The sequence below is a fragment of the Pelmatolapia mariae genome, linkage group LG7 (genome assembly GCF_036321145.2).
Source record: "Pelmatolapia mariae isolate MD_Pm_ZW linkage group LG7, Pm_UMD_F_2, whole genome shotgun sequence".
Taxonomy (NCBI): Eukaryota; Metazoa; Chordata; class Actinopteri; order Cichliformes; family Cichlidae; genus Pelmatolapia; species Pelmatolapia mariae.
The window spans coordinates 36,991,354-37,062,488 of NC_086233.1; the positions used below are offsets into that span (position 1 = coordinate 36,991,354).

The 71,135-nt window shown below is 42.2% G+C and overlaps 5 protein-coding genes across 8 annotated transcripts in view; 2 read left to right on the top strand and 3 right to left on the bottom strand.

Annotated features, from left to right (window-relative positions):
* Window positions 1-12,775: 12,775 nt before the first annotated feature.
* Window positions 12,776-16,617, bottom strand: LOC134631758 (stanniocalcin-like). The gene is made up of 7 exons (XM_063480310.1): window positions 16,503-16,617; window positions 15,829-15,971; window positions 15,648-15,755; window positions 15,221-15,324; window positions 13,849-14,097; window positions 12,905-13,020; window positions 12,776-12,831 (listed from the first exon to the last, which is right to left on the bottom strand). The coding sequence occupies exons 1-7, from the start codon at window positions 16,615-16,617 to the stop codon at window positions 12,776-12,778; spliced, it is 891 nt and encodes a 296-aa protein (XP_063336380.1).
* A 1,224-nt stretch (window positions 16,618-17,841) lies between these two features.
* Window positions 17,842-37,110, top strand: LOC134632234 (excitatory amino acid transporter 1-like). The gene is made up of 11 exons (XM_063480889.1): window positions 17,842-17,890; window positions 23,910-24,026; window positions 26,017-26,159; window positions 26,230-26,367; window positions 27,266-27,470; window positions 27,552-27,594; window positions 29,793-30,073; window positions 30,179-30,412; window positions 31,864-32,058; window positions 32,130-32,264; window positions 36,163-37,110. Exons 3-11 carry the CDS (start codon window positions 26,021-26,023, stop codon window positions 36,371-36,373), a joined length of 1,581 nt encoding a protein of 526 aa, XP_063336959.1. The 5' UTR covers window positions 17,842-17,890; window positions 23,910-24,026; window positions 26,017-26,020; the 3' UTR covers window positions 36,374-37,110.
* A 1,645-nt stretch (window positions 37,111-38,755) lies between these two features.
* On the top strand, window positions 38,756-42,795 carry LOC134632235 (sepiapterin reductase-like). The gene is made up of 4 exons (XM_063480890.1): window positions 38,756-39,120; window positions 39,867-40,157; window positions 40,626-40,836; window positions 41,130-42,795. The coding sequence occupies exons 1-3, from the start codon at window positions 38,799-38,801 to the stop codon at window positions 40,814-40,816; spliced, it is 804 nt and encodes a 267-aa protein (XP_063336960.1). The 5' UTR covers window positions 38,756-38,798; the 3' UTR covers window positions 40,817-40,836; window positions 41,130-42,795.
* A 5,024-nt stretch (window positions 42,796-47,819) lies between these two features.
* LOC134632236 (sterile alpha motif domain-containing protein 3-like) lies at window positions 47,820-50,247 on the bottom strand. The gene is made up of 6 exons (XM_063480891.1): window positions 50,244-50,247; window positions 49,998-50,085; window positions 48,981-49,187; window positions 48,547-48,718; window positions 48,345-48,424; window positions 47,820-48,240 (listed from the first exon to the last, which is right to left on the bottom strand). Coding segments are annotated over exons 1-6 (846 nt in total). The 5' UTR covers window positions 50,246-50,247; the 3' UTR covers window positions 47,820-47,943.
* Window positions 50,248-70,655: 20,408 nt separating this feature from the next.
* slc31a1 (solute carrier family 31 member 1) overlaps window positions 70,656-71,135 on the bottom strand; it is an 8,211-nt gene continuing 7,731 nt past the window's right edge. For all 4 annotated transcript variants that reach the window (XM_063478954.1, XM_063478953.1, XM_063478955.1 and 1 more), the window contains one exon: window positions 70,656-71,135. This exon is cut by the window's right edge and continues 747 nt beyond it. The gene's annotated coding sequence lies outside the window, so the exon portion shown is untranslated.

The window sequence follows — 71,135 nt, forward strand, 5'->3', positions numbered from 1 at the left end:
TCTGCACAGCCCAACATCTGGATATGAAATAGCCTTCTTTGTCGTGCAAACTGCACAAACAAACATTCAGCTGCTTTTCTTTCCTAAACAATACTCTAATAATGTGAAAAGGTAACTGTAAACAAAAGGCAGTGATTCAGTTTATAACCTTCATAATTGAGAGTCATTAAAAGCTTGAGCCACCTTCAGTTCATTAAAATTGAGGATTTCTTGCTTTCCTGTGTCCATAGCTGGACTGGCCGTTGGGCATACCAGGCAAATGTATGTATGTATGCCTGATGGTGATTTTTCGTTTTTATGGGCCAAGGTTTTTTTGTTTTGTCTTGTTTTTTTTTTGTAACGGTATTAACAACTAGAAAGCGAAAATTTCAGAAGAAATTTTAAGTGTGCCTATGCCGCTGGTAAACAGTGTAGTTTGCCATTCATACAGCTACAGAGAGCAAAACTCAGCAGAGCAGCCATTCTCCACCATGAACTATGGTAAAAACAAACACCGCTCGCACCTCACAGATGACAGCTTACAATTTTGGGTAAAGATGAAGTGACTTTGTACAGCCCCGATTTGCAGACGCTGTGCACATAGTTTCATGAGCAGAAGTCCCATTGTACCACGGCAGACCCGACAATGTTTGCATGAACACGCTTTGAAGCATTACGTTATGGACCACTTTTCACACGTGGTTGGTGTACCCACACAGCCGGCTGTAGCTTTTCAACTCACAGCCTGACACACACCCAAAAAACAGCCGAGAGAGCACAGACTACGCCAGAGAGGCGTGATTGCAGATGCCGCTCAGGTGGGTCCACCTCCCCTGCAGCGGCACTGCAGACCACGCCCCGCCACACACATCAATCACGTAAAATAAATATTTATGCACTTTTGCATTCACTTTTTGTTTTTTGTTATTTTTACACAGTGTTCTGAATGATTAACAATGGTCTACAGCCAATCTTGTGTATTATTATACAAACTTTGGTTGTAAGATGCCCTACCTGGCCCCCTGGCAAAAGCTTTGCTAGATCCGCCCCTGCACAGTTACCAGCTGTCAGCTAAATAAAAAAGGAGCTTGGTGTTTATTTCTCTCAGAAACAGTTCATAACTTCCCTTCAACTCATTCATGTCACCTAAAAAAAAGGTAAACCTGTTTCTCCATCACCAGTTCAGCTCTGATGATTCGGTAAGGTCATCTCCTGGTTTCCACCAAACTACACCTAAACTCGGTTTATATCTGACCCAAATAGAGTGCAGTTCATAACTTCTTACCTGAAATTCAGTTCACCTCACGCTCTGACCGGCAGCCGCCTGCTTCTCCTGCCTTCGGTTTCCCTGATCCACGATCTACCACCGGTTGATCGGCGGTCGCCTCGCCGCCTCGTTCCCTGCATGCTCTGTCTGACACACACCGGTGGATAGCTGCCCTCGGTTGTAGCTCCGCGTCAGCGACCACCAAACAACTCAGTTATTTTTTCCACATCGACCAGCATCTGGACAATCCACCGCCTTTCACTGTTTGTACCGTTACTAAAAAAAAACCCTCATCGGCTCATAAAAACGAAAAATAAGTCCAGCTATGACCCTGAGTCAAAAAGACAGCCAGTTAGCTAGCTAGCTGTCTAGCTCTTTGCAGGCACCGAAACCATCAGAGCTAATATGGGATGTCTTGGTAACACGAGCACATATTTGAAGTTTACATCTGGCCAATCCACCACCTTTCACTGTTTATACCGTTACTAAAATGAATAAATAAATAAATCATTTATTTATTTAAAATAAGTCCAGCTGTGACCACGAGACTTTACGAAGGACCGGGTGTGAAACCAGAGTAAGCCGCTCTCACTGTCATCCAGGCCGGCTGTAGCTTGTTAGCAAAGCCGCGCTAGCCACACTAGCCAGCTAGCCTCAAGCAGAAACGACATCGTCAGAACATTGTCGCTAATATGGGATGTTTTGACAAAATGAGCAGATATTTGAAGTTTACACACCTATATTCTCGCCTGAAAATATCTTAAAAGTTTATTTTGTGACCTAGAAACAGTATTAAGAGGAAAATAAAAACTAAGTGATGGCCGCCATTGTTTGACTCGGCAGAGGCGTGCTATGAATTGTGGGATATTGAGTTTTCCACCAAGCATTACCGTAACTTTTGAATGATTTGCGCAACCTTAAAAATTCCAATGGCTCCTGAAAGCAGCGACGCTGTGCGCACCGTTGATATTGTCATCATTACGGTAATCCAAATAAGGGTAGACAGGCCGTACTACTCCCGGCATACCACTAGAGAGAGCCAACACACCACAAATGAAGTTTGAAATTTGTATCAGTGGGACCAAAAGATGGAGCCAACACACCACAAATGAAGTCTGTTTCTATGGCGCCAAAAGAAGAATCTTTCTAAATTTGCACTAAAATATTAATATTTAAAAAACTATAAAAGTCATAAACACCAAAAGTGTATACCATACTAGTCCAGCTCCAGCCGCACAAAATGATCTAACATATGTAACCCTATTGTCAAAACTGTTTGGCAGAGAAGCGCGGGAAAATTTTCACTAAAATATTAATATTTAAAAAACTATAATAGTCATAAACACCAAAAGTCATAGCACACCATTCCTGATCCAGCCGCACAAAATGAGGTAACATATATGAATCTTGTCTCAAAACTGCGAGGCGAGATTCGCTGCAAAATTTCAGGCGGAAACTGAAGAATAATAATAATAATAACTAGAAAGCGAAAATTTCAGAAGAAATTTTAAGTGTGCCTATGCCGCTGATAAACAGTGTAGTTTGCCATTCATACAGCTACAGAGAGCAAAACTCAGCAGAGCAGCCATTCTCCACCATGAACTATGGTAAAAACAAACACCGCTCGCACCTCACAGATGACAGCTTACAATTTTGGGTAAAGATGAAGTGACTTTGTACAGCCCCGATTTGCAGACGCTGTGCACATAGTTTCATGAGCAGAAGTCCCATTGTACCACGGCAGACCCGACAATGTTTGCATGAACACGCTTTGAAGCATTACGTTATGGACCACTTTTCACACGTGGTTGGTGTACCCACACAGCCGGCTGTAGCTTTTCAACTCACAGCCTGACACACACCCAAAAAACAGCCGAGAGAGCACAGACTACGCCAGAGAGGCGTGATTGCAGATGCCGCTCAGGTGGGTCCACCTCCCCTGCAGCGGCACTGCAGACCACGCCCCGCCACACACATCAATCACGTAAAATAAATATTTATGCACTTTTGCATTCACTTTTTGTTTTTTGTTATTTTTACACAGTGTTCTGAATGATTAACAATGGTCTACAGCCAATCTTGTGTATTATTATACAAACTTTGGTTGTAAGATGCCCTACCTGGCCCCCTGGCAAAAGCTTTGCTAGATCCGCCCCTGCACAGTTACCAGCTGTCAGCTAAATAAAAAAGGAGCTTGGTGTTTATTTCTCTCAGAAACAGTTCATAACTTCCCTTCAACTCATTCATGTCACCTAAAAAAAAGGTAAACCTGTTTCTCCATCACCAGTTCAGCTCTGATGATTCGGTAAGGTCATCTCCTGGTTTCCACCAAACTACACCTAAACTCGGTTTATATCTGACCCAAATAGAGTGCAGTTCATAACTTCTTACCTGAAATTCAGTTCACCTCACGCTCTGACCGGCAGCCGCCTGCTTCTCCTGCCTTCGGTTTCCCTGATCCACGATCTACCACCGGTTGATCGGCGGTCGCCTCGCCGCCTCGTTCCCTGCATGCTCTGTCTGACACACACCGGTGGATAGCTGCCCTCGGTTGTAGCTCCGCGTCAGCGACCACCAAACAACTCAGTTATTTTTTCCACATCGACCAGCATCTGGACAATCCACCGCCTTTCACTGTTTGTACCGTTACTAAAAAAAAACCCTCATCGGCTCATAAAAACGAAAAATAAGTCCAGCTATGACCCTGAGTCAAAAAGACAGCCAGTTAGCTAGCTAGCTGTCTAGCTCTTTGCAGGCACCGAAACCATCAGAGCTAATATGGGATGTCTTGGTAACACGAGCACATATTTGAAGTTTACATCTGGCCAATCCACCACCTTTCACTGTTTATACCGTTACTAAAATGAATAAATAAATAAATCATTTATTTATTTAAAATAAGTCCAGCTGTGACCACGAGACTTTACGAAGGACCGGGTGTGAAACCAGAGTAAGCCGCTCTCACTGTCATCCAGGCCGGCTGTAGCTTGTTAGCAAAGCCGCGCTAGCCACACTAGCCAGCTAGCCTCAAGCAGAAACGACATCGTCAGAACATTGTCGCTAATATGGGATGTTTTGACAAAATGAGCAGATATTTGAAGTTTACACACCTATATTCTCGCCTGAAAATATCTTAAAAGTTTATTTTGTGACCTAGAAACAGTATTAAGAGGAAAATAAAAACTAAGTGATGGCCGCCATTGTTTGACTCGGCAGAGGCGTGCTATGAATTGTGGGATATTGAGTTTTCCACCAAGCATTACCGTAACTTTTGAATGATTTGCGCAACCTTAAAAATTCCAATGGCTCCTGAAAGCAGCGACGCTGTGCGCACCGTTGATATTGTCATCATTACGGTAATCCAAATAAGGGTAGACAGGCCGTACTACTCCCGGCATACCACTAGAGAGAGCCAACACACCACAAATGAAGTTTGAAATTTGTATCAGTGGGACCAAAAGATGGAGCCAACACACCACAAATGAAGTCTGTTTCTATGGCGCCAAAAGAAGAATCTTTCTAAATTTGCACTAAAATATTAATATTTAAAAAACTATAAAAGTCATAAACACCAAAAGTGTATACCATACTAGTCCAGCTCCAGCCGCACAAAATGATCTAACATATGTAACCCTATTGTCAAAACTGTTTGGCAGAGAAGCGCGGGAAAATTTTCACTAAAATATTAATATTTAAAAAACTATAATAGTCATAAACACCAAAAGTCATAGCACACCATTCCTGATCCAGCCGCACAAAATGAGGTAACATATATGAATCTTGTCTCAAAACTGCGAGGCGAGATTCGCTGCAAAATTTCAGGCGGAAACTGAAGAGGCGGAAACTGAAGAATAATAATAATAACTAGAAAGCGAAAATTTCAGAAGAAATTTTAAGTGTGCCTATGCCGCTGGTAAACAGTGTAGTTTGCCATTCATACAGCTACAGAGAGCAAAACTCAGCAGAGCAGCCATTCTCCACCATGAACTATGGTAAAAACAAACACCGCTCGCGCCTCACAGATGACAGCTTACAATTTTGGGTAAAGATGAAGTGACTTTGTACAGCCCCGATTTGCAGACGCTGTGCACATAGTTTCATGAGCAGAAGTCCCATTGTACCACGGCAGACCCGACAATGTTTGCATGAACACGCTTTGAAGCATTACGTTATGGACCACTTTTCACACATAGTTGGTGTACCCACACAGCCGGCTGTAGCTTTTCAACTCACAGCCTGACACACACCCAAAAAACAGCCGAGAGAGCACAGACTACGCCAGAGAGGCGTGATTGCAGATGCCGCTCAGGTGGGTCCACCTCCCCTGCAGTGGCACTGCAGACCACGCCCCGCCACACACATCAATCACGTAAAATAAATATTTATGCACTTTTGCATTCACTTTTTGTTTTTTGTTATTTTTACACAGTGTTCTGAATGATTAACAATGGTCTACAGCCAATCTTGTGTATTATTATACAAACTTTGGTTGTAAGATGCCCTACCTGGCCCCCTGGCAAAAGCTTTGCTAGATCCGCCCCTGCACAGTTACTAGCTGTCAGCTAAATAAAAAAGGAGCTTGGTGTTTATTTCTCTCAGAAATAGTTCATAACTTCCCTTCAACTCATTCATGTCACCTAAAAAAAAGGTAAACCTGTTTCTCCATCACCAGTTCAGCTCTAATGATTCGGTAAGGTCATCTCCTGGTTTCCACCAGCCGCTTCTACAGCTGTGGCTCCAGCAAACATCAGCTGATACTAGAAATTAAAATCAAATGAATTCTAACAACAGCTGATCAAGCTTAAACGTGCTGCTGTTGTTTAGCGCGATAAACAAACAAGAGAGAAAAGCCGATCATTGATCAGTTTCATGACTGAAGTTTGAACAGGCGAGAGAATGACAGGGGAGGCTGTCATAAAGTTCAACATCAGTAACTTAGCGCGCACACAGCTGTATAGAAACTCCGTCGTGCTAGCTAGCACGCAGTACGAGTTATTATAACTGATTGTAAAAAGTCAGCACAACGAAAATAAACTACACCTAAACTCGGTTTATATCTGACCCAAATAGAGTGCAGTTCATAACTTCTTACCTGAAATTCAGTTCACCTCACGCTCTGACCGGCAGCCGCCTGCTTCTCCTGCCTTCGGTTTCCCTGATCCACGATCTACCACCGGTCGATCGGCGGTCGCCTCGCCGCCTCTTATGTCTCGTTCCCTGCATGCTCTGTCTGACACACACCGGTGGATAGCTGCCCTCGGTTGTAGCTCCGTGTCAGCGACCACCAAACAACTCAGTTATTTTTTCCACATCGACCAGCATCTGGACAATCCACCGCCTTTCACTGTTTGTACCGTTACTAAAAAAAACCCCTCATCGGCTCATAAAAACGAAAAATAAGTCCAGCTATGACCCTGAGTCAAAAAGACAGCCAGTTAGCTAGCTAGCTGTCTAGCTCTTTGCAGGCACCGAAACCATCAGAGCTAATATGGGATGTCTTGGTAACACGAGCAGATATTTGAAGTTTACATCTGGCCAATCCACCACCTTTCACTGTTTATACCGTTACTAAAATGAATAAATAAATAAATCATCGGTCCATTTAAACGAAAAATAAGTCCAGCTGTGACCACGAGACTTTACGAAGGACCGGGTGTGAAACCAGAGTAAGCCGCTCTCACTGTCATCCAGGCCGGCTGTAGCTTGTTAGCAAAGCCGCGCTAGCCACACTAGCCAGCTAGCCTCAAGCAGAAACGACATCGTCAGAACATTGTCGCTAATATGGGATGTTTTGACAAAACGAGCAGATATTTGAAGTTTACACACCTATATTCTCGCCTGAAAATATCTTAAAAGTTTATTTTGTGACCTAGAAACAGTATTAAGAGGAAAATAAAAACTAAGTGATGGCCGCCATTGTTTGACTCGGCAGAGGCGTGCTATGAATTGTGGGATATTGAGTTTTCCACCAAGCATTACCGTAACTTGTGAATGATTTGCGCAACCTTAAAAATTCCAATGGCTCCTGAAAGCAGCGACGCTGTGCGCACCGTTGATATTGTCATCATTACGGTAATCCAAATAAGGGTAGACAGGCCGTACTACTCCCGGCATACCACTAGAGAGAGCCAACACACCACAAATGAAGTTTGAAATTTGTATCAGTGGGACCAAAAGATGGAGCCAACACACCACAAATGAAGTCTGTTTCTATGGCGCCAAAAGAAGAATCTTTCTAAATTTGCACTAAAATATTAATATTTAAAAAACTATAAAAGTCATAAACACCAAAAGTGTATACCATACTAGTCCAGCTCCAGCCGCACAAAATGATCTAACATATGTAACCCTATTGTCAAAACTGTTTGGCAGAGAAGCGCGGGAAAATTTTCACTAAAATATTAATATTTAAAAAACTATAATAGTCATAAACACCAAAAGTCATAGCACACCATTCCTGATCCAGCCGCACAAAATGAGGTAACATATATGAATCTTGTCACAAAACTGCGAGGCGAGATTCGCTGCAAAATTTCAGGCGGAAACTGAAGAATAATAATAATAATAATAATAATAAATCCGACGAATAGTAATATGTGTGCCTCTTGGCATAGGCACACATAATAATAATAAATCCGACGAATAGTAATATGTGTGCCTCTTGGCATAGGCACACATAATAATAAATCCGACGAATAGTAATATGTGTGCCTCTTGGCATAGGCACACATAATGAAAGATGGTGGATTGGCCAGATGCTTGTCGATGTGTAAAAAATAACTCAGTTGTTTGGTGGTGGCTATGGTGGAGCTTTCACAGAGGCCAACAGGTGGATGAGGGAAGGGGAGGCAGAAAGAGGAGAGACCCGAGGCGGCCGCCGGTCCGAGTGTCAGGTGAACTGAACTTCAGGTAAGAAGTTATGACCTGCAGTCTATCTGGGTCAGTTATAAACCAAGTTTAGGTGGAGTTTATTTTCGTTGTGCTGACTTTTTACAGTCAGTTATAATAACTCGTACTGCGTACTAGCTAGCATGACGGAGTTTCTATACAGCTGGGTGGGTGCTATGATGTTACTGATAGTGAACTTTATTTTAGTCATAAGGTTAGTTAGTAGAGTTGCCAACGGCTCCTTAAAAATGGAATCGTATTGAGGTGAAAAGGAACACGATTTGTCCCGAACTTCAGCTAGAATGGAAAAAGACACAAAGCTGGAGTTATTCTGTGTCTTTATGCTGTCAGCTGCATCTTCTTCTCTCATTCTCTCCCCCTCTCTCTCCTGTTGCTACTTCAGTCATGAAACTGATCAATGATCAGCTGATCGGCTTTTCTCTCTTGTTTGTTTATCGCTTACTTTGCGCCAGAAAGAGGAAACCAGCGGATGTTGCGCTAAACAACAGCAGCACGTTTAAGCTTGATCAGCTGTTGTTAGAATGTATTTAATATTAATTTCTAGTATCAGCTGATGTTTGCTGGAGCCACAGCTGTAAAAGCTGCTGGTCATGATATCGGTTTGGATATGTGGTGAGAGGGAAACATGAAGATGAAACCAGGAGATGTCCTTACTGAATCATCAGAGCTGAACAGGTGATGGACAAACAGGTTTACCTTTTAGGTGACATGAATGAGTTGAAGGGAAGTTATGAACTGTTTCTGAGAGACAAATAACACCAGGATCCTTTTCTAAGTAGCTGACAGCTGGTTACTGTGCAGGGGCGGGTCTAGCAAAGTTTTGCCAGGGGACCAGGTAGGGCATTAACAGGGAAAGGGGGGCACAAAGAAATACTTTTCTTTCTTATTCTCATTTAAAATGTCTCGCTTTTATTAAATAATTATCTGAATCTTACAACCAAAGTTTTTATCTGAAATAAAATGTATAGAAATCATACATATACCAACAAGACAGTGTACATCACTGTCACAACAGCGTTTGTTTTCATTCAAAGGATTTATGGCTTTTCCTATAATACCTGGTGGGCTGGTCTCTAGTCAAAATGCCCGGGCCGATTTTTTGTCCCAGTCCAGTCCTGCCTGTGTCATTATGTTTGTGAGTGAACGATGGTAGGTGGCAAACACTGGGCTGGTTTTTCTTGAAGAATGCTTGTCAGCAAAAGCACATTTAGATAGAGCGCCCATGACGCTTCTTACCTGTGTCCTTGCTCTCTGTGTCCAGACCGGACTGAGCCAGAGAGAAGTGAACCAGCAGCAGCAGGGACCAGAAACGCATCATGTCCTAAGCATCAACTTACAGGGACGTCCACACTCTGAGCACTCTGCAGCAACAACAAAACCAAAATCAACCACCATTATGTCACTGAGTCTTCAATTCAACTCAATTCAATTTTATTTATATAGTGCCAAATCACAACAGCAGTCGCCTCAAGGCGCTTTGTATACATACAATACATACAGAGAAAAACCCAACAATCATATGACCCCCTATGAGCAAGCACTTTGGCGACAGTGGGAAGGAAAAACTCCCTTTTAACAGGAAGAAACCTCAGGCAGAACCAGGCTCAGGGAGGGGCGGCCATCTGTCTTCACTTTGTTTTCACTTTCATGTAACTTTAGTATTTTATTTTTAGTTAAATGATGGAGCAGAGCAAAAGCAAACAGCCTGACTGAGCACTGGTGGGGTCAAAGGTCACAGCAGTGGTACCTGTAGTTAATCATGCAGCAGATGACTCACCGTCAGTGGAAACAGAGAGGATTGACACGTTAGTTCGTTCTGGGATTTCAGCACCACCTCTACAGAAGTGTCCCGTAGCACGGCTACACCTGACCCAGCGGCTCTAGTTATGGTTAAAATCCTGGTGGTGTGATTACAGATGCCCCCTGAGGGCGGGACGAGGGTCGTCCATTTACTGTAAGAAACACCTACACAAGGTCATATTTACTCTGAAGTCCCTGTTTACTCAGTGACCACAATCTGCCAGGCAGTCTCTATGAAATACACTCATTATATAACAGTGCACTTTATGCGTTTTCAAAGCTGTAAATTAATTTTAATGCAAAACCTATGACTGTTACAGTTGCTCCCTCAATAACAGCAGGTGGGGGCAACTATGACACTGTAAAAACACATCTGGGAGAGCATCAGGGCCATCACGGACTACAAGAGGAGAACACCATCACCCTCAGCCGACAGTCCTACTCTGGCTGAGGACCTAAACCTCTTTTATGCCCGTTTTGATAGGGATAACACCGACCCTGTCCTGTCCCCACTCCCCTCAACCGACCCTGCTCCAGTCCTGAGCACTCATGAGCTGAGGCGTGTGTTCCGCAGCATTAACATCAGGAAGGCGGCCGGACCAGATGGAGTGCTGGGCCGGGTGCTAAAAGACTGTGCTGCGGACCTGGCGGACGTCTTCACCTCTATATATAACACCTCGCTGTCCTGTTCACTGGTACCATCCTGTTTCAAAGCAGCAACCATCGTTCCCATCCCCAAACAGTCAAATGTCACATGTCTGAATGATTTCAGACCTGTGGCACTCACCCCCATTCCCGCCAAATGCCTGGAGAGACTGGTCATTAAACACATCAGAGCTGCCCTTCCACCATCTCTGGACCCGCACCAGTTTGCATACAGGGAGAACCGGTCAACTGAGGACGCGATTGCCACAGTGCTGCACACACTACTGGAGCACCTGGAGCACAAGAACACCTATGCACGGCTCCTCTTTGTAGACTACAGCTCGGCCTTTAATACCATCCAGCCATACAAACTCCGTCCCAAACTCCATCAACTGGGACTCAACTCCTCCCTGTGCAACTGGATTGTGGACTTCCTCACTAACCGTAGACAGAGTGTCAGAGTGGGTAAGAACACCTCTTCCACCCTTGTGGTCAACACCGGTGCCCCTCAGGGGTGTGTTCTGAGCCCTCTGCTATACACTCTCTTCACTCATGACTGTATTTCCTCCTGCGCGTCCAATCTCATTGTTAAGTTTGCCGACGACACCACAGTGCTCGGACTCATATCCAACAACGATGAGACAAACTACAGGACAGAGGTGCAACAACTAGAGTCATGGTGCCGCGACAATAACTTGGTCTTAAACACCAAAAAGACCAAGGAGATTATTGTAGATTTCCGGAGGAAAGGTCATAACAACTACCAGCCTCTCTTCATTGGCAGTGAGGCGGTGGAGAGGGTGAGCAGTTTTAAATTCTTGGGGGTAACTGTGACTGAGGACTTGTCCTGGGGCAACCACATCACCTCAGCTGTACGGAAGGCCCAACAGCGCCTCTACTACCTGAGGAGACTGCGGAGCGCACACATTCCCAGACCTCTGATGTTGAACTTCTACAACTGTGCCATCAGCAGCGTTCTGACGTATGGATTTCTAGTGTGGTTCCCCAGCTGCACCAAGGCCGACCAGCAAGCACTCCAGCGGGTGGTGAAAGAAGCTGGCAGAATTATTGGAACGATTCTGCCAGAGATTAGCAACATCTTCCCCACTCGCTGTCTGAGGAGGGTGCACAGTATCCTGCGGGACCAACATCACCCTGCGCACCACCTTTTCCACCTGCTGCCCTCAGGGAGAAGGTACAGGTCCATACAGGCCAGAACGTCCAGATTGGCCAACAGCCTGTATCCACAGGCTGTGAGGCTCCTGAACTCTGCCCCCCCCCCCTCTCTGCCCCCCCTCTCACGGACAATAACCATATCCAACTTATTAATAGCAGTGAACTGGTCTGAAAAATAGACAATTATCATATCTCACAGTACAATAATTGAATGGGTTGCACTGTTGCACTTTGTCATATTTCTCAGGTCTTTGTCTGAATGTCCCATGAACATTACCTGTCATATTTTCATGTTTTTTTTCCTAAGGATCGTCTCATTACACTGAAGTCACATTGGGTTAAATGGTTACACTTGGGTCTAAGGGGAATTTAGTATTTATTATTATTTGTTGTAGAAGCTCCAAACACAATTTCATTGTTCTTGACAATGACAATAAATAAATACTACTACTATTAAAGCAGTATTACTCACAGTATTCACAGTACTTTAATAGTACCTAATAATGTAACTTTAAAATGTTTAGCTGGTATTCTTTTACATTTTTGAGCAGGATCAGTATCATCAAAGGGCCACAAATGCAGATATAGCACAACAAAGGGCAAGTCCACATGAACAAATCCAGAAACAGACAAAACAAAGTCCAAAATCCAAACGAAGCGGAGAATACTAGAAATTCCAGGAGTGGATAAGGTAGGGAACACACTGAGCAGGAGCAGGAAGCACACATCGAAGCTTCCTCTAGTGTGTTTTTTAGACACTAGCATGTGTCAATTACCAGTATCCTGTGCCCTCATTGGTAGTTGAATGAATTGTTCGCCCTGAAGTTGAGTTCTTGGGACCCGCCCACTTTGCTTTGGCAGAGTTTTTTTTTAATTTTTTTTATCTCGTATGTGCTTGAGTTTGCTGAACGTCACTGACTGTCTGTAATTGCTGGTCTCCACGTGTCTGTGAGTCATTTCCTATTCGGGAGCAGCTTCACAGTTTTCTCTGAGCCGTTGTCATTTGATCAGAAAACCCTGATCCCGCTGCCGCTCCCTCCTAATACCAGAGATATCTTTGGGAGTGTGAAGGAGCACTAAATAAAAGTAAAAATACCACCGCATTTGACCTTATGTTACATATTTTACTGTATTTTATCTGAATGTGTGCTGTGCTGCTTCCATCCTGCTCTCTGGGCTTGCTCCAGTTTCCTATTGGCTGCAATCTGAGACCCTGCAGCCATTCAGATCCCTCCAGGGCCTTTCTAAGCTGTTTGAAGGTGTATTGCAGGGTCTTACATGAGAATGATCCTATAGACACTAAATACAGGACCGGTATCACCAATCATTTCGACTTGAATGAATCTTTATAGCTTTAAATGTGAATACTGAATAAACATAAACACTTTTTAATGGCACTGCATGACATGCTTCTGTTGTTTTAAACATTCTGTATAAATAAAAATGGCCGACTGTTGCGTGTCACGCTTTGTTGCTTTGTGGTTTTGAACGGTGCCATCTTAGATCAATAATGATTCCTCCTGAACTGTCGGGGAGCTGAGGTTCAGGTTTGCAGCTCTGCTTTGTTCTAGTTTATTCAATGGCTTCTGTTTTAAGCTGAGGTTCTATTTTTTTGTTTTGTTGCCTTTCCTGAACTCATTCCAGTGTCAATAAAAGGTTTCAAACTGACCCAGAACGCCTCATGTTTCTCCATGCTCTGCACTGTCACTCTACCGAAGCCCCGCCCACCCAGAGGGCGTCGGATTCATACAAGAAAATGACAGGAGCCGAAAGCCATCACATCACATTGTTTATTTCTAACACAGAACCAGAGTCAGCACAGATGAGCAACACGGAGTAAATGAGCTCCACGGCCAGCGTGACAGCATCTCTTCACCTCCGCAGCCTCTCGTCCTCCTGCATAAATTAACTTAATAAAAATAAATATGCATTATAATAATAAGTTGCTTTTATAGTCAGTCGGTGGCTGGACTGATGTATGCATGGTCAGGGCTGGCTGTGTGTTTATATCAAGCTGCGTCATCTACTCGTGGGCTTTAACTCCGTCTTCTTCCTCCTGGCTGTCTACGGACCTCCTGGCGAACAGGTGGGTGGGGTCTCGGCCTCTGAAGCCTGGCTGGATGTTGAACACGGGCATGTTCCTCCAGCTGGAAGGGTTATTGTAGGCGGCTGAGCCAGAGTCTGTGGTGCAGGGTTTGTTCTGGATGAGCTGGAGGAAGATCTCCATGTCGGGGCCCAACCGGGACATGATCCCGGCCCTCACCGCCGCTACCGTCTGCTCGTCACAGGCCTGCAGCGTCTGGAGCAGGGTGCTGTAGTACCTGCAGGCCAAACAGAGACATGTTAATCTCAGACCTTGGCCTTCTGCTTGACAGTTTCACATTTGCATCAAAATTTTACTGTACAAAATTTGAACATTTATAATAAGTGCTGTAAAAGTTTAGTTTCATACATCAAAAAAGGTTTTTAACGGCTGAAAATTTCTTAAAAATTGTCCGTCGACCCATTTCAGGCCTGTTTTTTCTGCACATTGAGACTGAGGCCATGTTTGAACATGAATATTGCAAAAACTATTAAAGATGAAAGCCTGAAATCGTTACCTAAATAATACTAAAACACAACACAGAATACATCTGAACATTAGATTCTTAGTTAAAAAAAAAAATCTAATTCAATAACACAATTGAACAAATATCACAAACTGTAAAAAGAAAAAGAAAGTTCTGGAATTTCCAGATGAAACTCAAATTATAACTGAGAAATAACTTTAATGTAAAACTAATTCTTTGTTAGTGAGTAATACAGTTCACAAGCACCAGGAGTCGCCCCTCAGCAGGCTTCCGGAAGGTGTCCAATCAGAAGAAAAAGGGCTTTTTTAAAGGTTCTTAAAGAGACAGGATTTAAGAACCCAAAATGATTCCTCTTAAAATTGTTCTTAAGATATTTTTACGTTCTTACAAAAATATTCTTAATTTCCACAACTATACAAACATCACGTCAAGGTTTTACTCCAGGCTCCACTTAACAGTGTCCACAGTAAACTATGTAATAAAAATGTACAGTATGAAAAAAACAGAGGTCAGCAGCAAATATGTACCATGCAACAGCACGTGAGAGGACAGATGTGACTCTCGAATACCATGTCTGTCATACCGCACACTGAAATTTACTGTATGAGCCCAAAGTTCTTTAAGAGCCCCTCCCTAAATGTCTCCCTTTTCTAACTGGCCATCCTCCAGAAACTAGCTGAGGGGCAGTAGCATGTACTTTTGAGGTCTAGCTGCAACTTTACTTTAAGGCCAATTTTATAATTATAGATTTATAAAACATGCTAAGAAGCTAAATTAAGTACCATGTATGTTATCGTGCTATTGCTTTAGTATCTCCACTCTAAAGCAGGTGCTAGCATTGCCTCACCTTTTTGTATATGTACTGGGTGCTCACCTGTTGGGGAAATGAGTAGGCACCTGCACCACCTCTCCAATGGCATCAGGGTTAGTCCTAGCCACAGTGCAGATGTCCAGGCTGGTGTAGCACTCTTCTTGAACCTTCGATGAGATGGACAAACACTGACTTAGAATCACAGGAGCACTTTCTCCTCTCCTCTAACCTGCTAACCTGCAGAGGTAATAGGATGCTACCACACTAAAACTGATGGAGACACTGAACAGGTTAGCCTGGTTCTGCTGGAGTTGTCTCCAGTTAAAGGAGAGTTTGTCTTCCCCACCTTCACCAGGTGCTGCTGTGAGACATTCCTTGGGATTTTAAATATCTATATAATACCGAGCTTTAACTTCATAAGCAAAAGCTAAATAAAATAGAACTGAAGTGATTTTTATAAGGCAGCATAGAAGTTTGTGAGCTGGCAAACCTCAGCGATCATCCTCTGGAAGATGTTGCAGCGGCGGATGGACTGGAAGACTTTGCCCGAAATTCCCTGAGACATGCAGTGCAGACTCTTCTTGACGAACGTCTTACCCTGTGGAGAGAACATTGAGGTCAGACAGCAGGTGGAGGACAGGTAGAGGACAGGTGGACAGTAGGTCGCTCACCTCGGTGTTGAAGCTTGCGGCGGTGTGCAGGAACAGCTCGCAGAGCTCGTGCATCCCGTCAGTGTCGCAGGTGGAGTTTTCCAGACAGGAGAAGAACCCACAGCCGACGGTCACGGCACCGCTCAAACATCTGGCCACATCAGCTGCAAACACACAAACATGCTTCATACTGGACTCACAGAGCTTTCCAGATGATTGACCCATCAAGCTGTCGCATATGGGACAGATGTGACAAGAATATGATGCAAACAAATGGAATGAAAATATGATTTGAATAGAAAAAGGTGACGCATAAATTATGTTTTTACAAACAGGGAGGACAGGAAGTTTTCTAAAGTTATCAGTACTCCATACTGGAACTGAGATGACCACCCCCGCCCCTTCAAAAACCAATACATGAGTCCATTAATGGTCGCTGATCAAACTTCAGCTTTCTTTTAAAAGACAGTTTTTATGCTAATAATACTTCAACGACAGAGAGAAGTGAGAGGATGAAGAGTGATGAAGAACACCTGCTGCTGTGTTTAGAAGATTTAAAGCCAATAACCGATCAAATATCAGCTTATTGATCCGGTAATAATCAGGTACAGACTCCAAACATTAATGCGCTCACTGCAGTACTTGTACTTGTACTTGTAGCAGAGTACTGTGAGTGCAGTAACACAAGTACTCACTCGGGCTGTTGGCAGAGAAACGGGCCCGGCGGGGAGCCGCCTCCTCCGGCAGAGGCTCGAAGGCGGAGGCGGAGCAGAGGAGGAGGAGGAGGAGCAGAGCGGAGCCGCGGAGCATGGTGCCTCACACTGAGGATAAAGATGAAGGAGCAGGAGGAGGAAGTGCTGTGTGTCTGCTGTCTCCTGCTGAGTCTCCTGCATTTATACACAGCCAGCGGGGCTCGGACCAATCAGAGCGGAAGGTTTCGGATGGCGGGGGGGGCTGTTAATGGTTTATTGAGGAGTAATGAACTTGCGGAGTTAATTGGTTATTTCCAACGCAGAGGAGGAATTTCCGAGCAGCAGTGAACTCAGCGCATAAATTTTGGGCTTCAGGTTTGAATTAATGTGACAGAAACTCTCCTGAGCTCAAGTGTGACCTCAGCACACCTGAACATGAATATGGTGTCAGATACAGCAGAGCTTTAACATATGATAACATAGGGTCAACTGATCGGAGCGAACAGCTGTTCGCATTGTGGAAGGTTAAACCCTCCACCAGCACTGCTGCATTTTTAATTCAATGCTGCAAAAATATTAAATAAATTTTATTTTAATATTGGAGACGTAAAAGCGCGGATGGATTCTCGGCAGGTCAGCGACAGCATGTGCCTGTGGTACTCATACCTGAGTGAACCCTGAATCTAAACACCGAAGATCAACATCCGGAAGTTCACCTGTGTTTACATGTACAAGTGTGCAGCATCAGAATAAAAGTATCGGGATAAACGAGCCTAATGTCTCCTATCAACTCGGGATAAGGTCACATTCACGAGGTCAGCCTCGCTCACTCTAACACTAACGGTGGAATTAAAGCGGAAGGTTTCGCTATGCTGCTGCTGTGACGTGACTGTGATGTGTTATCTTTGCTATGGGAAGTGGATGTGTTTAATTCCAGTCACGTTTCCCAGATTTCCTGTGCGAGAAACCAGACAAGCAGGCACTCACACACCGACACACACAAACTAGGATCGAGAACTGGAGTAAAGTAAAAGTACTTAGTATTTGCTCACAGGTCTGTCCGGGTACATTTCGCAGATTTTTGAATGGAGTCTGGTGGTCCCGTCCTGGTCGTCAGTGTGATGCTGAAACTTAGCCTACTTGCTGTTTTCTCCTTCAGTTTAAAACAACATGAAAACATTTATGAGCACTTTATTTTTTTTAAAAAAAACATCCTTCACCTGACACTTATTAACCTTTATGTTATTTAAACAGATTTTTACTGGTAACAATTTTACTGGTAACAGCAACATCCCCCAAAAACTCGAAGAGTAGAGTCCTGGCCCCTAGCCCTGTCAGCGTAGCAGAAATGATGACGGATGATGATGGCAGCAGCAGCCGTTCTTCTCTGCGTGAGTAGCTTAATGTTGTTCGTGTGTAATTTATGTTGAGTAGGCTAACCACGTTATTACATTAATGCATGTAAGGTGAACTAGCAAACACTGTCTTCTTGTTTGATGGCAGATACTCCCTTCACCCTGGCCAAAAAGGCTAAAATGACCAAAAGAAAAAGTGGAAAACAGTTAAACATGAGAGGTTTTTGGACCAGTTTTGTGTTTTTTCCATTGTTTAAGCACTGCTTCCAGCCAAGAGTGATACCATATATGCCCTATAGCTGCAGAAAAGGCTAACATTGTTATCTTTTTACAAAAAAAACAGCTAAACATGAAAGGTTTTTGGACCAATTTTGTGTTCTCCATTCTTTAAGCACCGGTTTGAGCACCGTTTAAGCACCGGCACCGTTTCAAAAGTACCGGTTTGGCACCGGTATCGGATAAAACCTAAATGATACCCATCCCTATTAACAACATTCCAACATAACATTATAATGGATTGGGGAGATTAAAATTAATGATATATTTTTATGTGGTTCAGCCACAACTCTACTAAAACCTCAGCCAGTAATAGGTAGGCCAACTTTTGGACCGTCCAGTTGTCTGTATGACTGCCGCAGTACAGTATCAGAAAGTGCCAAACGGTGCCCTGGTGGAGTGAGGAGCTGTAAAGAGAAGCAGAGTGCTCTGTTTATATTCTAAAAGTGTTTTAAGCTAGCTTGTTTCAAAGATTCTGTACAGCAGCTTTAAATGTTTTCCAAAAGCAAACATACACTTATCAGTGTTTCTCAAACTTTTTACAGTGTGTACCACCTGATAAAAATGTCAAGCTCTCCCAAGTACCACTATGAAAGCATGAAACTCATAAATCTTACAACACAAAATTAGTATTATTAAATTAGTAAAATTAGTATCTGCAGTAAAGATTTGTATTTGTAATAATTTATTCTGTTTTGGGAGTGTTTTTTATGTATCTGTATTATATTATACATACACATTAAAAGTGAATCTCTGTCCAAATGCACTCAGTTTACTTCTTACTCACTATGAGCATCATTCATTATTCTCCCCCAGTAATTAAGATTAGGATATGTGTTTGTTTGTTTTTTATTCCAATCCATTCTTCTTTGGCAGCATTTAAATAATCGTTATCAGATTTGATGGTTTTGTTACAGACTTTTCAAAAAAAGTGTTTTGCCTTTCTTTCTCAAATGTGGGGATTAAATTGTGTTAAAATGTACAAAACAGTGATGTCATGTTTTGTGATGAGGACCCAGGCACAGAGAGACTTGTTGAATTTAAGAATCATATGATTTAAGAAAGAAATTTGCAGACTTGCACAGAGATGGTAAAATTATGACGACTGATAACGGAGATGAAGACAACAGACGATGAGGACAGGGAGGAACAGGGGTTTAAATGCACCCAGGAGACAGTCAGAGAGAACTTGGGACAACTGGAGACATTTAAGGATGCAGGGACTGACAGAGACAGGGAAGAAGTCTCATTGTGACGTGTAAAGTTTATCTTGCCTGGCTGGGCAGCTCTCTGGGTGCTCAGCACCCCCAAAGCTCTGATCCTAGAATCGCCCCTGATTAGAGACACAGCTAAGCATTTTGCATTTTGGCATAATTTGTGAAACTTGAAATTTCTTTAGTACTGAATGATAAAAATTAGGCTTTCTTGACAGAGGTCATTTTTTTTTGGGGGGGGGGGGGGGGGGCGACAGTGTTGTACACAACAGTAGATTGGTGGGTAATAAGAGAATAATGCAAAAAAACCCCACCAGATTTCTGATGGTAAACTGGTCTTGAGAGAGAGTTGTGCAGGAAGTGTAATGCAGTTTTGATCTACTTTTGCTGCTGGTTCAGTGAATTTTGATTGAAGAGTGATGAAATCTGGACTTTGGGAATCTGTGAGATGTCCAGTTTCCGTACTGGAAACTATGTGGGATTCATGCTTTGTGTGTGTGTGTGTGTGTGTGTGTGTATGTGTGTACGGGTTCGTACTATCCTGGTGGGGACCAAAATCTGACTTTTACTATCCTGGTGGGGACTTTCTGCACCGTGGGGACCAAAATCCAGGTCCCCTTGGGGTTGAAAGCAATTTTCACACTCAAAATGCGGTTTTACTGTCAGGGTTACAATTAGGTTATGGTTAGGTTTAGGGTAAGGGTTAGGGTTAGGCATTCATTTTTAATGGTTAGGGTTAGGGTAAGGGGCTAGGGAAAGCATTATGTCAATGGGATGTCCCCACGAGGATAGCAAACCAGACATGTGTGTGTGTGTGTGTGTGTGTGTGTGTGTGTGTGTGTGATTGTTGTAAAGTAAAAAAAGTAAAATTTAATTTATATAGCACCTTTCAAGATAAAAATCATGAAGTGCTTCACAGAAGCTAAAACATAAAAAAAAAAAATCAACCAAAAGCAAGTTTAAAAAGATGAGTTTTTAGCTGTTTTTTAAAAGTGACCACTGAGTCCACAGATCTCAGGCTCAAAGGGAGAGAGTTCCAAAGTCTGGGGGCCACAGTTACAAAAGCTCTGTTGCCTTTTGTTTTCAGCCTCATGTGTTGGACAACCAGCAAGCCCTGATCACATGACCTCAGGGACCTGCTGGGAATATATAGATGTAAAAGTTCACTGATATATGTTGGTGTTTGTCCATGCAGAGCCCTGAAAGTCAAGGTCAAAACCTTAAAGTGGATTCTGAATTTAATAGGGAGCCACTGCAGCTGGATCAGCAGGGGTGTGACATGGAAGTACTTGGAGGACTTGGTCAGAAGCTTTGCAGCAGCATTCTGAACAACTTGCAGATGCTCCAAAGAGGCTTTACATAAACAAGTAAACAAAGAATTACAATAATCCAGATGAGATGAAACAAATGCATGAATGACAATTTCTAATTCTGAGCGTGATACAAAGGGACTCAGGTGTTGTTTCTCAAGTGATAAAAACAGGAGCAGACCAGAGATTTAACATGAGTCAAGAGTTACACCAAGGTTCCTGACAGAAGGTTTGGCAAATGTAGCAAGTGGACCCAGGTTTGTGTATCTTTATGGTGATCTGTTGATAATCTAATCAGATTTCAATAAGTAATTTGCTGTTGATGAGGAAATTATATTTAATCAGGTTTTGTGTATAAAATCAATCATGTTATTGTTTTCACCAGCAGCCGGTCGCTGTCCCTCGTGAACCTGGTTCTGCTGGAGGTTTCTTCTTGCTTGAAAGGAGTTTTTCCTTCCCACTGTTGTCAAGCTCTTGCTCTTGGTTTCTCTGTGTTATTATAGGTCCTTACCTTACAGCATGTCTCAAACTAAAGGCTGCAGGCCAAATGTGGCCCGCCACATTGAGAGCTTCTGCATGATTGTCTTAAAATAAGTTTACTGTTTTCTCCTAAAAAGCGTATGTTAACCGTAAACTATATTAATGCATTTTAATTGTTTGAACCCCAATGCCCCCGGTACCAGGGTGAGAGGGAGAACATCTGGTTTAACGTGATGTACTGCCAGATCTGTTATTTAACTATAGGCATGTGCGCCATCCACAGAAATGTCAGAATCTCATCTAAAAGCTCATTAAACCATTTTAACTTGGTTGATAATTGATGCATCATAATAAGAGTCAGACGTATTTCACCGAATAATCAATAATTAAACTTTTATTAAAGACGAGAAAAGCACAAGGAAAAAAAACCTATACACAGCAATCATAAAACTGTCTTTAAAGTGAGAACCAGTGAAAACAAAGACCTTCATTTCATTTTTTGATTATCCATAAAAGCAGAAACCGCGAACAGGTGATCAGAGGTCTCTGCTCCTCGTCTTGTTCGTCTGAAGTCCTCGGCTTCTCTTTTTTTGGATCTTGTTAAACTCGCTCTTTGTCTCATCATCAGCGTTTTGTGGGTGGTGTGGAAAAATCGGTGTGTCTTATCAGCTCCCACGTTTAGATGGAGGCACGCTCGACCAGAGGAACCGGTGAACCTGCACGGTTCTGCTGACTTCATCAGCACGGAGGTCAAAGGTGCTGATAACCATCTGCACCCGTCATGCTTCACTCATCAACTCCCCCCACGGAAAACCTGCTGCCATAACCTGAGAGCAGCCCCTCACCTGAGCATGGCCCTGGAACACCAGGAGATTTATATTTTATGCGGGAGCTTTGGAGAGTTTGGGGGAGTTTTGGAGACTTCTGCATCAGCAGTGTGATTTTTTTTTTTTTTTTTTCAGAAAAACTGAAATAAGTTTTTTCTGGAAAGTTTTTAAAAAGGTACAAAAATGCCCATAGATATGAAACGGGTGTAAGGTTTATATTTCATTTGTCAGGAGGTTCAACAAAAACTCGGGTGTGTGAACTTTCAGTCTTTTCTCACTCTGTTCCCAGGAAACACAGAGCAAGGTCAGAGGTCAGAGTGAACTGTCTGCTGTCTGAAGCTTTGCTCTTGTGTTGTACACAGTCTGATGTTCTCATTCAGGGCAGGGTGAAGAGGAGGAGGAGGAGGAGTAAAAGATTCTTATGAAGCCGAGCCTGAGCCTGAGCCTCACTCACTCACACCAGCAACTGCTCAGTGTGTAAGCGCTTCCTGTCTGATGCAGTGTGAGCGATGCAGGTGAACCCGGGGTCAGGATCTGGTTCAGGAACGAAGCTCCTGCTGAATGCAGAACTCCTCATCTTCATCACAGTATATGATATGAAGCATGAAGCTCGGTGTCAAAGAAACATCCTGCAGCCTCATCTGTCCTCTGCACAGGTGTTTGCAGCTCACCTCTTATTTCCGAGCACCATCAAAGGGTAAACGCGTCCAACCCCCCGCTCTAACATCATCATCCTCAGGTGTTTAACTCACTTCCTGCTGAAAATATTTATCTAACAGGAAACACAGCACAACGTTTTATTACTGCACACATTTAAAAAGGACAAGAAGAAGTGACATAAGCTGAAAAACACCAAGTCTAAGAGCAGGGTGGCATACTGGGCAGCCAATCACAGCGGGGTTAACAACTTTCAGTATGGTGTGTGTGTGTGTGTGTGTGTGTGTGTGTGTGTGTGTGTGTGTGTGTGTGTGTGTGTGTGTGTGTGTCAAACCTCAAATAAGATATTTAGTGTGCGTTCCAGCAGAGGCCAGAGTAGAGGTCAAAGGTTTGTGGGATCCATACGACTCCAGTTTCATTACAACTGGATGAAGAGTTTCTGACAGCGATCTAAAAATGAAACCGATTTTCACAAAATGTTACCATTTCTGGCTTTAATGAAGAAGCTTCAATCTGAGAAACACGAGCAGCATAAGTAAACCCAGCATGCAGTTTGAAGCTTCGCCTCCAGCTTCACTAACAACATCATCGTGTCAGAGATCAGAGCCGGTTCTCTGAGATGATCAGCTGATGCTGTTGTTTCTGTCGGTCAGATCCCGCTTTGAGCTCATCCTCAGCCTGTTTTTAGGTATCGAAGGGCAGTATTAAAAATAGCAGCGAGTGTAGTAAAGCTGTCACAGGCCGATGTTCCTGCTTCATTCACTGCTGCCACAGTGACCGGGGAACAGTGTTTGTAGGAGGCTAGGCGACCTGATTTCAGGGGTATTCTTCACTAATTATACTCATCCCCCCGCGGGAACATGTTTCCATACAGTCAGGTCGCTCTTCATCTCAGCTCCACTTTGTTCAGCTAATTGTGGTGCGTCGTTTACTCCGAGGAGTAACCTCAAACTATACCACGTCCTGAGGGAGGCGCGGCTTATTGTTTGATTGGCATCCTTTCACATAAATTTGTGGATGCTAACCGAGCATCAAAGTCACACTTCAAGCTGAAGAAGGAGAGGAGTGCAGAAGAGGTGAGGAAGAGCGTTTAGAGGTGAGGAAGAGCTGGAACTTTCAAAGGCAGATAATGTGTCAGTGAAACAATCCTGTGATGTTTCTCAGAAACTTTTTCATCCACCTGGGCTTTACCTGAAAGTGTGTCACAGGGCTAACAGTGTTATTATGGGAGGATCATTATCTCACCCGCCCCCCTCCTCTGGATGCCCCCTCCTGTCTTTTCTGGTTGCAGTCGAGCTCTGGTTCCCACACCGAGGAGCTTCATCGCTCAGACTCTCTGTCCCTCTGCTGCTTTCTCTCCCTGCCGGGTCAACCTCAGCGTCTGAAGGGCCAACGCCACACCCAACAGGTAGGTGAAGAGCAGCATCTATCTCTGATTTGGATCAAAACACCTGAATCTAAGCCATCATAGATGGTAACCCTACCCTAACCTTTCCTCATGCGATGGTACACTTTTTCATTTTCAGCTGGGATAATTAATTTGTTTGCTCTCTAACTGCCAAAAATGTAATTAAAAAACGAGATGCATTATTATCTCCCGGGGTTAGGGTTGAGGATGGTCATCACCGCCGATAACTTAGACCTCAGAGAGAAAAGAGATAATGAAATACAGAGGGCTAAGTCACCCTAACGTTTGGAGCAAAAAAGTACTTAGGTCTAGGAAAAATATGTCTTTTATGTCTGATAGAGTTATTATGTTTTCTGTCATCTGATTTTGAAGCCTTGGGAGAACAGTTAGGGATTCAGATTATCATCAGTGATGAATATTGCCTTGATTACTCTGCGGACTCAGTCTCAGCGCCGCTTACCTGATGTTTGATGTCCATTGCCTGGGATGAATTGTACTGTAAATTCTCCAAAGATGAGTTTGTGGTCCCAAAGTGGGAGGTCCACACAGACCCTCACACTCACGATCAGATGACAACATTTACGTCACTCGTGCCCAAGCAAGATCAAAGACGTAGAAAGTATAATTGAGGCTTTTGACCTGACGGGGTTCCCCTCTCAGCACCTATCAGGTCATAGGTGACCCGTCTCAGGTTGGGGCAGTTTGTGTTTCAGCCACATGCTGTGGCACAGGCACATTTTCAGAAATTAGATCATGTTACCTTTCAGATGAAATCTCACACATTAATTGGGACCTTGCATTTTTTATGTTAAAAGATATTTAGTTGTTTCAAAGTAGGGAAATAATTCTATACAATGGGCTGGATATTAAACAAACCCAAGTCTTAACATAAACAGGCCAATGGTGAACTGCAGGGTTGATTTGTCCATGTCCATGGTCTTACTTTGAACATATGGGCAGTTGGTTGGGGTAATGTTAACACTGGAGACAGGCGTATTTAACCCAAACTGTCACCTTCTCATAAAACCGACCAAACAGCAAGTGAAAATAAAACTAAGTGGTGACAAAACTGCAGAAATGGAGCAGTCTGTGACACAACGATGTGACCACGACCTCTTTGTGCAGACTTTCTTGTTTTTTCCAGCAGGATAGTTTGCTCTTAGTGTTGAATACTCGTCTGTATCTCAAAGACAGACTGCTTCATCTGTGTGAGTTTCAGTGGAAATATCTCCAAACAGAATAATAATAATGGGACAGGAGTTAGAATAATACTGCTAAAGTAATAGCGATGGTTTGGCCATGTGTGTCAAATGGATGTGAGCCGACTACCACACCAATTCCTCTGGCGTAAACGACCAACCCAGTGGAGAATCCAACGAACGGCACCGAAGAAAACATGGCTAAAACAGGTCAAAGATGACATCAGAGATCGCAGAATAAATCTCGACGAGTCCAGGACAATTGCCAACAATCGCAATGCATGGAAACGAGTTGTGAAGGAAATTCGACAACCATTGGCACCCACAGCAGCGTATGGGCTTAGGAGTTGATCCAGGCCTAACGCCAGCTAGGGATCAGGGAGAGGAAGAAGAAGATGGTTACATGGTTAATACAACATGGTTAATGTTGTTTTTTTATTGGGGTTTTTTGTGTTTGTTTTTAAGATCTTAGCTACAGTTTGAACATAAAGAGGGCCGAGCAGCTTCACAAAGACACTGGTACATCTGGGGTGGGGAGTACTCTGTTCAGGTTTGCTGTCATTTAGTTGAACTAAGTTTTTGGATTTCAGTGTCATGATCAAAAAGAGTGAGACTGAATACTGAGTTTCTGAAAGACAGATCCACTGGGTAACATGTATAGTGAAAATATAAGAAGGTGGATCCTTGACAGATGCCTCAGTAATGAGCCAGTGCTTCAGTACTGGTGAGTTCTGAAACCATCTACGTTCAGGAACCTAGTGACATCATGCTTCCATTTTTCATATTTTCAGCAGGATGCAGCGCATCAGGGAAAGCATTCACATTCGCACCATGAAGGCCAAGAGAAAAGTGGAGGAGATCTCTAAAGAGGACGTCCAGGCCTTCCTGAAGAAGAACTCCTTTGTGCTCTTCACAGTTGGAGCAGTTATTGTAGGTATGTACGCCTGCTGCGAAACAGAGATATCTCTTCAGTTTTGTAGTTGTTAATAGTGCTCTAACTGCAGGAATCGTTCTCGGATTCGCGCTGCGCCCCTACAAAATGACCTATCGAGAAGTGAAGTACTTCTCCTTCCCTGGAGAGCTGCTGATGAGGATGCTGCAGATGTTGGTCCTGCCTTTGCTGATCTCCAGTCTAATAACAGGTACAGTGCACAGCTCAGTGTTCATCCTCCAAGTTTGGAAAAGAAATGGTGACCAACCAGTCAGAAAACTGGTTTGTAACTGTGATGGCGACAACTGCTGTAAAGTGTCATCAGCTACGTTCACCTTTAACCTCAGTATGATTTGTTATTAAGCTGTTTCCTTAAAACCTCTTAACATCATCAGCAAACCGTCAGGACTTTGGCTGAGAAGATGTTACCTCTAAATTAGGCCTAAACTCTTTGTTGGTTTTACTAAGCTCCCTCGGGGTTAGGTGGGGTTTGGGTTATGTTAAAATCCTTTTTGTAGAATTTTCACCTCAAGAAATCTTTGAGCATTGCGAAAATATCTTTAAATTACAGGTAAGCACTGATGGATGGTGTGCATTACTGTGTGATTTCACAACATAATGACTGTACATGCAGGGCTGTAATAACCTGACAGACACAAAATGTAATAATTTTCACACCATGAAAAGATCAGCAGTGTCCCAGCTGAGCTGATGGAGGTGGTTCACAGGGAGGTCGTCCCTACAAACTAATACTCACTGAGAGTCAGCCTTCAGCCCAGTCTGGTGATGAAGAGGTTCCCACTGATTCGCTAACAAAAGAGGCAAAATTGAACTTTTTTTTCTGCTGTAACCAAGCATCGACCTCCAGGGTTGAAATATGTAGCTGAATTCTAAGTCAGTCTTTATCATTAATCATTAATACTAAAATAAGTCATCCCTCTCCTCTCTCACTGAATACCTGTTTTTCTCTGACAGGATTTCTTTTTTTAAACCATCAAATGTTCATCCATTAAACTGATATGTTGTTAGCCGATTAATTCATAACATTCCTATTATGATCCGGAAAAACTGTGTTAATGATCAAACATATCCCGCCATCTTTCCATCAGGAATGGCAGCTTTGGACAGCAAAGCCTCAGGAAAGATGGGCATGAGAGCCGTGATTTACTACATGACCACAACCATTATCGCAGTGTTCATCGGTATCATCATCGTGCTCATCATCCACCCGGGAAAAGGCTCTAAAGATGAGTTTGGGAAGCAGCAGACCATCGAGCAAGTCAGTCCCGCTGATGCCTTCCTGGACCTGATCAGGTAGCTACAACAGTGATGCTGTCACAGTTTTAACTGAAGTTAGTCCACGCTGTCTCAGAATGACCTGTTTTCTCATTTCAGAAATATGTTCCCACCAAACTTGGTCCAAGCCTGCACGCAACAGGTGAGCTTTATCTTTTATACCTGGTAAACTAGCTCCTGCAGCTTTTATCACTGGAACAGAAATGTTGGCATGTTAATCTCTCCACTTGGATCATAGATCGTTTATTCCAACTACATGTTGGTGTGTACAGAGTGCTTGGAAATTTCAGGTGAACAAAGCTCAGTCCTTAAGCACTGATGAAACTTGACATGCTACTAGTCTTTTTAACCTGATGTCACCCTGAAGCTCTCACTGGGTCTGAAATTTTCCTTCCTGCCAACTCCAGCTCACTGAACGATTACAGCTCCAAGAATCTTTCAGCATGAACCCGAAAAGAACCCGAAATGAACCCACAGCTCGCTCCTTTTCACCTCTCTCCTCTCACCTCTTCTTCACCCTCTCATTCACATAGAGATGCTGAGGTGCAGAAGTTTACCTCTCACTGGTTTCCAGGAGACAACAGAACAGTTCCAAACATGTCAGACTCAGAGCTTCATCTGACAAAATCAGCAGACACAGAAATGAGACGATGGCTGTGCTGTGATTTCAGCTCCATTCACATGAATGTCTCACTTTACACAGCCTCCCTGACCGTGCCATCAGGCTGAGCTGGTATACACTGCAGTCAGATCCAGCCTGAACATTAAAGTGACGTACACTTTTAAGTGAAGGCACTGAAGATGACTTTACCAGCAGTCCAAAAAACACTTAGCTTTGTTTAAAAAGATTCATTTAAATAATTGACATTTACATTCATGAGAAAAGTTAAAGTTAAACTCTTCTTGCTCTTCTTCACCACTCTCACGCTGGCTAATGGCGCCATACGACAAAAGTGGCGTCATATCCACTGATGAAGCTGCTGGTTTACTGTTGTTTCTGCAGGCCGTGCACCTCTCGATTTTTGTAACCTGGCATGTTTTGCTGCTGCTGAAGCAGCAGGGTTGAAGACACGCGTGTACGATCATGTTTTAATGATCCATCAGTAAGAGACTCCGAGATTCATTGATTTTACAGAGAGAGACAACAGTTTGGAAAGATGAGACTTTTTCTGGTTGCAAAAAGTTTCTAAATAAAAGTTGTGCAGACGTTGACGGTGGAGAGGTTTTTGTATAAGAGCTGGTCTTGATTATCAGTAGATCAGAACCAAACCATGCTCACTTGTAAGAGGAAACTGATGAGAAATTAATGCTTAACAGGGACACTCAAACTGGACTCCATTTTTAGTCCTGATATGAGATAAAGAAGCAGTCAGGGGCAGATTTTTCCCTCTAAAAACTAAAACTCTCTAAACACGGGTGCACATTAACCAAACTCAAACCCCAGAGGGTTACTGGTGATGGTGAAGAAGGACTTTGAATAGAAATTATAAGTCTTACTGATTTTTTTTTTTTTTTTTTTTGCTCTTCTAGTATTGCTTCCTGAATAACTGAAGAACATTTTCCTGAAAACTGATTGCTTGTGTGGAAGGTTTAACCTTTTTAACAGCAAATATGTTTGGAACGTTATCTCCTGGTCTCCTGGAAAAAACGGTCATGATTTGAAATAAAATGCATCTTTTTTGGTTACTAAATGATAGTGGACAGATGGCGAGACAACGTCAGAGTAATATTACTGAGCCTATTTTTAAAAAAATATAAACACTTTTAAGCCATTTACATCTAAACTCTCTCATCTGTTGCGTGCTGAACTTTTACAGCTAATCTTGATACCCCATGATGTCAGCAGGTCTGTCCCTGTACAACTCCTCCATCTAATGCACAGTATACGCTGTAATAGTTACACCCTTTTGCACATGCTCTACAGTAAAATAACAAATGACAAAGTTTCACAGGATAGAATTAAATGTCAATCATATATATATCACATCTGTAATATTCTTGATATTTAAATTGAACTATTTGTATCTATATTACAGCTATTACTTATATTTGTAAACTTTTTAATATATTGTATTATTTCATTAGTTTAGTCTGTTACTGTTATTGTCTTGGAGCAACTGTAACCCACATAATTTCCTTTAGGGATTATTAAAGTATTCTCATTCTGATTCTGAAGCAAGCCGTGAAGGGTGAGGTCAGGAGTTTGAGTTTGTCCTGATGAACTTTTCTCAATCCATGATGAATCCTTAGGGAACGAAATAAAAACTCCATAAGTGAAGTTTGAGAAGGTCATCTGTTCCGCTCGTCTAACCTTATTCCTTTAATTCTCCCATTCTCCAGTTCAAAACCAAATATGGAAAACGAACAGTTCATGTGACGGTGACTGTGAATGACACCCTCTTTAACTCAACCAACGGCACCCAGGAGACCATGGAGATCACAAGAGAGGAAGTCATCCCGGTGCCGGGTCAAGTGAACGGGGTCAATGCTCTCGGGCTGGTGGTCTTCTCCATGTGCTTTGGTCTAATCATTGGCAACATGAAAGAGCAGGGCCAGCTCCTGCGGGATTTTTTTGACAGCCTGAACGAAGCCATCATGCGCCTGGTCGCCATCATTATGTGGTAAAACATCTGAGATTTCACTGGGAAATGTTTTGAATAAAAAGCAGTTCCCTGTCCACCATAAAAGTTATCTGCAGTAACGCACCACTCTTCACTTCTTCTCAGGTATGCTCCCATTGGCATCTTGTTCCTGATTGCAGGAAAGATTGTGGAGATGGACGATCTGACCCAGATGGGTGGCCAGCTGGGCATGTATACCATCACGGTCATCATCGGCTTGATGATCCATGCTGTTCTTATTCTGCCCACTCTTTATTTTGTCATTACTCGCCAGAACCCCTTCATCTTCATCGCAGGGCTCCTGCAAGCTTTGGTAACGGCTCTGGGGACCTCCTCCAGGTGAGCAACTTCTACCAAACTTCAACAAATGGAAGTTTTGGTGTTTTCTATTGACCAGAAACACCAAAACACACCAATTTTCTTTTTGTTCGTTAAATATACTTTTGCCAGAGAAGATGAGCCAAGTTACTCAAAAGACAGAAATATTTCACCTTAACTGGTGCATTCTAGTTGCAGTCATTGTTGTAAATAGTTGTAGTTGTAGCTGTAGATGTAATGGTTGATGTAAGTTGCGTTGGTTGGTTTCGCTGTCTAATGAGTGAGCCAAATGTGGCTGAAACTTAAAAAACTACAACTAAGATGGTCCAGTTTATATGGACTTCAGGTACATGTAAACTGGATCTTTTGGGTGAGACTCACCTTAAATAATTTCTGTCAATCAAACATTAATTAATATCTGAGGGCCCTCAAAGATCCAAATAAATGTCTTTCATCTCACCATTTAGTTTTCAGACTTTAACTTTGTCAAGGTTTGTTCATGTTTGAGGTTACTTACAAAAAAAGTATACTATACTCATAAATATACATTGATTAGTCCATAATTAGATTTTCCGACAAACTGATCCGTTCTCATAAACTTAAGATTCATCTGTTACATAGGAGCGGGCACCGGTTTGTGGAAGCTGCCATGTTCCCCCACCATATATGAATACATTGGCAGGGAAGGACATCTCCTGTTTTTGTGGATGTGGCTATTAGATATGTGATCCTTCCATCTCCAGACCGCTGAAAATGAGCCAGCTAAACAAAAACAGCTGCTTCTAACATTATGCTAGCTAATGTTAGGATCAAATGTACTAAAAATGACACTTTCCCTCTAATAAACAGTTTGATTACATTCTCTGATTATAGAAGAGTTTATTTACCTAGAGTCAGCGTGCAATAAGTTTAAATCTACTGCAAAATCTGTTTCACTAACAGCAGCTAAAAGCAGTTAACAGAAGCTAACAGTCACTAACAGCAGCTGACAGTAGCATATCCAAAGCAGCTTATCTCAGTATGGCCGTCATTGTTCAGAGTTGGTTTAGTTGAATAGTTGGTTAACTGGCTGTAGGTGGTTGGTTGCAGTTTTCAGTTTAGTTGACATGTTGCTGTAGGGTGTGTTGTTGCTGTTCAGTTGCAGTGGTTTGGGTAATGTCAGCAGTTGTTTTGCTGCTGTAGTTGCAGTAAATGGTTTAGTTCCAGGAGCAGTACATAGTTGCAGCTGTTGTCGTAGATATATGAGCTGATTATTGTTCTGTGAAAACCTCTTTCTAAAACATGATCTTATTCTTCTTGTTGACATGTTCCGTTATTTTTACCACATTTATTGTTTCAGCTAGAGATGTCTGTAAATGAGGCGAAATAAATGAACCCGCTCTCGGTGCTGAGCGCTATAATAGTGTGTCTGAAACACTTTTCTCTGTTTCTGTGGATGCTTTAAAATCCTCCTCCTCTCTGCTGTCTTGCAGCTCGGCCACGCTGCCAGTCACCTTTAAATGTCTGGAAGAAAACAACAGAATCGATAAGAGGATCACTCGCTTCGTGCTGCCCGTGGGCGCCACCATCAACATGGACGGAACCGCTCTGTATGAAGCATTGGCAGCCATCTTCATTGCTCAGGTCAACAACATGGAGATGAACTTTGGACAGATTATCACCATCAGGTAACTAAAGTCCTAACAGGCGTCTTCATACTCAAACTCTGTGGATTTATCTCTCTCTCTCCTTCTGAAAGTATCACAGCAACTGCAGCCAGCATTGGTGCTGCTGGCATCCCTCAGGCAGGTCTGGTTACCATGGTGATTGTGCTGACCTCCGTCGGACTTCCCACTGATGACATCACTCTCATCATTGCAGTTGATTGGTTCCTGTAAGTACCTTCTTGTTGGCAATCACTGTTGGCAGACCAGCTCACTCATCATGCAAATGTAGGCAACAAGACCTTCACAAGTGCTGATCTTCATCAGCACTTTGTTGTGTTTGTCTTCATTGCCGGTGGCTTCACTGTTTTAGTGCTTAAAGGACCACCGCTGTGCTGGTTAGACTCCGATTTATCCCACAGATTCCAGTTTGAACAGAGAGTCTTGGTGTTTCACAGGGCTCTGTACTCGGACCATTACACATGCTTCACCAAGACCAGGGCCTTTAAACATAAGGCCACTGGATGGCTTTGGAAAACGTGAAGGAAAGCATAGATTTTGGACTTTTAACAGTATTTTCATATGTTTTACAAGTTTCACAGCCTTTCCTACTGATATGGCCATTCATACTACACCAAAGTATCTAAGTAAGAGATAAACATTATCAGAAAACATCTTGTTTTTCACCATCTACGATAGAAATTTCAAATTTATATTCAATTCAATTGTATTCATATCATGCAAAATCACAGCAGTTGCCTCAAGGTGTTTATGATGGGTCCAAGGTAATAAAGACAGAAAGAAAGAAACTACGAAAAACGTTGTATTTGATAATTACAGCTCACTCTGGGCAATGAGCTAGCAGAACCTTCTCTGTTGTTTTACACATTTAGTTACTACATTTTAAACTGCAAAGGACATTGTGGCATATTTCTTTCATTTTCTACAGCCACTTTTATTTATAATGCAGAAAAGCAGAAAAACTGAGACATCCTGTTAAACTTACACTTCTTTTTCTTATACTAAAATATTTCAGGCATTAAACGCGCAGGTAAACCTCTTCACACTGACAGAAAGGCGAGTTTCACTGGTGTGATCCATTTAAAATCAAAGTGATCCATCAAGTAAAATGAGTTAGACATCCTTACAGTAGACGACATTAGAAAACATTGCATACACATACATTCATAAAGCTACTGTTTAACAAACTGTTTAATGAACAAGATCAGCTTTGTGGGATTTGAGTACCTGGATGATTGGATCCACAGGGAGGTTAGTGTTGATGTTACCTTAACAATAACATTATTTTACCACTCTGTAATCAGTAGCTTTCCAGAACCTTCGCTTTTGAAAACACTCTTTTTCAGCGCTAATGTGAAAGGAGTCTTATCGAGTATAAACGCTGTTGTGTAAAGTACCCGTACATGAATTATCTCTCATTTAAAGGTCAAATACAGCTCCATGTCTACAACCACCTAGTGACACATTTATCCCGCTCCCATGAGTCTCGCTCCACATCTTCCCTTTTGTATTAAATATTTTTGCAGTGAGTTTTAACATAGAAACATAATTAGGTTTCCCAAATTAATCGTTTCAATTAGAATACCCTTCCCTGAAATTACTCAGCTAACTGGGGTAATAAGAAAAAACTCTGCTCTAACTAGGATGCTTCAGGAGGACTTTCCACCTGGAACAGAAGGAAGTGAAGAGCCTGATATGCCAACTCTGCTCAGTTATCCTGGTTTATGTCACAAAGTCCGAATATCCATCGCCCATCCATTCATCTGTCCATCCAACCATCTATTCAATTCAATTTAATTCAACTCAGTTCAGTTCTGTTTTTTTACAGCACCAAATCACAACAGTTGCCTCAAGGCACTTTATATTGCATTATTATTAGTAGTAGTATAATATTTTACAATAATACAAAGAAAACAGAGAAAACTCCAACAATCATATGACCCCCTATGAGCAAGCACTTTGGTGACACTGGGAAGGAAAAGTTTTAACTTCCAGCAGAACCAGGCTCAGGGAGGGGTGGCCATCTGCCACCACCGTTTGGGGTGAGGGGAGGAAGACAGGACAAGGACATGCTGTGGAAGAGAGCCAGAGAGTAAAAACAAGTATGATTCAATGCAGAGAGGTCTATTAACATGTGATGCGTAAAGAAGAAACACTCAGTGCATCATGGGAATCCCCCAAGAGCCTGGGGAAAGTTTGAAGCCTAATCTTAAAAGTAGAGATAATGTCTGTCTCCCGAATCCAAACTGGAAGCTGGTTCCACAGAAGAGGGCCTGAAAACTGAAGGCTCTGCCTCCCATTCTACTTTTAAATACTCTAGGAACAACAAGAAAGCCTGCAGTGTGAGAGCGAAGTGCTCTAATGGGGTGATATGTTAATATAAGGTCATTAAGATAAGATGGGGCCTAATTATTTAAGACCTTGTATGTGAGGAGCAGGATTTTAAATTCCAGATTTTACAGGGAGCCAATGAAGGGAAGCCAATACAGGAGAAATCTGCTCTCTCTTTCTAGTCCCTGTCAGTACTCTTGCTGCAGCATTTTGGATTAACTGAAGGCTTTTCAGGGAAGAGCGAATAACGAATTACAGTAGTCCAGCCTAGAAGTAATAAATGTGATAAATGCATTAAGTAGTTTTTCAGCGTCACTCTGAGACAGGATATTTCTAATTTTAGAGATATTGCACAAATGGAAGAAAACAGTTCTACATATTTGTTTAATACGTGCATTGAAGGACATGTCTTGGTCAAAAATGACTCCAAGGTTCCTCACAGCATTACTGGAGGCCAAGGTAATGCCATCCAGAGTAAGAATCTGGTTAGATACCATATTTCTAAGATTTTCAGGGCCGAGTACAATAACCTCAGTTTTATCTGAATTTAAGCAGAACATTAGAGGTCATCCAGGTCTTTATGTCTTTAAGACATTCCTGCAGTTTAAATTGTTTAATTGCTCTCTCTTTATGTGTGTGTTATCTGGCTTCATGGATAGATAAAATTGGGTGTCATCTGCCTATCAGTGAAAATATATACTATGCCATCTACTGTTACTGCCTATGGGAAGCATGTATAATGTAAACTGAATTGGTCCTAGCACAGAGCCATGTGGAACTCCATAATTAACCTTAGTGTGTGAAGAGGACTCTCCATTTACATGAACAAATTGGAGTCTATTAGATAGATATAATTTTATCTTTCTATCCAACGATCCATCCATCCATCCATTTTACCTGCTCACTGGTTCCAAGGAGACAAAGGAGATGTTTAATAGTAGAATGCTGCTGTGATCACAAAAAGACCAATACTGACAGAATCTATGAACAGCTTTTGATGATTCGTTATTGATTAGAAAAACAGTTTCTTCTTAGACATAGATATGACCATATAGTTATTATTCTTCCTAAATTGTGGATTTTGTTGCTGTTACACATTAGAAATGCCTCCTCACCGGCCATTTTTAAACCTGTCTCCTCAGCCTGTCTGTCAACCCCGTGTGAGATGATGATTTTATTCAGATTTTAATGTTTTCACTCTTGTTTTTATTTGTGACTCACACTTTTAATTATTTGATATTTATTCTAATATATTTTCCCTGCTATTTTCAGCTTTTTGGTCTGTGGTTGCTGTTTTTAAACCCTAACCAGAAAACCAGCTGGCTCTCAGACCAACTGCTGTCCTCAGTGTTTTGCTGTTTGCAGCTTCAGACACTCATACGTCTGTGTAATCAGAGCGTATGGAAGCCTGCAGGAAGCAGAAAGTTCAGAGAGGTGTGCAGGACGTTTGAATGTAGGCCAATCCTTTCACGTGCTCTGCTCTGAAAGCTCATTCACAGACTGTAGACCTGTGATAAAGATTAAATCCACAAAGTTCCAGAAAGCTTAGTGTTTCCGAACAGGAACAACCTCTGCGACATCCATTTCCACAGAATAAAAACTGTTTATTCTGCTTTCAGCAGGCTTCCAGAACACAATTAGTGTTTAATAAATCTTGAGATTAATGAAGGTGTTTCTGTGGATCTTTTAAAGACTTCTTCCTTTGAATGGACAGTCTGAAAGCACACGTGCTCGCCCTTTGTGTGTCTTTGCCCTCTGACCTCTGGTTTCTTATAGGGATCGTCTGCGCACTACCACCAATGTCCTGGGCGACTCGATTGGCGCTGGCATTGTCGAGTTCCTGTCCCGGCACGAGCTCCGCAGCAGAGATGTGGAGATGGGAAACTCAGTGCTGGAGGAGAAGGAGAGAAAGAAACCTTACAAACTCATCTCCCAGGACAGCGACTTTGAGAATGACAAACGCGGCCACAGCGAATCCAACATGTAGCTCTGAGGTCGGCAGGCGCGCATGTAGGGTTCCCGACTCCCAGAGCGGGGACCGGATCTACTGTCATGACTTCACATCGTGGCTTTGTTAACATTCCTTTACTGGTCCATCCCAGAGGCCAAAACCACATTATCCATCAGTGTGTCACATAGTTAGCTAGTGTCCGACTTGTGTTTGCTGCTCTAATTACAGGCTGGGCGTCGGCCATATTAAAGGACCCCCAATAAAAGGAAGTGGGGACAAAGCTCATCAGTTAAACTGAAAAATATAATCACACTCTGTGGTTTCAGTCACAGACTGTATAAAAAGATAGACACAGTCATCACTAGTTTGACTCTAAACATGACCTTCATTAATCTCACGATTTATTAAACACGACTCGGTAATAAACGATTCACTGAGGTCAAAGGTGAAGGGAGGAGGAGGGGCATATCAACACATACATCTGTGAAACAAGAGTTGCTCCCTGTTGGTTGTTACCAAGAATGAAGTTCCAATCTTTTACATATAGTCTGTGATTTTGACCTAATTTAAAATCCTAAAAGAGTTTCTTTATCTTCCTGACTTTAGCATACTGATATTGTGATTATTATTATTTTATAGCTTAGTGATACCGCCTCATGCACACACCTAAACCTTTCCACTCTGTGTGTGAGTCAGCGAGACTCACTGAGGTTTTTATAAAGTGCTAATGTACGTTAGACATGACACATAAACGTGTTAACGTTAATGATTTCATCATAAAGCTGTAAACTGGTGTTTTGTTTATTCTGACTTCAGTGAAATAAACAGAGCAAATCACTTCCTGTCTGTGTCCTTTCATCTGAAATATGGAATATGAAATATTAAAATCTGTGTGGTATGAAATACAAAGGCTGCTTTGTTTGCATGCGTGTCAAATGAAGTGTGTCATGCACATTAAGGGTTTTGGAACAATTTGCGAATCGGAGACACAAACTGACGATCATGAGGAAGCTCGTAACTAATCAGGACGAGCAGCCAGCAGCTATAACAACTATAAAAACATCCCACAAACCTTCATCTGTGGCATATTTTTGGCTTTCTGCTAAATGCTTCTTAACTGCTGCTGGGTGTGTTGTAAAGTGTTGTGTGGCCCTCGTTACACCGACTCTCATTATCATTAGAATAAAGCACTGTATGAATAAATATTTAATAAATATTTAAAAAATTTGGCCTGAGGAAGTATATAAACCCTCTCCTCGTTCCTGCTGCTCTCTGACTCTGATTGGTCACTTTCAAAATAAACTTCCTGTTTCCCCCTGCTGGCCATCAGAGAGGATGCAGGATCTGATTAAACTCCTGGATTAAAGCTCCGTCCATACTTCAGAAGATAAGTCTGCAGTCCTTCAGTCACCGGCTCGAGTCTCGTAATAAATCCAAACTAAAAGGGATGTTTCCCACTGGAGCTGCTGAGTGTGGGCCTAAAGCCTGTATACAGAAGATGAACTGACCTCCCCTGACCTACTCTCCCTAACGTCCAGCAGGAAGCAACTCCTCTGAAATTTATGAGGTAATGAGCGTCCTGCTCAGCTAACCTATGACCTCAGTAAGCTGTTTCTGGACTCAGTTGCTGCTTAAAGCCTGAAAAAAACAGGAAGTTTCTTTTGAAAGCAGATCCCACCTGTGTCAGAGAGGAACAGAAAGTGCGGGTAGGATTTGGGGTGGGGCAACCTGTGACTGACAGGTTTGGTCCATAGCCGTTCATATACCTGTTTCCTGTGCTTCAACACACTGCAGCACGTCCACACACAGAGCCCGGCCACTGCTCTGTCTCTGTTTTATTTACTCAGTCACAAATACAGACTAAAAGTTAGTTTTGCAGCTGTTTACATTCATCTTGGACTGCAACTAGCCGCCATCATACTCATCATACAGACCATAGTTTGACAGGGTGTTGCACTGTGAAACTCCGTGTGTGTGTGTGTGTGTGTGTGTGTGTGTGTGTGTGTGTGTGTGTGTGTGTGTGTGTGTGTGTGTGTGTGTGTGTGTGAACCATCGGCAGCTAAAGAATTAAACAACCCCTCATCTTCTTCTTCTGTTCCTTCATTTCACCCTTTCTTGCTTGTACAGAACCAGGTCAACACAACAGAGAATTAAAACCTGGAAATGTGTAATAATAATAATTTCAATAATTGTGAAACTTTAAAAACGTGAGCTTGTGTTCAGCACTCCGTTCATATATGATCTTATGATGTTCAGCTTCGTGTCTTTCATAACTCTGACTCCGGGTCATCGTGTGTGTGTGGGGGGGGGAGGGGGGGGGGCGGGAATCACGCGCCTCACTGAATGAGCTCTTTCAAGGTGCAGACAGATGAAGCCGAGAGGTGGCGCCAGAGTGCCGCCGGACTGAAGCCATATAAGCCCAGGAGAAGAAGAATCATCATCATCAATCATCATCACCATAATGTCTTCTGCGGAGTCTGCGAGTCTGGGCCGAGCGCTGTGCATCATCACCGGGGCCTCCAGGGGCTTCGGCCGGGAAGTGGCCCGGGAGCTGTCACGGCTGGTGACGCCGGGCTCCGGACTTGTGCTGGCGGCTCGCTCCGGTGAGGACCTCCATGCTGTGCGAGCAGAGCTGGCCGCCTCAGAGGCGGGCCGAGCCGGGCTCAGGGTGGAGAGCGTAGTGGCTGACGTGGGTCGGACGGAGGGGCTGGAAGTAATTATCAGAGCCGCGAAAGACGCGCTTATCGAGCAGGTGGATCACGTGATGCTGGTCAACAACGCAGGTGAGGACGGGCTGCGTGGCGTCACGTATGTTTAGTGTGTGTTTGGCAGAAAGTCATCATTATTATTATTATTATTATTATTATTATTATTACACGGCTGTGCTGCTCAGTGATGTCTGAAGAGGAGGCACCTGTAACGCCCTCACTTCGTCCAATCAGATGCGCAGCCTGTCTCGCTGCCTGTGGTAAATTAGCTCAGTGACTTGGAAGAAAAAAAAATCAGTTTTATAAATTAAATGTTTGTTTTTGGAAGTGAAGTTCTTCTTCTGTGGTCTGCGGTTTAGATGACGTGACCGACACGTTTGTATCTGTTTGTAGTTAATATTTCATGAATGCTTTAAATGTGAGGGAATGGAATTCAAACCTCCAGTGAGGAGCCAAATTCAGGGAGGACGACTGTGTGTGTGTGTGTGTGTGTGTGTGTGTGTGTGTGTGTGTGTTACTGGGCTATGATGGGATGGGGAATAATCAGGAAGTAATGATTACTGGATGCTAAAGGGTGGAATGTTGGGGGGATTCTGTAAGTTTTTGCTTCTTCCTAATCACTTTTTTGAACATGTCGTTATTGATTTTGTTTGCTTTTTTTTTTTTTTTTTTTTTTTTTTTTTTTAAATTAAAAAAAAATCCGAAATAATCCAAATGAATTTTAATGTTTCTGCTTCCTGATGTTTTAATGCATGAACTCTTTAAACCTCTGTGACTCATGCTGGTTTCACCTCTGACCTTCATGACCTCACCCCCTCCAGCCTCTCTGGGTGACGTGTCACGCTTCGCTGTGAGTTTCAGCGACCTCGCCGAGGTGGACTCGTACCTGTCGCTGAACGTGAGCTCCGCCTGGTGCCTCACCGCCCGGGTGCTGCAGGCATTCCCGCAGCGCCCAGGTCTGAGGCGCACCGTGGTGAACATCAGCTCACTCTGCGCCATCAAGCCTTTCCCATCCTGGGCCCTCTACTGCACTGGGAAGGCTGCCCGGGACATGATGTTCCAGGTGCTGGCACTGGAGGAGCCGGACGTCCGGGTGCTCAGCTATTCACCAGGTGAGACAGGGGGTGTGGCCTGCTGAGCTGGTTCGGTTTTCCTTGTAAAGACACGAAGCTCACTGAAGGCAAAATACTTCAGATGTGAGTATGGAGGGCTGAAAGGGTCAAATTCAAATCAAACTAAGGGATGTGAGGACACAGATTACGAATGTGGGGTTAATAAAATACTTCCATGGCTTTTAGCTGAATAGTAAAAAAAAATAAAAATAAAATTAAGACTGTAAACAAAATAAAATGAATTCATTGTGAAAAAGGACAAAATTAAAATTTTAAAATAAGTTTTAAATATTTTTAAATGTGGTCTGTTTTTTTTTGTTTTTTTGAAAGCAGTTTAGTTTTGACCTCTCTGGCCTGCCATACCAGACCAAGCTGAAGAAATCTGTCATAATGATTAATTAGCCATGCTGAGCAGTAGCAGGCTTCATGCTGTCCATGACATCACTTCTTGTTTTGTGACCGCCCCAGGACCACTGGATACAGCCATGCAGGTGGAGGCTCGCTCCAGGTCAGCTGACCCCGGCATCAGGAAGTTGTTCAGTGACCAGTTCGCCGAAGGCAAGCTGCTGAGCTGTGAGGCGTCCTGCGCCAAGCTGATGAAGCTGCTTCTGGAGGACAGCTACACCTCCGGTGCTCACGTCGATGTCTACGACCTGTAGACTCAGAGCAGGTAGCACAGGTGCGTCCCGCTGCTCGGCTTCACTATAACCTGAGGTCAGGTGGAATGTCTAAGTGCGGAGGTCAGAAAGAGCTTCAGTAAAACAGTGAAAAGTTCAGGGAAGAAAATAAACAGGAAGAAGATAAAACTTCTACAAAATTAAAATGTTGGGCTGAATAAACACTGTCACGCAGCCCACGTGCTGGCTGCGTCTGTGGTTTCTGAGCAAAATGTTCATGTTTTTTGGGGGGTTTTTTTGTTGTTGTTTTTTCCTTCTTGATTTAATTATTTTTTTTTTTTTTTTTTTTTTTAAGCCCACAGTTTCCTGATGACATCACCGTACATCGGCACAGACCCTAACGTAAGCTCGGGTCGACCCACACACATTCCAGACTGTATAAAAAGATGGCAACAGCATGACCTCAGCAGAGGGCGCTGATATCTCATGCTGGTTCCCTGTGATGATCTCATCACATCTTGATTCCCGTGCTGTGTTGAAGCCGTTTTCAGGTGCCTTACTTGTTAAAGAGCTTTAGGTGGATCCGTATGGTGTTCGTGCTGCTTGGTGCATCTGACATGTAACTTTATTTGTGATGAGGTCACTTTTGTAAACTTGATACTGGTCAAGTTAGAAATAAATCTGAGAGCAGCTGTGTGGTCAGTTTGTGGGGTTTTTTTGTTTGTAATTTATGGAAGAAAACAAACAAACTCTTTATTCAGACAGCATCACACAAACAGGAAGTGATCAGATCCTGAGGTTAACAGCAGAGATGTAGCCCTGACCCCACTCACCTTCACACTCAACTACAGCAGGTGAGTGCAGGTACTTTTAACACGACCGAGGACAGGAATGGCTGCAGCTCAGGTGTTCTCCGGCGCGTTCAGCAGTCCTCCACCTCCTCGTTGTCATTACAGGACGAAAAAGATGATGAATGAGTCGTCTTGAGATGGTAGCAAAGCTGGGCTTAAGTCTGACTTTAGGGTTTTTAGCTGGGAGCACTTCCTGTCACCCGTTCACAGCTGTGACTGTACTTGGTCTTCCCAGCAGAGTTGTTCCACTTTGATCGCTATATTCTCTGCTCCAAACTAACCTTTGACCTCAGTGTGACTGCAGAGCATGACTGTCAGCTGACTGATGTCCTGTGTGCGACCCACACACAGTGTGTGCGTTGGTTGGGTCACACAGGACTCTCTGTAAAGAAACTAATAATGGAAAATTTCATTTTAAAATAAAAACAAAATAAGAATAAATAATTTAAAAATAATGAGCCATGTGGAAGACTTAGCCTGAAACGATTTATCGAGTAATTCAGTTTTACACAGAAACACTGAGAACACCACAGTGGCAGTGGTGAGGACGCTGGCACAGTTTAACGTGGAGGCAAAGTCTGTTTACACACCAAAGAGCAAAGAGGCGGAGCTCAGGCAGAGTGAAAGAAAACAGCAGCTGTTCCTGTGACCACCATTAAACCCTTTACTGAGAGACAGCTGCAGGAGTCCTTCGTCAAAGCGCCCGACCAACAAACTTTGACACAGTTTGTTTCACACAGAGACAAATCTGTTCCAGAAGTTTTATTGAAATCTGGAGATGAGCTGTGAACTTAGTCTGATACATGTTTAAATCATAGAGCCACCATATTTTAAATGGAAGCGAACAAGGGTGAGTCTAAGGGAGGGTGTGGGGTGTACTAGACCAGATTAATTTGAAGGCTTTGTAACATTTTTCAGATTGAAAGTGGAAAAAATATATAATATTGTATTGTTTTGAAAAACCTAAAAAATAAAAGCTTTTTTCACAAGACAATAAAAATTAATGTGAGCTAGTAGAACTGTGAGCTACTGACCTGAAGGATTTTAGGTTAAACACTGAATTATTCATGTCTACACCATCACAACAGAAACTTGCCTCCTATTAACATAAGAAAGCCTTCCAAGAAGAGAAAAGGTACATTTTAATGGCCTAGTTAAGGTTGGATATATATCTTATTATATATTTTGCATTTAAGTCGATGTTTAATTAAATTAAATTTTAATCTGAAACATAGATTAAAATTAAAACAATTTTTCATAGATATTGTTTACAGTTAAACTTTAAAACATTGCCATTTTTAAAATAGAAAAAAAGAGCAGTTCATTCTGGTTTTTTTTCTCCTTTTAATGTTTATTATTCCTCATTAAGAAGACAAAAGTGTTCCTTATCCAATTACTTCATTACCAAAATAATCGATAGCTGCAGACCTCCAACATCACAAAGTCTCTCTGATGCCTTCTCCGAGGGTAAACCGCTGACCAGGCGGCTGCTGAACATCTGCCCAGGTGAACATCTGGATCTCACTGACTCAGTGTGGGTTCTTCCACCTGTTCACCTTCAAACCTACAAACAGACGCAGCATAAAAACCTGATTAAACGTACTCAGCTAATGACGGCTGCTCACTGGCTTCCCCTGCTGTTCTGAGTTAGACTGTAATTCTTCTCAACACTTTTACCCCGAGCAGCAACTTTAACCAACGCGCGCGCACACATACACAGACGCGTTGGTCACGTCACAGTGGGGCTTGGGGGTTTACTGATTATTGATTATTATCTGCAGCAGCAGGACACCTCAATCATCATCAACCAGGCATGACAGTTTCTCCACTGATGGCGCCGATCACCGTCTGCAGGAACCGGCAGACGACCTTCAAACAACGTTTCCTCCAACGGCGGAGGAAACGGAGTTTGTCATCGGGACAGGGAACAGTTGATTATCCACTGAGCCGCAGAAACCTGAATGTAAACGTGACATCATCCCACCTTCCACCCACAGAATGACCTACAGGGATTAAAGGGTTGGGTACCCTGTGTGGACGTGAACTTCCAGAATACATGTGATGCAGACTTCACAACAGAAGAAGCAGAAAAAGCAATGAAATGTTTATCTTTGGATAAATCATCTGGATTGGATGGTCTCACGAGTAATTTTTTTTTTATTATCATTTTTGAAATCAACTCAAGGGTTTGTTTCTCCATCTCGTGAAGAAAATAGTGGAAACACAAACTCTTACAACTACCATGAAGCAGAGGATCATTACACTTATGCCAAAGCCTGAAAAAAAACCCAAATTAATCAATATTCTCTATCCAATTACGCTTCTAAATAACAACTATAAAATTTTACATCATGTTAGGTCATTTATGCAAATAGATTAAAAACTGGTATTACTAATATTAATTTGGAAACACAGTCTGGGTTTATTAGAGGTCGCTCTGTCCATAATAATATCAGACTTGATCTTTTAGAACATAATGATTTAATAGAAGATGAAGGATTTATTTTATTTCTTGACTTTTTTAAAGCCTTCGACACCACTGAGCACTGATTTATGATCCGTACCTCAAAAACTCTTGGATTTGGAGAAAAATTCATTAACTTTTTAAAACTAATTTATTAGGATACAGACTGTTCTGTCACCATGTAACTGTGTTCTGTTTAAATAGATTTTCCCTGAGAAAGTTGCTCTTTAGTGCCTCCTTCTGGCATGACCTGGTGTAACGTGCGCAAATCTGTCTCTGTTCTATGATGTCATCAGAAAGTGCATGCTATTGTTTGGGGAAAAGACTTCTCCTGTTCTCCTGTTCTCTGCTGTAGTGACAACTGTCTCCCTTAAGATGGTCTTTAAGGGCATTGTCAGTATGTAATTCTGTTCCATCCTTACTAATGAACAAAATCTACTTGAAGAAATGTGATTGCAGTGTTTGCTTAATAGAAATGATGGTAGAGAGAGGATTTGCTAACGCTTTTTGGCTAAACAAGTCATTTGTACTGTTATTGTGTTTGTCCTCATCTATGATTTCTAAGAGCATTTCATGTTGTTTCTCAGTTTTACCCTACTTCAACTGGCCTAAGTAAAGGGAGTGAAGTCAAACCCTCTTGTCTGCGTGGTCATTTTGAAGAGGAGTTTAGTCTGAATGTCGACTCTAGCAAGGCGTTAGAGGCAGAGGACATTACAGTAAAACGACATCCTCTCAAAGACCAGTCTCGTGAGGAACTGGACAGCAAATAGAGCTATCCTCCAAAAACAGCTCAGCTCTAAGATTCAGCTGCAAATGTTGACAAAATCCAATCGACAGCAACATGTCACAGAGAACCAGCGCATCAATGAAAACCAGATCTAATATATCTGGCTCCTCCAGGCATTCCAGGAGTTCAGCTGCAAGTAAGGCAGCCGCCGCACAAGCACGTGCAGAAGCTGAGGCAGCTAAGGCTGAAGCAGCATTTGTGGATAAGGAGAATGATCTGAAGTTGCAGCAAGCAGAACTGGAAGCTTCTATGCAGCTTCGAAAAATGCGTCTTGAAGCGTCATTCACACTCAGAAATTAAAGTACAGAAATGTACCTATAGGGGTACAATGTCTTGTCACTGGGGTGGTACCCTCTAAGGTACCGTTCTGTACCCTAAACTGTGGGTACTGATTTGTACCCTTGTAATTTGTACCTTTTACACGTCAAACCTGTACTTTAAAGGGAAAAGTTGTACCCTTAGTATAAAGTACAAAAAAGAACCCTTAAAAGAAGTACAAAAATGTCTTTCTAAAGGTTCAGTATCTACACACAGATTTCCTATATTTTTCCTCTCAAGATTTGAAAAATTGAAGATACAAAGTCAAAAATACTTGTCACATTTATTACCTTCTTAAATACATTGCTTAACTGTTACATACAAACTGTTATCAACAGAGTATGTGTCATAAGCTGCAACATCAATTTCCTGTCCAGGTTTTAGCAACGTCCATTCACTATCAACTCTAACACTGTATGAATGAAAATGGTTGTCATATAACAGAGGAATGAGAATTTTTCCACAAAAGACCCACATTGTGTCAATATTAAATATGTACTTAATTTGCCAGAACAGAGGAATCTTCTCTGAATGCAGTACATCAATGACAAACACATCTCTTACACAGTATTTGACACTGTTCACAATTACTTCTGACACACGCTGGAAAGCTTTCTTAGCACTATCAACTTCAGAAAAGCCACAATAGACTGTCAGTGCTTGTTGCAGTTCCAGTGGTAATGACAAAAATGGTGTAGTCACACTTTTTCCAAAAACATTTTCAAATTCACCAAGTAAACTTTTGTTAGAAAACTCCCAGCACTGTCTGAACTGATGTCTGTTGCTCAAAGTTGTAGCAATGTTCATAAAATTTCTACAATTGCGGGACAACGTTTTGAAATACTGGTGCTTACTTTCAAATCTCATACACCATAACAAACGTAGAGGGCCGAACATTTCAATCAGTCTTGCATAGTGGATTAAATAATGACACTTTGGTGTAATTACATCCCCAAATACACTTTTTAGTTTTGTGAGAAACTCATGGACAAGCAACTTCAACAATAAAATATTCTCTTTTCGCACTTTTTTAGCCATTACAATCTCTGTTATTTCACGACATAGAAGAAAAACATGCCAATATTTACAATTAGGTGGCACACGGTCTGCCATCAGAAATGGCAGCAATCTGAACAGGCACCACTTTTGAGATGCTGATCCAACAATACCAACACTCTGAAGTCTCTCTGATAACTGTACTGGTTTGTTTGTTTTGTCATTCTGACCAATGGGCATTTTTTGCAATTCTTCATTGATCTCTCTAATTGTAATATGCTTCTCAGTGTGGGCTTTACAAATCACTAGTTTCATAACTAGAGGAACTACACCTTCCAACAGATCATGCATTACATCAGGTGGTAAAGCTTGCGTAACACTGAAATAACTCAGTCTGTCAAAAGGACATGAACTATTTACACCATATATTGTTTTATCATCCGGAAATTCTTGGATTCGTGCAAGATGATACTGGTGAACCTCTGATGTTCTTAAAACAAAGCTTTCTTCCTCAAAGGATTGTTTCATATCTTCATAAGAAGCCATGCAATACCGACAAATTCTACCAGTGTTAAATGACATAGAAAAACCACCAATCATGTGAGCTGATAAATTATCACAAGATAAAGTTGCAAGAGCAGCATGAATAGTGTGTTCAGTTTTATCAATGGTAAAAGTAAAGCCATCAGTGGAAAGTTTTTCCAAATCATCAAGCAAAGGTTTAAGGATAACATGCCAACCACACCGCTTAACGAAAGAATAGCGTACCAATAACGCTAGATGAATGTGTCTCTGCTGAGAAGTGTACCTTTTGTCCAAATTGCCTACAGTGTAATAAAATGCACTAAGTTTGTGTTTGGATCGTTTAGATCCTAGGGGATTAAGTACTTCAAATTCATCCTCATAAAAATGGAGTCGCAGTGCATTTGGGTTATCCTTGAAGAATTAATAATGTCTGAAGATTTCTCCATCAGAGTAATCTGTTAGAAATTCATCAGTTTCCGAATTGCCACTTGAAAAAATGTGATCTTGTATGTCTTCATGAGAAAGATAATTTTTTAGCACCTTATCAACAGGCACATATGAATACGAGCCAACTGTATGACCCACAGAGTCTCTTAATTTGCAATGAACAGGCTCTGTCATGTTGAGCTTTGATTTGCAATGTTCTTTGACCAAATAAGGAGATCGAATAGCTGTTGAAGCCTTCTCAAAAAATTCATTTGAATGCAGGACATTTTTAAGCTCTGGACACAAAGACACGTCAAGACCCATTTTCTCTAAATGATATGCTATAAAAGCATCGTAGTTCTCCTTGAAAAAACACATCAGAAAATTTACGTCTTCCACAATTTCTTCCTGAACAGAGACTGGTAAAGAATTTTTCTCTCTGCACTTAAGAATGAACTTGAAAAGATTGTCTCTGAAATTTATCAAAAATTCATCCCAGGATGGAGGGGTTTCAATATTTTCAGTTATGTCATTTGCAAATTCATTTGGGTGTGGACTGACTACCCCTGCTCATTTTCATCTAAGTCTTTATGGGGACACAACACCTGTTCTCTGTGTTTCCTATACACATGTCGTCTGAAAGATTCATATTTTTTGAAGGAAGAACAGCAGTCACTGAGTCCACAAGTTATATCAAAATTGGCATCATGGGAATGAATAAGTCCTATGTGCTGAATAAGCTTTGTCAAACTAAAGGTTCTTCTGCCACATTTGGAGCACTGATATGGCTGAGGCATGGTGGTCAATACAGAAGATTTATTTGTCTGGTGACTGTGATTGGCAGAGGCCGGTCCTCACCCTCATCTATTTTCACAATGTACTTTTGGAGAAAAATCAGGGTGTTCTTCAGATGTTTTGGGTAAGCAAGGTTGAAGACAAAATACAAGCAGAAAGAAGAGATGATTCCTTCAAAAATACACGAGGTTCTGCACACTTCACTGCCATCCAACTTCACAATGTTTGGAGCGCTTCTGGAGAACACTGGTTTCCAGTCTTCATGAAGTAGCTGAACAGTTGGATAGGGGGTTTTAGGATGAACCTTTGAAGTCAAAAGAGAAGGTAGAGGAAAGCAATATCTTAGTCTCTTCACAAAAGATACATTTGTTTTCCTTTTATATAGACTAAATATTTTAATACACACACCTCTCCAAGTATGACAAAGAGATCCAGTTTCTCCTTGAAGACGTATGGCAGGAATAAAAGTGCAGCCCTTGTGTCAAGATCTGCCAAAAAAACAAAAAAAAAAACCACAAGATCACCCATGCATTTTATCTGGCATTTCCAGTTACCTATAAAAATTATATAAAATGGAAGCCTTGAAGTTAAAAAAAAAAAAAGCAAATACCTGGTAGGTCATCAGTGAGAGCCTCCTCTCTTGCATCAAGGTAGAGCTGGTAGAGTGGGGTTTTCCCTCGTGTAAGGTCAATCACCTTTGCTGCAACACATGAGAGCCCTTCACGAAATCGCTGGCTTACATTACCCGTTGTTGGTTGGATCCACCCGAGTTCGTTGCACAGCTACAAGTAAAAAATTCATTTTCAGTACAAAATAACAGTGTATGAAAATGAAATAATCTAAAGTTGATATTAATTATGTATGGTGCTGCATAATAATTTTTTATAGAATTTAACAACAATACTGTAAGAAGTTACATGAACATACAAAAAAAGGAAAGAGGGACAGATGAAGAAAGCAAGGTCAAGGGCAAATAAAATTTACTACTATAAACATGTTAAATGTGACAGCTATTTCCAAGTTCAATTCAGCTTTCTGACTTACACCAGTAGGCATCCCTAAGAAGGGGTACTTCTTCAACACATCCTCCACAGGCATACCATCTGCAATTTCTTTTTGCCGCCAAGCAAACGTTTGCTGCATACGGTTATGAACCACCATGGTATCTGGTTGCATCTTCTGATATTGGCACTGTAAGACCTTTAAGTGGGCGTCTATGGATAATAAATCCTCTCCTTGGACGCATGGTCCCTTGAAAGAAAGCACGAGTGAGAAGAGAAAGTCAAAACAGATTAGAAACCCAACATAAGACTAAATATACAATTAGAGCTGACACGATCTGTGCATCACAAAGAACTCGTATCGGTTAAAGTTAACCGATACCATGAACCAATATTTAAAATATGGAAACTCTGAAATAATTTCACATAAAATCTTAATTGTTAACTTGAAATTTTAGTTTTGGAGTCATATTTAAAATGTTTTGGTTTTTTTTAATCTAGTTCACCCTCTTTTAGCGCCTTCCAATTAATAATTTTTTGTGAGGCAGAAGTATTAGCACTGGTACTTTGTATTAGCAAGTGCTCTAATCCAAGTATTGGTATTGTTTCGGTTTGAAAAAAGGGGTACAGTTGCATCCCTAATCCTTAGTTTTAGATGTAATAACAGATGCAAGAACATTTTATAGCTCAAGATGTCCCTCACACCAACCTGACAAACATTTCTCTGACTTGTTCGTTGACATTTATTAGGCTGCCCTCTCCTGGTAGAACCAAACTTCTCCTTACAACGCCTCACTGCCTCACTGTCGACTAGTGGTGCCCGCTCTGATTTGAATTTACGTCTCAAAGACATATGCCATGTGTGCTTGTTGAACAGAAACATAAGTTACTGTAAAAACAATCTACACAAAATACACCCAACAAAGAATCAGTAAACATACTTCATACAAACCTACTGAGAGGCTACAGATTGTCTTACTAACAAAACAAGATCGAAAAAAGCTTCACTTTTACTTTGTAATCTTGAAGGAACCTTATGCAAATTTTAAATTTAACTTACATAACCATTTCCCTCACAATCCTTGAGGAAAGGATACTTCATTACCAGCGTCTTCACAGCTTGCACATATTCAGAATTTGTGGGATACCTGTAATATCAGAAGAAACATAAGTGTTAGAGCAACTGCTGACAAACAAACTTTATCAAGTGTCAGTTATTGTTTCTTAGTAATGTAGCGTTTATTTTCAATATGACAGATTCAGCTTTTTCTAAAGCAACAAGCTAACATTACCCTGATTAACTTACATAGTATACTGTGCCACAGCTTCATATAGAACTCTGATTATTGTGTGTCTGTCCCTTGGATTTTTATGGCACAGTTCTTTGTTGTCCAGTTTTAGTTGCAGATTTTTGGGAAATCTTGGAATTTCAAAAGAGGCTGGCAGTCTCAAAGTATTTTCATTGCTGTGAAAACAGTTAAGTGTTTGTTTTTATTGCATGAATTGAAGTATAAAACACTACAGTAACAATACATATGGTAGAAACAATGATCATATTAACTAAATCCTAAAAGTGCATAACGGCCAACATGTATGCTTCAGACATACTAACTTCATTATAAATAAGAAAATACCTTATTGAAGTTGATGAAGTAGATGGTTGCCAGTCTTCTGGAGAGACAGTCTGTAGAGTCAGCGTCACTGAAGATTCCTTCATCCTTGACACAAATTGGTTGAATTTAACCTGCTTTTTGAAGGATCCTTGGAAAAGGTATGCAACCATAGTCTCAGTAAGACCGCAGTCAACTGTGTCACCATCAACCTCATTGTCTGCAAGATAAATGGTAGTACAAACTCTAAATTCCATGTAAGGATATTTATCACCACATTTTTACATGGGTAAAAACCGTATATCACACACATTAAAACCTTTTGTACAACTTCTTTCAGTTCAAAGAAATATTCATTAAAAAAAATCAGTAAATTAAATAAAATAAACCAAATTTTTAGAGTGAATCCTCTCGATATGCAAAGTTTTCATTTTTAAATTTAGATGTTTGTTTGGGACTACTGGACACAGGAGAGCAGAGTCTGAGCATGCTTTTGTGCCCTTTCAAGTTTGGAAGAAAAAAAAGACTAGAATGCTGTAATTTGTTAATATTCACTACTAAGGTGACTCCTTTCTCCAGATGACAGTGTGAACGGCACAAATCCGATATTTTCAAATCCGATCTGGGTCACTTTCGTATGTGGTACTGAATCCGATACATATCCGATATTTTAGAAAGCGACTGCTGTGTGAACGGTCATGTCGCATTAAATCCGTCTTTTACGTCACTGACACAAGACAGACGCCAATTATCAGCACCGGAGAAGCGCCAGAGAAGACATCGCGAACGCTTCCTGGCCGTCCAGTGTAGATGTCAGTGAAACTGTTGGGAAGACAACGTTGGAGAAACGTGAACATTTTATTTGTACTGTATAATCTGCAGATTCTGACAGAAATCTGCAACTATCCTTTGAAGCACCACTCCTCTCTAAAACAGCAATAAGGATAATTATTAGGTTATCTACATTATTATGTAAATAACAAAATAACTTAAAGCAAAAACTGAGAAACGTAAAGTCCGAAGTCTTTATATTAAGGGCCATCAGTCAAACAATATTGTTTGCTCTGGGTCTAAACAGAGCACGTTGTGTGTGACATCTTCTTTTGCGCATGCGGGTCGCTTTGAGCATTCACACTAGAGCGCGTTTGCTGTCGCATTTTATTTGTAGTGTGAACAAGCAGACATAAAAATCGGATTTGATCAAAAAATCGGAATTGAGCATTAACACCTGCAGTGTGAACGTAGCCTTATAGCGATAACACCCGCAGGACCGTATTACAAGCTCAGATTACATGCTGAAAAAGTTCCCACATTGCTTAGAACGCGACTATCAAACCCCAGCTGCGATACCCTTGTTATATTTTAAACAAGTGCGGCGTCAAGATATTTCCTTTAAACGTTATATTCAGCCGCCCATGTGTGTTGATGGCCTTGGAATGGATGTAAAAACGTGATTTTATTAAACCATTAATACACTAACGGTAAACTGCATTCAGCTACCAGGGAATCAAATTTTGCGCCGTTCCGCTGCGCAGGGGTTACCGAACCCATAGACTGTGGCCGAACCACATATATAAGTTCAAACTTATACAAATACTATGTGTACACATTTTTCATTTTTCAGAACTGTGACCTCAACTTTACACATGAAACGTTTGTAAAAACGTTTGTAAAAAGACATAATTTGAGCTAAGAGAGTGCCGAAACTAGCTAAATTGCTAATATACGTTAAGCTAGGCTAAACCAATAATTACTAATTACGCTACATTTTTCTTTAAATAAAACTTACCTCTGAAATGCTGAGCTTCAGCTTCGGTGACATCTAAGCCCCACTCTTGTATTTTTGTTAAGAGTTCCTCGGTTGAAAGTGAACAGAGCACACCAGGACTTGCAAGTTCGTAATCCATCTCCGTCCGTTGATAAAACAAAATGGCACCTGCTGCATTTACAGAAAGTTCTAGAATCCACCAGCTATTCGTTGAGTTTCTTCTTCTACTTTTTGTTTGATGTTGTGAGGATGGGCTCAACTCGCACTCCGAGTTCAATAAGGGTGCTTTTTTGCAATTCATCCAAATAGTTATACTTTAAAAAAAACACTCTCTTAAAAAAAATGTTTAAATGCATTTTTACTTTTTTTCTTTCAAATAAATTAATTGTTCTTAAAGCAGCTTAAAAATAAGGGGGGTTCAGGGAATACAAAAACAACAACAGCAATGAAAATAATAAAAAATAAAATAAAAACACTAAAATATATGCTTAAATCAATACAGTTGCAAATACATTACTGTCAAAAAGAATTAAAAAAAACCTCTAATCAAAAAGAGCTTAATCAACCTGTACTTTATCTTTTGAAAGAATGGGTACAAATAAGTACTTTTCACAATTAAGGAACATGTATGTACCTTTCAGACGCTAAAAAGGTACAGATAGTTACCCCGAGGTCCAATATTTGTCCTTAGACTGTATTAATGTCATTTTTGTACCTTGGGGCACAGTAATGTACCCCTTCCGTACCCCTATTTCTGACTGTGTTGGATAAAGTACGCATGGAAAAAAAGGCTGCAGCTGCAGAAGCAAAGGCAGAAGTTTTGGAGGCTGCAGTGATTCAAGATAATAGCGAGGGTCTTAGTGAAATAGATGTTCCTGCTGATGACCCAGTAACACGCACAAGGGAATATGTGAAGGGTGCCACACATGGCAGCCAAACCACGCCCATTCTAGAAACCTCCAATGATAACACGGAGATGAAACTCCCTCAGCATTCACCGACCATAGACTCCTACCCCAAGATCTTTACGCCAGGATCTGATGTACATTTTCGACCAAGCCTCAAGCCAGTTGCGGCACCACACATCCAAACACAAACCACACCCATAGTAGCAAATCTAAAGGATCATTTCCCAGGCAAAGCTGAGCAAAGCGAGACCTACACCCCTAAACAAGAACCAACGGTCAATTATGCACGACAGCCTCTGGACAGTGGCTACACCGGCACCGCCTATATCACAACCCCAGACAACTTCAGCCACCCACAGGAGACCACATACCAAGAAAGGGGCCCACTGTACACTCCACTAGGAATGGAGCAGAACATGTCAGACCTTGTTAGATTCATGGCTCGACGCGAACTGGTGTCTACAGGGCTCATTCACTTCAACGACCGTCCCGAATGCTATAGAGCCTGGAAAGCATCGTTTATGAATACCATCAGGGGCCTCAACCTCTCACCAAGTGAACAGCTTGACCTCCTTGTGATATGGCTAGGTAAGGACTTAGCTGAACATGCTAGACGAATACGATCTGTGTATGCGAACCAACCAGCAAATGGACTGAGAGCTATGTGGGATAGGCTCAATGAATGCTATGGTGCACCAGAGGTCATCGAGGGTGCTTTTTTGAAAAGATTAGACAACTTTCCCAAGATTCCAAACAGAGACGGTCACAAGCTAAGAGAGCTGGGAGACTTGCTGTCGGAAATACAGGCTGCCAAAGAAGACGGTGACCTGCCTGGGCTTAGTTTTCTGGATACTCCTCGTGGTGTTACTCCTGTGGTGCAGAAGCTGCCATTCTATCTCCAAGAAAAATGGCTTTCTCTAGGCTTTAAGTACAAAGAAGATCATGGGGCTCTCTACCCCCCATTCAGCTTCTTTGTGGACTTTGTGTGTCGGGAAGCACGGATGCGCAATGACCCTGGTCTCATGCAGACAGCATTCAGCAGCGAGTTATCAGGCACTAAGCAAACGTCTAAAGCCGAAGGTCACAAGGCCGTGACAGTCTTTAAAACGAGGGTCTCTCCGGACCCTTTGCCCCTATCCAGTGGTACAAGGCCTGTATCGCTTGGCACCCGATTTGGAAGTGAGTCATCCACTAGAGAGGATCCAGCAGAGCGCTGCCCGCTACACAATAAACCCCACCCCTTACCCAGGTGTCGTGGGTTTAGAGAGAAGCCAATAGAAGAAAGGAAAGCACTCTTAAAAAGGCACGGAATATGTTACAGGTGCTGCAGAGCCACACATTTGGCAAGGAACTGTGAAGATGACATCTTCTGCTCAGAGTGTGGGAGCAAGAGCCACATTGCAGCCCTCCACCCTGGATTTGTTCAGTGGTCCACCAACACAGCACGCTCCGCACCAGATCAGGGCGGGGAGGGAAACTCCAACCTGAATGAGACTGATGTTTCCACAGCATGTACTGAGGTCTGTGGAAACTATTCCACAGGGCGTTCCTGCTCAAAAATATGTATGTCTAACCAGGGTGTACCCGACTGGCTGCCCTGACGCTGCAGTTACGGCATACGCAATATTAGATGATCAGAGCAACAGATCACTTGCACGTACCGAGTTTTTTGACTTATTCAACATTTCAGGGTCTCCTTCACCATACACTTTGAAGACATGTGCTGGAACACAAGAGACAGAAGGCAGACAAGCACATGGCTTTGTGATTGAACCCATCAACGGCAGTGTCACACTTTCTTTGCCGCCACTGATTGAATGCAATGAGATCCCAAATAACCGTGCAGAAATACCAACACCAGAGGTAGCATTAAACCACAGTCATTTGAAGGCTCTTGCAAAACACATTCCAAAGCTGGACTCCCAAGCTTCCATTCTGCTCTTGTTAGGCAGAGATATCATTCGGGTTCATAAGGTCAGAAGACAAGTGAATGGCCCACAAAATGCACCCTATGCCCAGAAGTTGGACCTGGGTTGGGTTATTGTGGGAGATGTGTGCATTGGAGATGTCCACAGACCTACTGTTATCAGCTCTTGCTACACCAACGTACTGAAAAATGGACGCCCTTCTCTCTTTCAGCCATGCCCAAACAAGTACTCTGTAAAAGAGAAATACAGTAGTGGTGGGTCCCCTTCATTTCCCCTCACATGCAAACATCCCCTTGCCAGTGAGAAACGGGTCACTTTAAACCCTGATGTGTTCCAGACAACAAAAGACGATGACAAAGAAGCTCCTTCAATCGAAGACGGACAGTTCATCCACATCATGGAACAAGAGGTCTACAAGGATCAAGAAAACAGGTGGGTGGCTCCCCTGCCTTTCAGATCTCCACGACCAAAGCTCCCAGATAACTACGAGCAAGCACTTGAACGGCTCAAATCATTGCAGCGGTCTTTCAGAAGGAAGCCTAAAATGAAAGAAGAGTTTGTCTCGTTCATGGCAAAGATCTTTCAGAATGGGCACGCTGAAGAAGCCCCACCTCTGAAGCCTAATGAGGAACATTGGTACCTGCCTTGTTTTGGGGTTTACCATCCCAAGAAGCCCTCTCAAATAAGAGTCGTCTTTGACTCCAGTGCCCAGCACAAAGGTTTGTCTCTGAACCAGTGCTCCTAACGGGACCAGACCTCAACAACACCCTGGTAGGAGTCCTCCTTCGGTTCCGGAAAGAACAGATCGCCTTCACTGTGGATGTACAACAGATGTTTCATTGTTTCATGGTGCGACCTGAAGACCGGAACTTCCTCAGGTTCCTCTGGTTTAAAGAGAACAACCCAGAGAAAGAGATTATGGAGTTCCGTATGAACGTGCATGTCTTTTGAAATAGTCCTTCACCAGCTGTGGCTATTTACTGTCTTAGACGTGCAGCACAGGAAGGCCGGAAGGAGTATGGGGAGGATGCAGAACAGTTTGTCACTTGTGATTTTTACGTAGATGACGGGTTAAAGTCCTTGCCTACACCAGATGCAGCTATTGATCTGCTCAAAAGAACTCAAAAAATGCTGGCTTGCTCCAACCTTAGGTTGCATAAGCTGGCGTCGAACAGCAAGGAGGTCATGAAGGCCTTTCCCAGTGAAGATCATGCCAAAGACCTGAAGGATTTGGACCTTACTTCTGACACGCTACTGTAACACTAATGTGTCTCTAATACTCTAAGACCAAAAGGTACTTCACCCAAATTTGATGCAAAAGAGCTCAATGATTTGGACCAGTAGGTTCGGCTACGTACAGGAGAGGCAAACTGAATGAGACTCAGGCAACAGTGAGTTTTGAAAATGCCGGCTTTGTATTTTTACTCATCCAGAAACAAAAGAAAGAGAATTACAAACATACAAAAACATTATAAATAAAAGTCTCTCTTTTTGGTACCAGTAGTTTCCTCAGTGACAACTCTGTGGTATAATCACAGTAATCACTTAAAAAAAAGAAACCTTACCTGGGTGCACCCTTCTAAATGTACAAAGTTCACTTTCAAAATGAATCACAATATCAATTACCAAAATCCAAATGGCAACATTTGTTTGTAACTTCATAGACTTTGTTAACAAAGTGCAACAACCATTAAGCTGGAAAAATGGATCCAACCGCCCACACCCACTTCCCTTCCTGTTTGTGGGATGTATAGAGTCCGTAAAAAGTCCTTAAAATAAACCGTCCGTAAGTCCAGGGGGATGTGTGTGAAGAAAGGGAACAGTAAGTTCAAAGTGGAGTGGTGTGTTTTTGTTTTGTTGCAGCTGGCCTACCACACTCTGCTGTGCAGCACAGAACAAAGTCAATTGGTCCTTGAACGGGGTTGGCTCGCCATCGATTACAGGATCCGTTGCAATGCATCAAAAGGAAGATACAAAAGGGAAACAAAAAAAAAACCTGACCTGTCAACGACAGTGTCATAGGACATATTAAGTTCTCATATAATCACAATTCACTATCACCTAAAATGTATTATTTGCAACGTTAGCCATGTTACAAATTGAAAATAAACAGTAAAACACACACTCTGTATTTGCTTCAAATGCTGTTTTTCAGTAGATTGAATAAAGTTTTCCACAAAGTGTTTTTAAACAATTATCCAATAAACACTGGAACATTCTGCTTGCAAAGAACTCATGAAAAGTGCAGATAAACAATGAACTATTAAAATACTTTGCTCACCGATCTCAGAAAAGAAAGGCGGAGCAGCGCGAGATGGCGCAGGAATGATGAAATGGCGTCGTCTCTAACTCCCGACCTTCGTCGACCAAACAATGTAAAAGGAACCAGCTAGTTACTTGTCGTAGCAGTACACATACAATAAAACGATCTTTCATAAGCGGTGAGTGCTAACTCTTCCGTTTATATTACTTTTTTCCCATACCTCGTTTCAGTAAATCGCCGTGTCTTTTTCCTCGCTACCGTGCTCATGGAGGGTTCGCGAGAGAGAGAAGGAAAAGCCTGTGCTCTCTCAGACGGAGATGGCGGGCGGGGCCCTGCACCACATTTCAGCAGCTCATTGGCTTAGAGCAACTCACGTCTACTCCACAGCAGTTAACCCTTTAACTGCTGCACCTATGGCTTATTCACTATAAACAGAGAGTAACTGCTAAGATTAATGGTCCTTTTTTCATTTTGGTATATTTTATCTAAGCCATCCTTAAATATGGGTTACACCCTCCCCACTTTGATGGTATGCACGTCCCTGTGCATCTAAATGGCTAAACTGCATAGAGCTTGAAATAGCTTTGTTTAGGCTGTTGAACACTGCATTAACAACATACAGTAAGGAGTTACCCAACTTTGAATACTGCAATCTTTCTGGTCTCTGATGTGACCTTTGAGATCGACGAAGAACGTCATGATTTTCCTGAGAGCTATTCTGTGAAGCAGGTGCACTGGGCTGCTCAGTTATGACTGCTTCTTGGTCATTGAGATGCTCTGGCATTGTCTCATTTACACTGGGCAGGATTTGCTCGCTAGGTTGCTGGGTTTTCTCCACAGGATCCTCACCTTGAATGTTGGTCCCCAGCAAACTAGGCTCAGGTAAGTTTGCACGTTCAGGTAAGTTCTCAGTTTCAGTTTCCTTAATTTCCTCTGTTCGTTTGTCAACTCCGGTGGGATTGTCACGTCCGGTGGAATTATCACATCCGGTGGGATTGTCACGTCCGGTGGGATTGTCACGTCCGGTGGGATTGTCACGTCCGGTGGGATTGTCACGTCCGGTTTCATCATAAGCTGAAAACTGTCTTTGCACACTTTCAGTACGGGGCACAACAAGAGCTGGTGACACTTTAGGTGAGTTGGCAGAGTTTGGAAATGGACATTGGTATCCAGGTAGGTATTGGTAAGTACTCGGAGTCAAGGTCATCATCCTCCTGAACAACAGTTTGCCTTGTGTTCCGCCGAGCATGGGGCTTTTTGGAACTGTTTTCGGTTGACTCCGTGATAGGTATGAAACTACAAGGGAGGAGCAAGTCTCGGTGTAATGTTCGGACTGGTCTTTCTTTCGCTTCCGGTTTAACCGTATAGACTGGTAGTTCGCCTGCTTTTCTCAGAACCACGTAAACATCATCCTCCCATCTGTTTGCCAACTTATGCTTTCCCCTCAGTTTAACATTACGTACGAGGACCCTGTCGCCCACATTGAGAGTTGAGTCAACCACTTGTTTGTCAAAGCGCGTCTTATTGCGCTCAGCATTCTTTTGTGCGTTTGAGGTTGCGATCTTAAAACTTTCCTCCAACCTATGTTTCAGATCATTGACGTACTGTGAGTGTGACTTCTTCTGAGCATTAACAGGCAACCCGAATACTAGATCAATGGGGAGCCTTGGTTGCCTTCCAAACATCAGTACATAGGGCGAATAGCCTGTCACGTCATTCTTGGTACAATTATATGCATGTACTAGAGGTTTTACATACTCTTTCCAATGCAACTTCTCATTGTCACTCAAGGTACCAAGCATTTGGAGGAGCATCCTATTGAACCTCTCAACTGGATTGGCTCTGGGATGATACGGTGTTGTGCGTATCTTTTTCATGCCGATGATTTTGCAGAGTTCACTTATTGTCTTCGATTCGAAATCGGGGCCTTGATCACTTAAGAGTCTCTCTGGGACACCATAATGAACAATGAAGTTCTCCCAGAGGGCCTTTACAAAGGTAGTCTGAGAACTTTTCAGTGACAGCCCATTTAAGGGACAAGAATTCCAGCTTGTGGGCTGGATATCTCATTTCACTTTTAGAAAGTCCTCTGCTAGCAAATGCTATGGCCCTCAACTGCCCATCCTGAAGTTGGTACAGAGCTGCACCAAGGCCAATGGTACTAGCATCCGTGTGGAGGATGTACGGGAGTTTGGGGTCTGCAAAACCCAACACTGGGGCTGAGGTTAGCTTACCAATGATCTGTTCGAATGCTTCTTGACATTTTTGAGTCCATCTCTCACCAAATGGCTCTTTTGGGTTGTAGTATACAGAGCTTTGTTGCTTTGTGGGTCTTTTCTTCCCCTTTTTCAGTGGTGGGTAACCAGCGGTTAGCTCATTTAATGGCCTTACAATGTTAGAGTAGCCCTGGATGAATCGCCGGTAATACCCAGCAAAGCCCAAAAATGACCTTAACTCCTTAAGGTTGGTGGGGACAGGCCAACTTGTGAGGGCTTTGATTTTCTCTGCATCAGTTTCGACTCCACGTTCTGACACTACATGGCCGAGATACTTAACAGAGGTTTGAAAAAATTTACACTTCTCGGGTGCCAGTTTCAACCCAAACTCTTTCAACCTCAACAGGACTCTCTTCAGGCGTTGCTTGTGTTCTTCAAGAGATGATGAGAAAATGATGAGATCGTCAATAAAGACAAGGACCTCCTTAAGATTCATCGGACCCATACACCGCTCCATGAGCCTTTGAAAGGTGGAGGGTGCATTGGTGATCCCTTGGGGCATCCTATTGAATTCCCAGAACCCTAAGGGGCACACAAAGGCTGTTTTCTGCTTGTCTGACTCTGACATCTCAATCTGATAGTATCCCGACTTGAGATCCAAGACCGAGAACCATTTTGACCCTGCCAGAGTGGAAAACGCTTCCTCCAGATTTGGGAATGCATATGCGTCTTTTATGGTTTGGAGGTTTAGCCTCCTGTAGTCAATGCACAAGCGAACAGAACCATCTTTTTTCCTGACAACTACGATCAGGGAGGCGAATGGTGATTCAGATTCCCGTATCACTCCCGTGTCGAGTAGTTCCTGGAGGTGTTTCCTCACAGCCTCCACATCATGTGGATGTATTGGTCGGGGTCTGGATTTAAATGGGGTTTCATCGCTGAGCTTGATGTGGTGCTGTACTTTTTTAGTGTGTCCAAAATCTAATTCATGCTGCGAAAACACTTCAGGCATTGAATTTAGCATTTTCGTGACACGATCTTTCCATTCATCAGGTAAGTCATTTCCAAAATCAAAGCTGATCTTTTTAGATTGAGAAAGATCTTCTGACTGGTCTGAAGAGCTTGACACCTTCTCTGTTTGTTCTTTGTGTATGACTCTGGTTACGGCATTAATGTCAGCTAGCACACGGCCTGAAGGGACAACAATGTCGTGATCGGTTTCATTTTTTATTACAACCGGCAGTTTACAGGGCTGCTTGGCTGGCAGGTTAACAAGACCAGTTAATACGAGCAAACCACTGGGCAAGGGAAAGGCTGATGACTGTTCGACAACTGCACATTTCTCATTAATGGAGTTGGGGATGTACACTGAGGCTTCCAAAACTGCTGTCTGCCCTGCTGCCACCACAGTTTGATGTTTACCCGTTAACTTTGCACACCCAAGACTGCAATTGCTGCTTTCTGACGTATTTCAAGGATTTTAAGGAGTGCTCGGTAGCCATAGGGGACTGGCTGAAAGTTTGCACTGGACTCATGGAAGTCAGTATAAAGGGCATCTAAAGTGTTTGTACCTATCAAAACCTGTTCTCGCGCCTCGGCTCGCAGAGGAGGGATAACTAATGCCAGGGTCTTAACATTAATATCTGAACCCACAAAGTCCTTGGGAAAAGTGATTGAGAGCTCTACATAACCTAGATAAGGGACGGATTGGCCATTTGCACACTCTACATCCAGGAGATTGCCCAGCGGGTTTTTAACTGCTTTAACTGCTGCACCTATGGCTTATTCACTATAAACAGAGAGTAACTGCTAAGATTAATGGTCCTTTTTTCATTTTGGTATATTTTATCTAAGCCATCCTTAAATATGGGTTACACTACCAATGCAGCGTAGCCTTGGGCTGTACTGGGACTTGGATTCAGACTGTTTCACTTATCGTGTTCAGGACGAGAGGAAGTCATTCACTCGACGAGGAGTTCTCTCAACGGTGAACAGCCTGTACGATCCTCTAGGATTTGTTTCCCCTGTGACAATTCAAGGAAAACTGCTGCTTCGAGAACTTGCCTCAGAGTTTTCGGACTGGGACGCTCCATTGCCAGCAGAAAAAGAAAAGGTGTGGGAAAGTTGGAGAGATTCTCTGCAGGAGTTAAGACATCTGAGGATCCCCCGACCGTACTCAAACATGTCACCATCTACTGTCAAGTTCACAGAACTCTGTGTCTTTTCAGATGCTTCAGAGAAAGCAGTAGCCGCCGTTGCCTACTTGAAGACTGTGGATACAGATGGGGGATGCTGCACTAGATTGGTTGCAAGTAAAGCCAAACTGGCCCCACGTCCAGAGCATACTATACCTTGGTTGGAGCTTTGTGCAGCAGTTATGGCAGTAAATCTGTCTGAGGTCATCACCTCTGAAATAGACGTTGTATTTGACACAGTCACGTACTACACAGACAGTAAGGTGGTGCTGGGATATATCTACAATGAGAAAAGGAGGTTTGTATACGTATACGTGAGCAATCGAGTCCAGAGAATCAGACGAAGCACAAGGCCACAGCAGTGGCAATATGTCTGCACAGAAGACAATCCCGCAGACATTGCTACGCGGTCTATCACAGCAGACCGCCTTGAGAACACAATATGGTTCTCTGGACCGGCATTCTTGTCCCGACCTGAAGGGGCGTCACCTGTGGTACAGAGGTTTGACCTTTTGGAACCAGATCAAGACAGTGAAATCAGGCCTCAAGTCACAACACTGTCGGTCACAGTCCTCAAACATCTTGGCTCTGGGCGGTTTAATCGCTTCTCATGCTGGAGTTCCCTCATAAGGGCTGTTGGTACACTTATTCACATTGTTCAGAGCTTCAAAAAAGGAAAGGAGTGCGTCGCTCAAAAATGTGAGGGTTGGGATCAGTGCAGCAGACCCCCAACCAGGGATATTCTTGAACAGAGTAAGGTAGTCATTATCAAAACAGTTCAACAAGAGGTCTATAGAAAAGAGCTGGAGTGTCTTGCATCAAATGTCAACATTCCCAAGAGCAGCCCACTCGTTGCCCTGGATCCTTTCATTGACTCAGATGGGCTATTAAGGATTGGGGGTCGTCTCATTGAGGCAAAAATAGGGTTCAACGAAAAACGGCCACTGATTCTGCCTGGACGGCATCACGTAACCACCCTCATCACGTAACCACCCTCACGTACCTGCTCACTTTCATGAGCAGGTACGTCACCAAAGACGTCTCTTCACTGAAGGAGCTGTCCGATCTGCAGGTTACTGGATCGTTGGTGGCAGGAGATGCATTAATAGACTAGTTTTTGAGTGTGTCACTTGTCGAAGGCTGAGAGGGAGGTGTGAAGTTCAAAAGATGGCAGACTTGCCACCAGACAGGCTCAGCATGGAACCACCTTTTAGCAATGTCGGCATTGACGTGTTTGGGCCCTGGTCTGTATCAGCCCGTCGCACGAGAGGAGGCCACGCTGATAGTAAGAGGTGGGCTGTCCTCTTCACCTGTCTGTGTGTCAGAGCTATACACATTGAGGTAATTGAGTCATTGGATTCCTCCAGTTTCATAAACGCATTCAGAAGGTTTATGGCGATTCAAGGGCCTTTGAAGAACATACGCTCTGACCGGGGCACTAATTTCACCAGCGCTTGCAAAGATATGGGGATTCCCTCAAATCTTGATGGGAAAGCCATGGAGAGGTTTCTGTCAGAACACGGATGTACGTGGACCTTCAACACACTGCATTCCTCTCATATGGGAAGAGCGTGGGAAAGGATGATCGGCATCACACGTCGTATCCTGGACTCGATGCTTCTTCAAATGGGCTCCTCCAAACTCATACATGAGGTACTCACAACATTCATGGCTGAGGTTTCAGCCATAGTGAACAGTCGACCACTTGTGCCTGTCTCAAACGATCCTACAGATCCTTTCATTCTTACACCTGCTTCATTGCTTACTCAGAAAGTAGGTCCATGCCCAGTACCAGAAGGAGATTTTGGACATAAAGACTTATTGACTTACTAACACATTTTGGGACAGGTGGCGGAAACAGTATCTGTCAACGCTACAGTGTCGAACAAAGTGGACATCTGACCGGCCAAACCTTAAGCAAGGAAGCGTGGTGCTTCTTAAGGACAGTCAGTGCAGTAGGAACGACTGGCCCTTAGGAATTATCGCTGATGTGTATCCCAGTAAAGATGGAAGGAGGGACCAAAGCTTTACGTCTGACCTGTGAATGAGATCATCTTGCTCATTCCTCCAAATGACTGAAATGTGTTTGACCTTGTCATATTAGTAGGTGAAACCCGCTGAGTTTCAGACGGGGAGTGTTCTGTCACCATGTAACTGTGTTCTGTTTAAATAGATTTTCCCTGAGAAAGTTGCTCTTTAGTGCCTCCTTCTGGCATGACCTGGTGTAACGTGCGCAAATCTGTCTCTGTTCTATTATGTCATCAGAAAGTGCATGCTATTGTTTGGGGAAAAGACTTCTCCTGTTCTCCTGTTCTCTGCTGTAGTGACAACTGTCTCCCTTAAGATGGTCTTTAAGGGCATTGTCAGTATGTAATTCTGTTCCATCCTTACTAATGAACAAAATCTACTTGAAGAAATGTGATTGCAGTGTTTGCTTAATAGAAATGATGGTAGAGAGAGGATTTGCTAACGCTTTTGGCTAAACAAGTCATTTGTACTGTTATTGTGTTTGTTCTCATCTGTGATTTCTAAGAGCATTTCATGTTGTTTCTCAGTTTTACCCTACTTCAACTGGCCTAAGTAAAGGGAGTGAAGTCAAACCCTCTTGTCTGCGTGGTCATTTTGAAGAGGAGTTTAGTCTGAATGTCGACTCTAGCAAGGCGTTAGAGGCAGAGGACATTACACAGACAGTTCTATCCTTTACCCTTTGGCACATCCCCTAGATTTTCAGTCATGAACGGTATTAAACAAGGTTGGCCCATTTCCCCTCTCCTTTTCATAACAGCAGCGGAGATGTTACCTGCTTTTACTAACAAATTCTGACTTTGAAAAACTGAATGTACTTGATACACAATCGATTATTAGCCAACTGACAGTGATCAAATTCCTCGAATCCTCCGATACATACACTTATTTTCTAAGGCTTCTGGTTTAAAACGAAATCTTAATTAATGCAAATTCGTGACTTTTCTTTATGAACAGTTTGGTCTATTTTACACTTGTTAGATAATTCTGGAAACCTGATGCCTTTTATACTATTCAGCTCCAAATTTAGTTTGGATGTCAAGGAACGATATCAGAAAGTTATTAAAGCAGTTACAGAACCTGTTACGTCAGTCTCTTACAATTTGCATCATAATAATATTAGTCCAAAGCTTCTTGAATTTCTGCTGAAGGGACATTCTGTTATTAATAATAATAAAAAAGTTGTGCATTAATGCAACAAGAAAATGATTTATCCAAGAGTTGCATCCATTCTTAGCTAACAGAGCTTTGCTTCTCACCTCCAATCTAAAGAATCCAAAGGAAAGTCATTTTTTTAAGTTCCCTATTGCTCCAAAAAGAGAGATGATGATGAAAGAGATGCAAATTACAAATCATTAATGGTGTTTACCCATCTGGAGATTTCTTGAGACATCAGTTTACCTTGAACCATAATGACTGCTCTTTCTGTGATGAAGACATAGAAACCACTGAGCATCTGTTTTTTCAGTGTAAATTTGTAAAGGTTTTCTGGGATGAGCTACAATATTGGTTGGCTTCAAAGCTTCACAAGTTACCTGAGAGCGACAGTGTGAACCTGAGACAGGTAAGTCCGTTTTACTGCTGCATCATCATGTTCAGGGGCTTCATCACGTTTGTGACCCTCAGACTATTAGATCACACAGAGATCTTTAATGAATGTCATATTCTCTTTTATGATTTATGTGTTTCATACACACACACATACAGACTAAGGTTGGGTGATTGGACGAATATATCAACTATCAATGATAGGCTGCCCTATCGCTGATAGTTTTTACAAGGGCAATTTATTTATCCATGAGTAAGTTTGCTAATATTGTTGGTTGAAGCTAACAGAAGCAGTCAACAGAAATAAATAATAACGCTGTTTTAACGGCACCCTCCTTCAGCTGCAACCAAATGCAGCAGCGATCATTTACTCAAACTCATAACAGAAACAAAGAACGGCAGTAGCCTAAGTTAAGGGGGGAAAGCATTTTATCTAAATTTAAAAAAAAAAACAACAATGGTGGAGAGGGAAACAAGGAGAAACTGGCTTCTTTTTTCCACTATTACCGTGTTTACAGTGTTTACACTTGACCAAACAACAAATAAGTTAAAAATCAAAATGTCTCTTCCAGGGAACATAAAAAAAAAATCTCAGATGTAAAGTTAAGTCTTTTGTGCGATTCGACGTATCTCAAATAAATAAATAATCCAAAAAATTAGCTATGTTAATACTGAAACAAACAAGAAAATAAGGTAAAATATTCCCTCCAAACAAAGCGTATAAATTCTTTGACAGGAAAACAAGCATGTTTACTTTATCAGGTTTTAGCAGCGTGTGCAGGTCGTTAACAATTTTACCAGCGGTGCTGAAGATGTGTTCTGAACGTGTGCTTGTGCCTGGTATACACAGATATTTCCAAGCAGAGTGAAGCTGACCCCCCACCCACTTGAAAAGTAAAGGCAAATAGGCGGAGCGGTTAGTGCTACGTTTGTGCAGATTTGTGCAGGTAAAATTAGCGTTTGTGCTGCTACGGTTTCTGAGATGTGCTGTTATGGTAATACTGCTGAAAAATGTCTTTTTCAAATGACCTTTCGCTTTGTGTGTTCATTTGTTCAATAAAGTTCTGTTTAAAAAACGACTCTTCTTATTGTATTTAATCAGCTAAATTTGTAATGACTGTAGTTTTTTTTTTTACTTCAATTTCTTTACTTCAATCACTTTTCGTTCATAAAACTACGATGCAAATGCTTGAGGATTTTTTTTAGAGTGGATTAAAAAAAACTTTATTGAAAACTACATTTGAACATTTTACACTCCCATGAACACTTTTCGAAAAACGAACAAGCTAGCAGTCTTTTGCATCAAATACACATTTTTTTTGGCAGAAAAAAGTATTATTTGGCATTACTGTGTCTGAAGGATTCTTAGAACAGCGTGTTAAATCTGATTTCTGAACAAGAAATACATTTAAAATACTGAGGTTTCAGTTACTGAGTTAATACATGATATAACTAACTGTCTGGATCAAAGGGATTTTTTTTCAATGTTAAACATTTATCAAAAATACAGCAATTGCAAATTTGCAAATCCAAGAAAACTTAAAAAAAATGTTTCTAAAGCACTTTAAAAACATTCAGTACACTGGACTAAAGTGCTGTACAGTACATGTTAATGGGTTAAACACTCAGACTCAAGTCTCAAGCACTACATCAAGATGATATGCCAGTGGGACTGCCTGAAGAAGAAAACACACCGTGCTAAACATTTCTTTGTCAGGTCATTAGCAAAACTTCTTCAGTCACAATGCTTGGACCATGCAAAACAGCTCCTACATGCTATCACTGTTGTGGCCCTCAGTGAGGCAGAAGGTGATGACAGTTCTGGAGCCCCTCTTCCTTCAGAAAGGTGCAAGAAATACCTGAAAGCCCAAATTGCTCAAGACTCCATCATCATTCCAGATGAACAGACAGAGGAAAGTGAGAGAGTGGATTCAGTTGATGAGACCTACGACACTGGGTAACAGAAATATGTGAGGAGAGCAGGTCACTTGCTGCAGCAAACGGGGATAGAGATAATATTCACTTTCTCCCTGAGATTATTCCTCATATAATAAGACTGGCAAGTTACTTGCCACTCTGGACAGGAATAATGGTCCCTCTCTTCCAAAGCACCAGCATCACAGCAAGTTCAGCCACTGTTGAAGCTGAGTTCAAAAAACATAAAACATGGCCTTTTCAGACATGAAAATTTGCCTGTTCGAGTCAATCGCTTCATTGCTCGTCATCTTTCCTTCATCGAGGGAAATATGCGGATTTGTTCTGCAAAAGAAAAGATCAAAGATGAGGCAACAGTGGGATCACTGAAAGTCACAGATGCCAATTCTGGATCCATGACGACTCACAGTGCAGAAGACAAAATAAAAATAGATGCTCACCCGTTTGTGGGATCTGATGCTGCCACAAACATTCCTCCGGCTGATGAAGATGCAGTTGAGAACTGGAGGGGCCTAGCTGTTCCGCCCAAAAAAAGGAAGAGGACTTCCTACCTCTCTTCATGTACTGAATGGTTCCATGCAGATGAATCTTTTGGGGCCAAAAGAGTGAAGGTGGGATTATTAAAAAATGGAAACCTTCATCAGCCTATTAGATTAGGGGAATCAACAATCTCTGTGCTCAATACCTGTGCATTTGATGCATTTTTTTCAGTGCTTATGTTGTGCCTTCTGTGACAGCTCCACATTTCAAAATGCTGTTCTGAAGGACAGTGAAAACCCAGTCTTGCAGCTGGTGAAAGTCATTGCCACATATGGTGTGACCCAACAAACCTACAGGAGAAGAGCAGAGCTGCTTAGTGTAATGTTTGAAGCTGTCTTGTTGAGGTCTGGTGCGATCCAAAGTGCGATGCTCAGTGCAATATCTCCGCTGTAATTGCTAAGACAATGAGGAACATATCAAGTGTTTATTTTACAAAACACTGCTCTTCACAGCACTGCTACCTCAGCAAAGGGATGACAAGGGAAGTGCCATTTGTTTCTCCTGCCATCTCTGTCCTCAAAGAGTCTGGTATGGCTCATCTTGGCACGGCTGTGGAAGCAGGACTTGGCCTACCTGAGTCTACCTGCCTCAGGCCACTCTCCAATCCATCTCTGTGTCCAGAATTCAAAACAGAAGACAGCACCACAGGAAATGAGCTCTGTGCAGAGACAGTTACTCACAGCTACAACACTGGAGATATCGTGTGGATTGATACTGACCTTGCAAACCAAACAGAATTTCCATTGAATGAATTTCCCTCCAACCTGGTTCTCCAAGGAAAGTCATTTACTTTGAGGGCATTAATTGCTTTCCATGGAAAGATGACCACTGGTGGTTTGGGGAATTACACTGCATACTGCAGGAGAGCTCCATGTGTGTGGGAGTTCTATGATGACCTGGGAAATGGAGTGACAGGAGCATCTGAAAAGAAAAAAATACAACCCCATGCTGTGTTATACACAGTATAATGAGTGCTGCCTACATTTTTCTGTTTTATTTGGTTCTTTACAGTTACATGTGTTCAATATGCCTAGTGTGTGTTATCAATAAGTTCAGTTTTGCATTTAAAGTTCTAATTTAAAAATCTTTAAACACTCTTTTCCTTGTCAGTCTGATGCATATTTGCTTTTTACACACCCAGTCACCTTCACCTGTAGCCTTGAAATTAACCGTTCCATTTTTCTGTCAATAATTTTTCTGTATTTGTTTTGTGTTGACCTCATGGCTTAAGTCAGGGGTCAGCATCCTTTTCAGTTCAAAAGGCCCCTTTTTCCCCTGCTGCTACAAAACCTGTCTAGAGCCTAAAAAAAGAACGAGCTTAGAAATATCTAGTAAATGAGTTGTTGTATCATGTAAGCTATGGAAATGTAAATAAAAATGTTTATCTTTAGATTTTATAAGAAAATGAATCATCTAACAATGGAAAAAAGTATTTGTTAAAAATGAAGCCAGCTAAGTGAGTCCTTTCCATAAAAATTGAAAATTAGGAAAGATGGGCAACCAACTTGAAAATTACAGCAAACAGTTTTGAAGCTAAGAAACATTAAATCACTTTTAAAAGCCTTGTACATTCTGTGAATAGTCAATGCAGATATTTCATAAAAAACAAACCGTTAACAGAACCCTTTCTTGTTGTCTTTATAATAAAACATAACTTACTTGGTCTTATAAGAGCCACAGTGGAGAGGTCAGAGAGCCACATGTGGCTTTAGAGCCGCAGGTTGAAGACCCCTGGCCTAGGTGCTGTGGAATATTCAATTTTCTACATGTAGGTGGCAACCTATGAAAGCAAACACTTTATTTTTTCTGAGACAGCTACATTAATTATAATGAACATATATAATTCAAAACAAAATCATAGAGACAAACTGGGTATGTACAAAATAATAATAATTTAGGTATACATGAATCACTTCACATGAAACTCAGTTTTCCACAGAAAAAAATAAAAACTTTAGCCTACCTTGTGTACGTTTCTGCACTGGTAACAAAAGAAATATCGACCTTTCCGCTGACTAAATTGTGCTACTAAAGCGTAAACTAATAAAACTTAATATGCAGCAAGCCTAAGAAAAGTGGACAGTCTTCTATAAAAGTGCAAAACTCCACAGCTGCTGAAACTCACTGCCACAGACACTGGTGTTTTACAGCGTAGGCCGTAAGAATTAAAATCGTTATATCTCAGAAACCGTAGCAGCACAAACGCTAATTTTACCTGCACAAATCTGCACAAACGTAGCACTAACCACTCCGCCTATTTGCCTTTATGTTTCAAGTGGGTGGGGGGTCAGCTTCACTCTGCTATATTTCCATGGCATGTGTGACATCAATGGGAAATGTTTTTCATGCACTTTCCACCAGTGGAAATCAGCGGATCATCTTCTCCATCTACGACCTCCTCGCTGAGATAATAGTCCATTTCTATCTGTGCCTTCTCCTCCGGTGTGCAATTTGGCAATTCATTTGTCCATGTTTGGACTTCTTCTGTGTTCTAAACACGCAAATCAGTCTGTGCATGATTTCACTGCTCCTCCCATCAAAAAGTTTGCGCAAGCAGAATATATCACCTATTGTCGGTTATTGGTCTGACGATTGTCGGTTGGAAATTTATTTATTTATTTATTTTTTAACATATAACCCAACCTAATACAGACACACACACACACACAAATAGTACCAGATTATGTGACAGCCACAAAAGAGGAAAAAAAACAAACAAACCCAGAAACTCTTGTGTGAACCTCCTGGAGGGCAACATGCTGCTGCACAAAGACAACAAAGACAAGTTTCTACTTAAACTTTATTCAGTTTTTTACTGATTCCAGCATTTAAAACACGATCACATAAAACAGTTTCCTTCACAGGGTTCACGTCATAAAACACAAGACGAGATCACACCAGCTGGTCCCACACAGCCTCAGGCAGTGCACCAGACGTAAGTGCACACGCTAAAAAGCCTGTGACCAAAATTATGTCCACATACTTTTTGCTGGAGTTGGACTTTAAATCCAGCAACTGACCTGTTCCTGCGATCTCATTGGTCCAGAATATAAACTCCACCCTCCTCAGTGTGAACCATCAAAAATAAAGTAATCACAACAGTAGAGACGTTCCTATGTCATCATCAGCACATGTGGCAAGTGCTAAGATGTCGATTTCAAGTGAAGTGAAACGAGCCGAGGCTCCGACCCCACCTTCGGTCAGCAGTAAGGCAGCAGGTGGCAGCGGCGTTAAGGCCGACGGTGACTCAACTGGCCAAACA

Bases quoted from the DNA above. Each gene is read 5' to 3' on its own strand.
- LOC134631758 (XM_063480310.1), bottom strand. From the start codon at position 16,617: ATGCTCCGCGGCTCCGCTCTGCTCCTCCTCCTCCTCCTCTGCTCCGCC. The intron at 15,756-15,828 runs GTGAGCGACCTA...TTCTCTCCACAG, and splicing joins CCGCAAGCTTCAACACCGAG to GGTAAGACGTTCGTCAAGAA. The intron at 14,098-15,220 runs GTGAGCACCCAG...TTTGGCCTGCAG, and splicing joins CCTACTCATTTCCCCAACAG to GTACTACAGCACCCTGCTCC.
- LOC134632234 (XM_063480889.1), top strand. From the start codon at position 26,021: ATGCAGCGCATCAGGGAAAGCATTCACATTCGCACCATGAAGGCCAAG. The intron at 32,059-32,129 runs GTAACTAAAGTC...TCCTTCTGAAAG, and splicing joins GGACAGATTATCACCATCAG to TATCACAGCAACTGCAGCCA. The intron at 32,265-36,162 runs GTAAGTACCTTC...GGTTTCTTATAG, and splicing joins ATTGCAGTTGATTGGTTCCT to GGATCGTCTGCGCACTACCA.
- LOC134632235 (XM_063480890.1), top strand. From the start codon at position 38,799: ATGTCTTCTGCGGAGTCTGCGAGTCTGGGCCGAGCGCTGTGCATCATC. The intron at 39,121-39,866 runs GTGAGGACGGGC...CACCCCCTCCAG, and splicing joins GATGCTGGTCAACAACGCAG to CCTCTCTGGGTGACGTGTCA. The intron at 40,158-40,625 runs GTGAGACAGGGG...TGACCGCCCCAG, and splicing joins GGTGCTCAGCTATTCACCAG to GACCACTGGATACAGCCATG.
- LOC134632236 (XM_063480891.1), bottom strand. The intron at 48,425-48,546 runs GTATTTGCTTTT...TTTTTTTGGCAG, and splicing joins TCTCACTGATGACCTACCAG to ATCTTGACACAAGGGCTGCA. The intron at 48,241-48,344 runs GTGTGTGTATTA...TTGACTTCAAAG, and splicing joins TCTTTGTCATACTTGGAGAG to GTTCATCCTAAAACCCCCTA.